At 32.2% G+C, this 72,089-nt stretch overlaps 1 protein-coding gene across 3 annotated transcripts; it reads left to right on the top strand.

Annotated features, from left to right (window-relative positions):
• The first annotated feature begins 14,781 nt into the window (after positions 1 to 14,781).
• Positions 14,782 to 66,671, top strand: LOC143240920 (autophagy-related protein 13-like). Of its 3 annotated transcripts, XM_076484170.1 has the most exons (7): positions 14,782 to 14,907; positions 15,679 to 15,848; positions 21,457 to 21,789; positions 33,919 to 34,145; positions 44,670 to 44,906; positions 53,929 to 54,286; positions 62,611 to 66,671. In XM_076484170.1, the coding sequence occupies exons 2-7, from the start codon at positions 15,693 to 15,695 to the stop codon at positions 62,824 to 62,826; spliced, it is 1,527 nt and encodes a 508-aa protein (XP_076340285.1). In that variant the 5' UTR covers positions 14,782 to 14,907; positions 15,679 to 15,692; the 3' UTR covers positions 62,827 to 66,671. The 3 variants fall into 3 exon arrangements, with proteins under 3 accessions (XP_076340285.1, XP_076340286.1, XP_076340283.1); XM_076484171.1 differs by lacking the exon at positions 15,679 to 15,848 and having other exon boundaries at positions 14,806 to 14,907; XM_076484168.1 differs by having other exon boundaries at positions 14,846 to 15,848.
• The last annotated feature ends 5,418 nt before the right edge of the window (positions 66,672 to 72,089 follow it).

Below are 72,089 nucleotides of genomic sequence, written 5' to 3'. Positions count from 1 at the left end.
ATTCTGAGATCTGTACCTATTGATCTCTTCCCGCACGGGTGCCGAGAACTGCACCTTATTTACACTTTACAGATCATTCATCCACATGGCTTCAGTGGAAATTTCTCGCTTCTGTAATAATACTTTCATTTTCATGAATTTTCTGCCACATTTATTAATTTTTATTTTTAAATTATTCTGTATGTGTTATATTTCAAAACTTTATTTCATGATTTTGCTATTCTTTCTTTTATTTTATTCTTTCTATTATTTCTTTACATTTTTCACACAATCTTTATTTCCTCTCTTACGACAATGCTTTAAACTATCACAGCACGTCGTTCCATGTTCATCCTTACGTATTTGTGTTATAGTTTTAATATTATGACATTGGAATACAGTTTAAATAAACGGTGTTTTGAAGGCACTGCTGTGTTTAAAACGATTACATATTACGTGTAAACCAATGAATAAAATATTAAAACATGTAAACTAGACAACTGACCTTTATATATATATATATACGTATAACATGTATCCCGCTGGTACAGCGGTAAATCTACGGAATTATAACGCTGAAATAAAAAAAATCTCACGTTTATATAACATAACTTTTTCAACGTATTTATTGTTTATCATTATTTATCTGATGCTCAGTTTTAAGTATGAGGATTTTGCATAGTCTGCTGTGATTTAAAAAACTTACATAAATATTTCCTTCACTTAACCATATGTGTCCCCAGTTCTTCATTAATTACTTCCCAAGAATATTACACACACGTAAAACATATTTTTATAAATATGCCCATCTCTTTAGTTTCATTTCCTCAGAATTTAAATTAAAAGGTTTTTTTTTGTTTACTATAAGTTGAATATATTTATTATATACGAACTGATAAATACCATTCTTGACAAACGGTTTCTTGCATATTTAACTGAAGAACACGTTCAGCTTGTCTGAATTACTTGTCTTGATAATCAATCCAGTTTTGGATAAGGTACTTCCGTCTTGGTGATGTTAAATACCGGTGTTGTGTAAGAGTGTCTGGCTAAACAGCTGACAAAGAGATAACATAACATGTTATGTTTATTTATTTGTATGCAGTTGTTTCTCTAAGTCTAGAACACTTAAACTGATTTGGATGTTTTAATTTTAAAAGCTAGCATCACAAACTTTAATCTACTTGATCTACAGCATTAAATTTTTTTCTCTATGTATTTGTCTTACCTTCAACAAACTAAATCTTCATCTTCAAATCTCGCATATATCATGTCTTAACTCTAATTATAATAACAGTAAAAAGAATTACCAGAAGCAGAAAGAAATATAGTCCAAAACAAAGATGAAACCGTTGACACGGGCATTGTAATTAAAATACAAGCTCGTGTTCCCTGAGCCAAAGATAAAAGAAGTGACGTATATATTAAAATATAAGGAAGATTGTATAAATTACTCAAGATTTGTACACCCAGAAAGCCTAAACAACTCATAGCAGTTAGCATCCATCATTCACCAACTTGTTGGCATGTAGTTAACAGACCATAATGGGAATAATCTCGTCACATTAAAATTCCTGACATATTGAACTTATTTGGAACCTATCCCCATTATCGCAGACTCTCGAATTTTCCGGAGACCTTTCCATACTGACCATTGTATTATATATATAAGGATGGCGAGCGTTTTTCTCCATTTAACGTTTAGTTCTTCACAAATATTTGAAAATGCAGTTTAATGAAGAAGTTGGAAGCTGTGCTATAAAAATACTTGGTTTTCACAAATTAAGGAAAGTTAATAATACTTTATATGAACGAATTAGTTGTCCCTAATTTAGCAGTGTAAGACTAGAAGGAAGACAGTTAGTCATCATCACCCACCGCCAACTCTTGAGATGCTCTTGTTCCAACGAATAGTGGGATTGAACATCACATTATAACGTCCCCAGGGCTGAAAGGGCGAGCATGTGTGGTTTGACAGGGATTCGAACCTTTAAGCCTCGGATTACGAGCTGAATGCCTTAACTACCTGGCCATGCCGGGCCACATGAAGATGTAAAACTATCTAAACAACATATTTTCACACATAAAATTGCCTCTCTATTTCCAACGTTTACAAAGTGATCCCACATGAACTCCACTACCATCACCTCCCAGAAAGTAATTGCTAACAAATCGTACCTGTCCTAGATGCTTTTGTATAAAATAATTCCTTCCCATATATCTCACTTTTGTAAAGATGATTAGCTATGAGTATACAAGCTCATCTCCAGATAAGTTGGTGAGTGGATAATAAATTAAAAGAAAATAAAAGTACGAAAAATATCTCGTACGCCAAAGGTGAATGTTTGTTAAAATATTGTAAGTAAATTATTTGTGCTCGAACAACTGGAACAAGAAACACGTGACTGATGAGGGCCTTCAAAGTGAAAACATAAATAAAATATTTGTCATATGATAAAAAAGTATTTGTTTCTCTTGCATACATTTGACGCCTTCTAACTGGGAACCCCTCAGATTGGTAAATTTCTGTTTAAACGTGGTCTTGAAAGTTGAAATTCACGTACAGCAAAAGGTGTGCGAAAAAAATGTAAGGTCTTATATTAACTGTCATTTGTGTAATGTGCTTACAACAAAAACTCTGGTGTCGAGCAATAACATATATATTTGCGGCCATCAAGCTCAACAGAATTGACAACAGAGAAAGTAGAATGTGTTTCTCTTTCTTTCTTAGGCCCGGCATGGCCTAGCGCGTAAGGCGTGCGACTCGTAATCCGAGGGTCGCGGGTTCGCGCCCGCGTCGCGTTAAACATGCTCGCCCTCCCATCCGTGGGAGTGTATAATGTGACGGTCAATCCCACTATTCGTTGGTAAAAGAGTAGCCCAAGAGTTGGCGGTGGGTGGTGATGACTAGCTGCCTTCCCTTTAGTCTTACACTAAATTAGGGACGGCTAGCACAGATAGCCCTCGAGTAGCTTTGTGCGAAATTCCCAAACAAACTTTCTCTCTTTTTGTCATTATTTTAATTATCGCTTCCAGTTTTAGTGTATCAGTCATTTTCTTGGTTAACTGTATTGGCAGTATATTTCAAAGTTATTTGTTTATCATAACTACCTGCTTTCCTCTCGTATTTATTAACTATGGAAAATATTCTCAAACGCAGACCCCAAGAACGCTATGTTATGGTTTAATTCTATGCTTGGAGTATCAAGGAGTTAGGGCGATAACATGGTTATATTTTATTTGACGTATTTGACAAAAGTTGTATACATTATATAAATTTTACAATTACCATTTATTTTAGACAAAGTGCACTGTTATGTTGCTGTAATGTAAACTATTTATATTTTTGTGTTCGTAGCACTTTTCCAAGGCTTATCTATTATTGATATATATATATATATATATGTAACTTTTCTTGAGGTAATGTATGTTGTCTACTCCTTACAATTCCCCATCCTAAATATCTTATCATTACCAAATGATTATACGTTGTACATGCCACTTTCTACTTTATCAAACATAAAAATATTGTCAACCTCATTCACGATAATTGAATTTTCTGTTACTTTCGTTTTATCTAGTTGATAGTGGCGGTACTACGTATCAGATATTATCGACAGCCTATTTTCATTATCATCTTGAGGTATCTGCAACATTTAAGAATGTTTGACACCAAGAAAAGGTGGCAATCATGTGCCTGGTGAAGTGGGTGATCCTCGCCATCTCTATCAATCTGAATGTTACCATCCGTAATAAATAACGTTTAAAATTTTCCCATGCTGTAAATGGGTTGGCTTTTACGCCAAATAAGTGAATCATTTCGATTCTAACGACTGAGTTAGTGAGGGCATCGACCAAGTTCAAACACACGAGAATGTGTTCTGGATAATGGTAACATGTGCGATCGTATAATTAAATAGGCATTTATATTCTGCACCATGAATGATGTATACTCTGTTCCTGCATGTGAACTTGCTAATCTCGAGTAGCTACAACGTCGTCGTGTTTTATAGCCTTACATTACAGCTTGTTCGTCTTTTATTTTGATACTGAGTTTTATACATTTTGAAACTTACCATTTTGTTTCTCCTCTTTATATATATTGTATATTCGTGCGTGACAAAATTTAATTTCATATTGTCTACATTATTATTTTGATTTTTACAAGTTTAGAATATGTTTTTTTATTGATTAAATTTTTCATTCATACCCTAGACGAACATTGTGTAAGTCTACTAAAAACCTTGAAGTTCTAAGATATTGATTTAATATAAAAAAATCTGATTTGCATGTTAATTCTGAATGAAAAATAAACTTTCTCTGCTTTCTATCGAGTAATTGGATGGCTCGATATAACTGATATTTTGCAATAATGAGATATTAGTATGTTTCATATTTAATGCTCCATTTCAACCAATACTTAAAATACGGTCTTTTAATCTTTTTAACTACCTCAGAACGTTGCTCATTTGAGGAACAAAAGTCTATAAGCATATCACCACTGCATATATCACTATTAGTTGTAAAAGTCTTGGAAAACACTTGCATCATATGCTGTAAGTTGAAATTTAGGCAAGTGAAAATAATGTATCAACTCATAGAACATTTAAGTTATTCAATTTGATTGGGTAACATTTTAGTGTTTTACGCTTTGTTGTTTCCTTTGGTAAGATAAGTCTAAATGTACTCCAAAAACAAAATGTCTACAGTGAAAATTAAACATGTTATTTCTTAATATTGTGTATTTATTTCATTTTATAGGGAAAATAGAGAAAATGTTTCAAGATCCAGCTCTTATGATATTCTGACAGAAGATTGAGGAGTTTTTCAAATTAGGATGAAAAAATTTTCTCTGACTGATGAAATAGTAAAATATAAACACAATATAATTACAAATAAAACGACAAAACTTATTTATTTATAATTATATGTAATATGCTCCAGTTAGCATTACCTAAATTAATAAAACGTAAATGCAATATAATTTGTCTTCAGTTATTGCGGAAGAACAATAATGAATTCATAAACCACTAAGGATTTTTTATCATAATTAGTGTGTTAAGAAACATACTTATGTATATGATCTATTTATTACAAAGGAGCAGAATACATTAATTGTATTTTATTTTTAATTCCTTACGATTAATACATTGATACTTACAAACAATTTAAGGTCTAATAAGTTTTCAAATGTTTACCAAATTTTGTTTTAATTTTTAAGGACAATAATGTTGGTAAAAAGCAAGACTGTGTTTCAATATTTAATCATTCTTACTGAGACGAGATACATTCGGTTATATGTTCTAAATTTCCAGAAAAATAAGTCACACTTTTCGAAGATTAATTTTATTAGAAAAAGGTAACATAGTTAGAACTTTATTATATTATATCAGGAGGCGGTCAACTCAGTTAAAGTTTTTTCTCTCCAATTTCTTTATTCATGGATCGCTGAAGCTTTCGAACTAGGTTCATGTGCCGTATCTAGTCAACTAGAGTATTTCTCTGCACTCGTAAACTGGACGTGATTTAGTAAATTAGTTGTTGAGAAATCTGAATTCTGTTGTAGGTGAGTTCTACAAATGACGGTTTATCCTAATATTTGGTTCAAAAAGCAGAGTAAGATGCCTATGGTGGTGGGAGCTACTGACTGTCTCTCCTTTTTCAATTCAGTAGTTCAGAGTTGGAGACGACAATGCACGAAACCTACGGGTCGTGTGCATATTTTGGTAGAATATTTCAACTCAAGTTCTCCAATATCCATTATACTTTTGTTTAGTTTACTTCTGATAAATAGAAGAAAATGTTTTTCCAGAAGTGCTATACAACATATAAAAAATCCATGGAAAATACAATAAAGAGCAATTTTGAATCAACACAAAACTTAATTGTGCGAAATTATCCGGTGTTTTTTTTTTTTATCAAATACATTAATTATACTATAAGAATCAATTAATCTAAGTATATTTAGGTTATTAATCCCTAAAAATGTTCAGTCCACAAATGTATTAAAGCTATACCACAAATGCTGGAAGCCCGTATAAAAGTGTAAAACAAATAATGAATAGTATTATTTGTGAAAATAAAGAACGTCCTTATTTCTATCGTTTTGTATATTTTTAAATAATTATTATTTTTTTAAACATTAAAATTAACCGCAGGCATCACATTGGCCTCGCTTGGTTTCTGTACACACTTTTTTTAGACAGTTTATGTACCATATTGTTTGCTAATAAATTGTTTTGTTACACCTATTAGGTCTATAAAATAACACACGATCAACATAGAAAAACGCAAAAAAAAACACAACAGACATTTTTCTTCTTATTAATCACACTATGTGAAATCCTTCACTTTCTAGGTACTTTTTCAAAGAAAATTAGTCAGTTCTTTAGATTGAGTAATTTGGTTGAAAAAAATACATAATTACACAATATCATGCATTATATGGATCCCACCAGTAATTAATGGTGTAAAAGAAATTAGTAACTTGCTAGTTCACTAGCTGACTCTTAAAAATTAATTCAGTATCAAATGCAAGAAGTACTTATCTTAGAAATTCTTTTTATTCGAATCTCCTTCATTATATATGACAAAAATATATTAATAATTATCTATAAATGTTTTACTTGCTAACCTAAATAAATAATTAACGCGTGTATATACATATGTCTGGCTCTAGTAAAACCTTTATACCCTTAAGACTATTAGAACCTATAGTCAAATGTGTTTTTTATTAACTCTCCCATACGCCAGCTAATTCTGCAACACTGAATTTTGCACGTTTCTCAGGAAGATTAAGCACCACTTTAAGATTTGTACGAAACTTTACATACGAGCCAATCATGATACAGTCTACCAGATTAGAAATGTCCAGCACACCGAAAAATTTTAAAACATTTATAATTTATTTATCTTCCTATTACCCAGACTCAATATTTATAAACTACTGTTGTACACAGTGTTAGAAAAATACCAGTAATTGCCTGGGAGCCAAGCCTAAAAATTTTTGAAGTAGCAACACCCTCAACAATGTCGGTCTGGCATACTGTTCTGAAAGACAAACATCTTAGGAGTAGGTTAAAGGCAGGGTCACCTTGCGTCTGGGTAAATAAAATGTAAAGAACGTCTTGCAAGGGACGTCAGAAATGATACAAATTGCAATATATTTTTAAGTTAACCATGTTGCGAGATTCTATTTTTTAATTTGAAGAAACTAATGATTCAAGTTAATATTTGTACATTACTGTTACAAATATTTAGATTGTATATATCACCTTTTATAACTATATGTCACATTGTTACTCAATGGTGAGTAATTAATTATATTTAAAACTCGTGAAGTGTATTTGAGCCATCCTCCACCATGTGGCTCAGAGGAAAGTCTGAGGGCTAATATTATTAAAAATCGAGTTTATGTAACAGTGATGGATAAGGTACAGAAAAACTGTTGTGTTGTTTTGTGCTCTGCAACAAACAAAATTTGTACCAGAAAATGTATTTAGGAACAATTGTTTATGGACTTATGTTTGAAATGCTTAGAACAAGAGAAACAATATCAACAGCTAATTTTCAATAAATAGCATAATCGTTCACTTTCACTAAGATATCGAATGAGGTGAACACATGAAGTAGCTGATACCCTAAGATATCGAATGAAGTGAACATATGAAGTAGCTGATACCCTAAGATATCGAATGAAGTGAACATATGAAGCAGCTGATACACTAAGACTCCTATATTCAGCTCAAGTTGCAACAACGAAAGATGACATTGTGCGTTGGTCTCCTAATATTGGTGTGGTAGTTCTCATTGTTCATACCGCAGTATATCTGCGCTAGTCATTCCTAATTTAGTAGTGTAAGACTAGATGAAAGGCAACTAGTCATCACCACCTACCGCCAACTCTTGGGATATTCTTTGACCAACAAATAGTGAGATTGACTGTCGCATTATAACGCCTCCACGGCTGGAAGGGCGAGCATATTTGGAGCGACGGAGATTCGAACCCGCGACCCTCAGATTACGAGTCAAACGCCTTAACCATGCTAGGTTTATTCCCATACATAATGCCACTAAGGAGTTTAGTAAACAAATCTACAAATCTATTCGAGTGTCAAGCTTTATAAAAATATTGACACTCTAAAAGAAATTCAGATTAACTTCATTCACTTAAAATTAATTTTGAAAAGGTCACTAAGTTTAGTAAATGTTTAGAGACAATTAGGCTCCATGAAATGCAGACTTTTCAGTAGGTGAGTATCTGCATTTGTACTTATTACATATTTTACTACTAATCTCCACGAAGCCACAATGACGAAACGTGGGCCGAAATAAAAAGTTATTTTATTATTATCTGAAAGTAAAGATAATTTTCTTCTCAATTTATTCCATGATCTTTGAATCTGTCCAGTATGCATTAGAAATGCTGAAAAACAAGAAAATATTGCACTTAATATTGAAATATACAGTTAACTGCAAAGGTAATAAAGACATCGAAATTAAAGAATATTTTTTAAAATGCCAAGTTTTTATATTTTAAGAGGGTGAAGTATCGACATATTCATTTTCTTCAGCTCGTACAGCTAATATCCATATTTGTATTTTAAGAGGATGATGTTTCCAGCTAGCGAGCGCTCTTTGGTAGATCGCACAGCTTACAAAATCATCATCTTAAAATAAAAATATAAACACTTGGCGATTTTAACCTACTTCTTAATTGCACTTAATATTAGTGAAGATGAAGTTAACTGTTTTCAGTGTCATGGGTTTTTATTTTATCATAGTAAATAACTTAATAATTTATTTATGTTACATGTTTGTCCAAAATAAAAATGCATGCATTGAAAAAAGTTAGGTAATTTAAAACTTTTTGCTATGAGTTGTTTGTTTGTTTGTTTTTTGAATTTCGGGCCAAGCTACACGAGGGCTATCTGCATTAGCCGTTCCTAATTTAGCAGTGTAAAACTAGAGAGAAGGCAGCTAGTCATCACCACCCACCGTCAACTCCTGCGCTACTCTTTTACCAACAAATAGGGGGATTGACCGTCACATTATAATACTCCCAAAGCTGAAAGGACGAGCACTTTTGTTTGTGTAACGGGTATTCGAATGCCTTAACCACCTGGCCATGCCAGGCCGCTTTGAGTGGTTCAAACAACTCTGATGTTTTACTGATTTCTATAGACAAAGAAATTATATATATATATATACCCGAGTTTTAGGTATCAAAGCTAGATTTGTTTGAATATTTTAAGTTGTGGCTTTATATAGAGAAAATATATAGTACTCAATAATTTTTCAGAATACAGTTCTTGTTTCTGGATAAAGTTAATAATTTCTGATGTTCATTAAAAATTATTTCTTAGCTTTTGTAATGCATTATAAAATATTTGATAAAGGAAATTATCTGTTTGTATTCAGCACAAAGCTACACAATAAACTATCAACTATGGATCCGACGCAGGGATCAAACTCAGATTTTAGTATTATAAGTCGGGAAGTTTATTAGCGAGACGCATGAAAGAAAAGACTTTTTGTAGTTGTATACAAGCCTAACAAATTTCGCTTACTTTCACAAAACATGCTTGCCCTTTCAACCGTGGTGGCGTTATAATGTGACGGTCAATTGTTTGTTTGTTTGTTTTGGAATTTCGCACAAAGCTACTCGAGGGCTATCTGTGCTAGCCGTCCCTAATTTAGCAGTGTAAGACTAGAGGGAAGGCAGCTAGTCATCACCAAACACCTCCAACTCTTGGGCTACTCTTTTACCAACGAATAGTGGGATTGACCGTCACATTATAACGCCCCCACGACTGGGAGGGCGAACATGTTTGGCGCGACGTGGATGCGAACCCGCGACCCTCGGATTACGAGTCGCACGCCTTAACGCGCTTGGCCATGCCGAGCCGTGACGGTCAATCCCACTATTCGGTGATAAAAGAGTAGCCCAAGTGTTGACGGTGGTTGGTGATGACTAGTTGCCTTTCCTCTAGTCTTACACTGCTAAATTAAAGACGGCTAACGCAGATAACCTTTGAGTAGCTTTGCGCGAAATTAAAAAAATAAGGCAGTGGTCGATGAATGTCGAAAGTAAATAAATTTTATATTTGTAATGGTGTTATAAAAGTGGCGGCATCTATTAAAAGAAGTTTTCATTACTGTAAAGGCAGCTTCCTGGTAAATTAGTTATTGATTTTCTGATAGTGGTAACAAAACAGGGTATGTTGGCGATAACTATTGTAGCAGAAAATCACCAGATTTTTGTAATTAAAAATTTAGGCAGTTAATCAAAATGGTCAGATACATAATTATCTCTCCTCATTTTTTAACATGAGAAAGTAAAATTATATATCAATGAGAAATTACAAAGACAACGTAAAGTTTGTTTCTTTGAATTTCTGAGAAAGCTACAAAACACCTATCTGCGCTAGCCGTCCCTAATTTAGCAGTACAAGACTAGAGAGAAGGCAGCTAGTCATTATCACCCACCGTCAACTCTTGGCGCTTCTCTTTTACCAACGAATAGTGGGACTGATCGAAACATTGTAGCTGAGAGGGCAAGCATGTTTTGGTGGGATGTCGATTCTAATACGTGACCGTTAGATTGCAAGTCGAACAAAGAAATTAGAATAGCGATCAAAGAGTAAGTTATGTTACAATAAATAAAAAATAAACGTTAAAGAAACAAAGTAGAGATAATTTTGTATTAAGAAAGAACACTACAAATGAAAAGAAAGAATCGATCAAAAAATAAAATTATTTGCTTAACTGTGGACAGGCGCAAAAGAGGAAATGTTACAGAGGATCTCAATATTACCATGTGTGCAAAGTTTACACTGTTTAATCAGTAGAAAAAGTGATACGATCTGTGTTTAGCACAGTCCTATGGAGCAACGATATATTCATTAGGGATTTATAACGTGCTAATTTTTAGTCTAACGGTTCGTTAATTATAGGGGTTCTTACAAAGTGTTACTGAAATGAATTTTAAACATCTGACTATTCAAGTAAGTTGAAGTACTGCTTCGAGGTTAAAATATTAAGAGATGGCGAAATATTTTGGGTGGGGCAAATATATTATTATTATAATAGAGTTATACTTGCACCCTTCCTCACCATTAAATGTCAATTGCACTTCTACTTAAATAAATACCTATTAAGGATAAGAAGCTTAGACTAGATTAGACTCTTTAGCAACTTAATGTTATCGGAGTAGTCATGAGATAGGAGCTTTTTATTGTTGTTTGTTTTAGAAGAGTCAATTTACTGTAGTAGTTTATGTAATAAGCTCATATCTTCGTTTTATACTGCAGTAGTTTATGTAATAAGCTCATATCTTCATTTTAAAGGTACTGTAGTAGTTCATGTAATAAGCTCATATCTTCATTTTAAAGGTACATTTTTTCTTTATTGTTTAGTTATTCGTATTTTCGTTGGGCTATTGAAATATTTGGTATCATGTAATGGGGGTGGTTTAATGATTAGAACCTTATAAAAGTTTAGGCAACGATTTTAGCAGTATAAAACGAGAAAAGACGAAAGAGATGATGATTAACTATCGGGTTAACGAATTTATTAGTCACATTACCTCTAACTATCAGCCAGTTAATCATTTAGTTCCGTTTTATGAACATTAAATTTGCTTTTCGTTGAAATACTAGAGATACGAGAAAATTATTATGTAAGTAACTATTTCGTATTATTTGTGAAGCTGAACCTGTTACTTGGTGAACGTAAGATTAGTAAGTGAAATTTGTAAGGTTAGTTATCAAAGAAATAAAACCTTGTCATTATCATTAAATGGTCTGGATCTTGCATTCTTCTTTTGACTGAAAAATCTAAAAATGATACAGATACTTATTTTGTACATTGGCTATTTAACATTTCATTCTTGTCCCCCAGTGGCACAGTGATAAGTCTGTGGACTTACTACGCTAGAAACCTGGTGGCCCGACATGGCCAAGTGGTTAAAATTACGATCTGAGGGTCGCAGGTTCGAATCTCCGTCACACCAAACATACCCGCTCTTTTAGCCTTTGGGCGTTATAAAGTGACGGTCAATCTTACTATTCGTTGCTAAAAGAGAAACCCACGAGTTTGCGGTGGATGGTGATGACTAGTTGCCCTTCCTATAGTCTTACACTGCAAAATTAGAGACGGCTAGCACAGATGGCCTTCGTGTAAGTTTGCGCGAAATTCAAAACAAACCAAATAAGAAACCTGGTTTCGATAGGAATGGTTAGACGGGCAATATACCCGACGTATATAGCTTTATGTTTAACTTCAAGAACAAACAAACAGTTTAATACTTAAAGTTATATTTAATCGTATCTACATTGTTTAAAAGCGTCTTCATCTTATATACTGATATTACTAATATTACGTAGTAATCAGCGTCAAAACGCTTTACCTTTATTTGAAAATTAAATAATTTTGATTTGTTCGAGATTTTTAATTAAACGCGATTAGTAGCAAAAAAGCTGTCAGTGATTTTTTTTCCTTTCATATGAGGTGTTGTTTATTCTTCTAGGTTAAAATTATTTGATTAGTTAAATAGAAAATTTTTTATCAATAAATATTGATCAATAGAAACTTTTATCTTATTTCGGTACTTCAGATTACTTGAAGAGTTGGTGACTTACTAACAAAATTAATTAGGGAAAAATTTAAATTTCTCTAAAAAGAACAAACAACTTTACATTTTTCTTGGAATTTTTTATCTAAGATCTTAAGAGGGATGTTCACTCTTGGGTTTTTTTTCTTTGTAAGATCACGGTTTTCTTTTAATGATGAAGTTTTTGTATATACAACTGAAAGAACCATTGATTTAGGTCCTTTTGAGATTATCCTCTCACACCCATCCTCGAGAAAAGTAAACATTTAATCCCACCCTTTATTTTTCAGGAAATCAACCATTAAACTTTTCTTATGATATGCTAGTATATCACGTTTGTTATGCTCCTGTTTAATATAGATTTTTTGTTCAAAATTTTCTTTTATGCAGATACAAGTTGCACATCCGTCAAAGAAGTTGCTAAGTTACTTACTTCTAGTAACATATTGTTCTGGGCCATTCGTCTAAGATGGCATGAGTGCTTTTCCTGGTGAAAGATTTCTATGCAGTTTTACTTATTATTTTCCATTGGTAGCGTCAGGCCATCTTAAGATATGACCACCATTAATTTCCAATAGGAATAACCGATCATCACGTGGGATAGCACATGTGCCTTAAAAAGAACAGCGTTACAGTTTTTGATATGTAATGTTCTACTTGAATATTTTGGAACAGTTTCTTGAACTACTTATTCTTAACACACCTCTATAGATATACAGGAAACTCCATTCACTAAAGTGCCCCGCTAGTGTAACGATAAGTTTTCGGATTTACAACCCTGCAATCAGTGATCGATTCTCCTTGGTGGACTCAACAGATAACTCAATGTGGCTTTGTTATAAGAAAACGCAAACACACTCTCCAGTAGAAGTGCTGTCTTTTATTAATACTTTCTTTTAATTGTTTTTGCAACTTGAATAAAGTTTTTTTTTTGAAATTGTGTTCAGTCTTTTTCATTTTTCAAGCTCAGTTTAAGCCAAATAATTTAGATTCGCTTTGTAGTACATTTTCTGTTAGACCTTCTGTTATTTTGCAGAATCCACCTGTTTATTTTTAAGAGAAACCAGTGCACCTGAGAAAACAACAAAATACTGAACTTCTACTACTCCCATTAGTAATTCATTCCATAAGTTAATCACTGTGTTAAAAATAACATTATATTAAATGGTACCTAGTTTGGCTTTTCTAAACTTTAAACTTGTGTTATTATATTCAGAATACAGCAAAGCAATCACGGCTTTTGGGAGGAACCGATGTTAATTGTGCTTAGAGGGATTGTTTCAAATTTGTTGTCAAGTTGGATTGGAAACCAAGATCTCTTCACATTTTAACCAACGGGCTGTGTATATTAACTTCTTCAGTATATTTTCAAAATTTTAGTTGTGGGGGGTCAAATGGGGGCAGAACCTACTCTTGGAAGCAAATGCTTCCATGCCTCACCTAGCGTCGCCACTGGTACAAAGACGCCAGAAGCTCTTACCATATCAATCCCCGGATAATATTGTAAGCCACTCCTCTTACCCTTTTTCTCTTATGAGACATTAAGTTAAATAATCTTTACCTATTCTTGTTAGATAGCACTTTGATCCACAGAATCAAACCAGTATCTTTTGTTGCATAGGCGTCGTGTGAGTATTTTTTTTTTTAACTAGGCTATTGTTTCACATTTATTGTTGAATAATGCTTTGTAAGGGACGTTCTCCGTGGAGATACTAGTTGTTTTTTTCATAACAGTTGATCAAGGGAGGTTGATCTTTGGGCGGCGATGAATAAACTATCTTTTTAAGCTTCGTACTTAAAAAGAAAAAAACAAACAACAACAGAAAAGCAACGGTAAAATCCGGTCGGTACAAGACGGCGGAGAGAAGTCAATCCAGGCTTGACTGCAGGTTAACGAAAAGAAGCAAGTCAACGACATATTAAACGTTTCATGTTCAGGACTACTTAATGGCTGGGATCTGTAAATTCAAATGCCTCAGAGTTAAACTTCGTACTTATGCCACCTCTGCTCTTTTGAACCATTTTCAGATAATCCATTATTCTGAATTTACGGTAACTAAATGATCCAAGTAATCATGCAATACCCAAATACCTTTGCTGAAGTTCGAAACACTCAAGTTATTAACATTATTAGTATACTCTTTATTTATATGAAGTATTTTTAATATCGTGACGGTTTCTATTTCTAGAATTCTTCCGGATTTTACCAGTCGTTTATGTTTCACCGGGAGGTTGCGACCCTACGATGAGCTACGTAAGCATGATGGGAAATGCAATGTGGAAAATGGCTATTCGTTGGTGTCGTTCATTGATTAGTGAGTATGGTGGAGAGAGTTTTGCTCTTCCATTTCGTTTAAAATGTGTTAAGGCAAACTGGCTTTTATGTACAGTATCAGTTTGAATGACAGCAGCCTTTGTAAGTTTAGATCATTTTTACAAAGAGTTTAAACGGAAGTTTATTGCACAAATTCTGCGAAATAGAGTATTTGTTTATTCATAAATCTTATGATTGCTACTGTTAGCTTAGGCCCTACACTTTCAAATTTCAAGTGCTTGTGTGCTCAATGTTAAGGAGTAGAGCCAGCATGTAGCCAGACAAAGTGACAATATTCCTTTTCTGTGTTAAGCAACTGGTAAATAAGCTAACAGACTATCACCGAAATACTGTACTAGTAGTAGTAGTACATCAGAACTTGGACCTGGAGTATGATGCAGAATATAGTTTGAATGAAATAGAAGAAAACCAAACAAAATGCCGTATTTATGGATCCTTCAGTTTGATAACGTTTAGATTATTCCAGTTTCAAAGTCGATCTAAGTCAAACTAGCTTTTGTATCTAACTGATTTTAAATACAGATTGACTGTAACAGTTAGGCCAGAAGTCCTAGGTGTTTCTCTAAGACAAACATTAAGTGTGCCAGAAAAGATTTATTGATATGATAAGTGAAGTCAGAATTAATTTTTGAAAATTGTATCAAATTTCAGAGTAAGCTACTTTTTTGACTGTAAAGTGTAAGTACATAAATAAGTGGAGAGTTCAAGTGAATCCTTAACTTAAAATTTTACTTTTATATTCAAATTACAGTTTAATTTACAATAATGTCTGCAAAAGCTAAACTTTCATCTCATGATCGTCGTGACCTGGAAAAGTTCATGAAATTTCTAGCAATTAAAGCAGTTCAAGTAATAGTGCAGTCAAGATTAGGAGAACGAAGCAAGACCAAATCAAAACCTTATTCCTGTGGAGCAGAATGGGTGAGGATTAGTGAATATTCTAGGTATAGAAATAGAATAGATAAAATGTGAAGGCTGTAAATGTAAATCAGAAACTAATTAATGAACTTGAGTTTGAGGAAGAATATCTTAACATAAGAAGGTCACAAAGAGGTAAGTGACAGCAGTTTATTCAGTGCATTATGGTTACTTCAGATATTTAGAAGTTGTGGAGTACTATGAAACTATGGATGGATAAGCTGTTATGTGATAATGAGGAGAGATTGAAGCTCATAAGTTCTCTATGTATGTGATATTTTGGGTCTTTTCTCAGTTGATTTTGAGTCTGCCTTTTTTTATGGTAGAAAGGTCTGAGGATAAATACATAGTTCTTCCTCCATCCCCTGATATTGTAGCATATGCAGGGAAGTTTATTGCTAGATATTGAGACTCTTAAGAATAGACCATTTTCTGGAAATGTGTGGTTCTAGGACAGAATGTGTAGTCAACCTGCATAGACCACACTTTTCTAAGATTTGTATGACCCTAACTTTGGTAGGTAGGTATTATTCTTCCAGATTTTGTTGGAAGCTTATAACAATTACCATATCAATTTGATGGTGAGTTGGGATAATTGTTAGGCTTCTACATTGGTTAATTTGTCAGCTTCTGCACATTTTCTAGTCTCTTTACTGATATGTGTTTGGATTTATTGGCAGAAATGTGTTGGAAGTTGCTCATTTACTAGTTGTCATTCTGTATGAGTTATGCAAAGCCCTTTCTCTTACCCTTAAATTTTGAAGGTGTTCCAGAGCTTTTGTAATCATGGATTAATGTCACAGTCTATATTCATCTGCATCATTGTTGGCTTTTTGGTGTTCTTTGGCTCCCTGTGCTACAGAGGGTCACAGTCTTGACCCTCCCCCACAAAATTTCAAACAAACAAAATCAGACCCAAGAAATCTATTCTTATCCCACAACAGAATATATTATCCATCTGGATGTCTTTCTTAACACACCTTGTTCAATCTTAGCTCACTCCCATCATGCTCTATGCCATGCAATAGGCAGTTTGAATTTTACTTGTTTACTTTTCTGACTGCACAAATGGATCTTTCTCTTTTGAGTATGTGTGCCTCACCCCTTTGGATGACTGCATGACATCTCTTCAGTGGATGCTACATAATTAGTGGATCATGAACAACAATCCACTGGATTACCCACTATTTTTTATTTAGGAGCAACATCTTTGATCTCAAGTGGTTGTTAGGTTGAAACAATACTACAATAGGTGTTCCTCTGCTGCTACCTTGTCACAAGATCTCTCTCTTCACAGATGCCTTACTCCAGGGATTGGGTGCATATTTCAATAATTGGTTACTTCAAGGCCTATGGATGACAGTGCTTTATTATACATCAATACTGTAGAATGTTTTGCTGTTCAGGGGGAACTGTCTCAAGGTCTGAAATTATTGTGGTTAAAATTGTTATGCTTCTCTCCAGTAATTCCACAGTGGTGTCTTACATTTCCCATCAAGGGGCACTTGGTTCAGATTTCTTTGTTTTTAAACATTCAATCTTCTTTATTGGGTCCTCTCCTATCGTATCAGCCTATTAACTTGCCATATTTTGTGGATGATGAATTTGGTAACAGGCTAATTGTCTCAACCAGCTGGATTCTCTCAATTGAATGGATGCTACATTCTTCTGGATTTGCTCTTGGTTTGTTATGTCAGTGACTAGTGCATTTGCCACTCATTAGAACACTCAACTACTGGTATTTTGGTCTTTGGTAGCTCTCCCTCAAGCATAGAGGATGGATACTTTCAGTCAGGACTGAATGGACTTGCACTTCTATACCTTTCTACAAATTCTGTTGCAATCCAGGATCCCAGCTATGGTTTGTTCAAACTCTTGCTGTATTACGTTTGTAGCACTGGATTGGTCAGCTCAATCCTGGTTTATGCTTTCTCCTTACCTTCAAAAATGTTTCTTTTCCACTTCTTCCTTGGCCATCTCTTTTGAGATAGACATGATCCAATATCTATCCTAAAGCTAAAGTTTCATGCATGGAAGTTATGCAGTCCTATGCATGGCATCTGGGTTTAACTTCCAAGGTTGCCACGTATCTGTTTCAGTCTCCGAATAGTTTCACAACAGACGTTTATCAATGAAAATAATGGCATACATATCAATACTGGTGTGTCACGTTGCTTGTCTTTACATTTTTTCAGGTTCTAAACATCAGTCTTGTTTTTATTTATTGAGATCCTTTGGTTTCTCAAGATTTATCTCCAGTTCCCTTATCAAGGTGGATATAAAAATTGATCCATGTTGCTTATTTTGGACCTTTTTTGGAGTTGATTTGTCATGTTTTTCTTTAGCAGCCCAGTCAAATTGCCTGCTGGAGGATGTTGTATGGGCTATTATGTAAACCTCCCCACCGATAATTTATCTACTATTTTTTGAATGATCTAGCAGTATCTTTTTTTGAAGGTTTCCAACTACCCTCTGCAGCAATCTTAACCACATCTGCTAAATTATAAAGAGAGAAAAGTATTTTCATTGCTGTGTTTCTTTCTTTTTTACCTTCCAGGGTCTGTTACTTCTTTTTCATATGATCACACTCTGTGGTGAGCCTTGTCCAGGCAGGTGTGCTTTTATCAAACCAATTCTCCACTAGTAATGACTGACACAATATATTTTATCCAGGTTACATCAGTCTCTGTAGAAATGAGGTGTTCCATAAGACCGTTTAAGAACTAACTAGATGATGTCACTAATATTTGCTGGACCATTGAATTGAATAAATAGGGTTGGGTTGCTTTTAGAAATTTAGGAAACTTGGTTTACCTATTACACTGTTTCTCAGGACTCCCCAGTACATATTACCCTCTAGATTCTACTAGTGGAGCTAGGGATTCCTTATCACACCTGGTTTCAACTGTGATGGTGGGCAGATGCTTTTCCTCTAGACTGTTAGAGTAAATTCTTTTTTTTATTACAGATAATGGTAGGAGAGGCATCAGCATTTGCAAGAGCCTACTTGTAGTACCAATTTATGTTTGGTGCTTGGCTATCCAGTTGAGTTGAGCAAGACTTTTCTTTTTGATCAATATTGGTTTAGTACAATGTTGGTGTTGTTTACTTTCTCGTTCTGGTTCCTGTGGCTTGGAACACATCTGTCTACGATTGTGTGTGTGTGTGTATATTTTGCATTACAACTAACTTAGCCACTAACGTGGGATTTAGAAACTGTGGCCTTATTATTCCAACCCAGAGCAGTTCAACGTTAGCTATCTGGTTGGGGCTTGGTCAGTAGTGATGACAGATCATGTAACATTTCACCCACAGTGCATGAATTAGGTTCTTTATGTAGTTTGGTTTTCCCACTAGGGTGCTAATCTTCTATTGGCATACCCATGATCTATGGAGATGCCTTCTGTATGCATACTACTCTCACTGGCCCCATCAATTTATTTGTGTGTTTTTAGCTGCAGTGCAAGAGAGGTAAGTATGGTTTGGAAATTAACATTTACTTACACTGAAACTGTAATTCCATAATCCTTACCTCTGCTTACACTCTCCCATCCTTCTTCTCTACTGAGAATTGATGTTAGTAACTGCATATTGAGTTAGTCTTGAAAAAGTGATAACATTATCTAAATGTGGTGCTTATGTGCAGTATCAGGATAGAAGGCACATTGATGTAGTTGGAGAGTGTCACGAGACAAATATAACCAAGGGCGACTAAGTGGGATATAAATGACTGGAGCATGTGAGAATAAAATCAGATTAATACTTAAATGTTCAAAGAAAAGAAATCTTAGCAGTTAGTTGAGCAATAGCTATAGGATGAGCTCGGTGAGTATTATAGGAAATATGAAAATGCTAATATTTAGCTGAATACATATCATTAGTTGGAACTACATTATAATAATTAGTAATAGGTATTTTTTTTTTCTCAGTAACCATTATAATAATTAATTGAAGACAAACTGTAATATATCATTTAGAAATTGGTGGATTCGAAGTGAATTTCCTCTTTAGAAAAAAATCCAGTTGCATACCTCCTTGAACAACATTTTTGTAAAAATACTATGCTAACAAGGGACATTGATTTCTTCCATAAAATTTAAGTGTGTGCATTGCAATAGGTACTGAAAAGGTTGGCAGGGAATAAATTTTAAAGGATAGCTGAGGAAAAGAAATACAAGTGTGCAAGTAAAACCCTATTCAGTTGATCTTTTATTAGTACAGTTTTTCTTCATTATTTGTTGTGATATGTAGTTGTAGGTGGAGAAAGCATGTATATACAAGATAAAGACAAAAGTTAAAATCATGATGATACTATATTTTCATATCAGACCAAAGTTGTTGTGTTATATCCTACATTCTCAGCTTTACTCGTATTAAATACTTTGCATCATACACATACAAATAATATAAACACCTAACACTAACATACATAAGCTTCTATACCAAATAGCACTTTGAAAAGACTGTTTTTAGCCAGTGAGTAGAACTGTATAATATTAGTTTTTAAAGTTTGATTAGCATTGTAATACAATGTATACTTCAGCTTCTCTGAAACTTTTGTTATGCTTTTGTTTTGAAATATGGATATAAAAAAAAAATTGCTTGTTTTATGATACGAATAAAAGTGAGACTTTTATCTCTACTTATACATGTAAAAATGGCTGGTATGGGTTGAGAAAATTTTTTATGTAGAGGAGCGAATAATGTTTTGACCTTGTTCGCTCCTCTACATAAGTTTTTCAATCCATACCAGCCATTTTTACATGTATATATATTCTTTTCTCTACAGTTGGGTTTTCTCATCATCAGGGTTATCTCTACTTGTTTATAGAATATTGGAACTTTTTATTGTGTATTTAGCTCTAGTAAATAAAATAAAAATTACTATTCAATTATTGTAAAAGGAATTGGAAATTTAAAATTAAGCTTTGTACAGGGTGGTCCGTAAGTCTCTACCCATCCACATATCTCATGTATCCAGTGTGCTGTCCCTCATTCTCACTCCACTCTGTAAGACACAATATGCTCTTCAAGTGTAAATGGGCTTACATCGGCCATATTTGTCTAAAAAAAAAGAAACAAATTTATAATACATGCATAATTGAATATAACAACGTATAGATGGGTAGGGACTTATGGGCCACCCTATAGTTTCTTTTAAGGCTTGAGGCTTTAGGCAATGCACTATGTTGGTACTTCTACAGGAATAATTTATTGATTTGTTGGAAAGAGTGAAGAGAGAGAAACTTAGATACACTAGAATAATATATTTTTTAAGCTATGAGGATAAGCTTATTTCCTTTTTTTTTAATTGTACAGAGCATAGAAGATTTATTGATTGCATGTAGTATATATATGTGTTGGGTTCTGTGTATTTAAGGTGGTGTTTTATGTGGTCATAAATAACTCAGATGTTTTTTCAAGAAGTTTGATTAGAATTATGTAGTAATAAGGGAAAGTATTGGATCTTGAAATGCGCATCATGCTTGTTTGATTCTGGTTACATCATCATAGTGCATGTTTCAACAAATTGGATTGTTTTAAAGGATGTCTACTGATAAAAACAGATGATTAAAAAATGCATTAAACTTGAAATTGTTTTTTGTTTCAGTTTAATGTAGCTATTAAGGACTTACCTGATGTTCAAACAGAAGCAAAAAAAGTTTTGGCTAATGGACTTCCCATGTTTGGTGCAAATATGTGCACAGAAATATCCTTAAAAACTGTTGATGGGGATACACTAGTACTGGAAACTTGGAGCCTAGGAATGACTGAAAAAACTGATCCAATGGTAAAAGTCATCCCTACTGTGTATAACCGAATGAGTCTCCTTCTGAAGTCACTTATAGCTGTATCACGTGTAACACCAGCATACAAACTGTCATCCTGTCAGGGATCCGATTCATACGTCATATGTTATAAAGTATACATGGGAGATAGTCAGGTAAGAATTCATATTCTTAACTCGTGTACATTTAATTAAGATTTTTTTTTTCCCAAAGTGAATATTACTGTTTACTTTTAATGCTTTTATTTCACTGTACATTATATTAAACTAAAATTTCTGCATTCGTGTGTGAAAATTGAAGTAATTTTTTTAGGATTTTCACTGTGTTCCACAAATGATGTCATAATTGATTGCATTGTATTATATCGTATAACACACACACACACATGTGCACACATGCACGCACATAATTAAAAATGTGTGAGAAAATTTACAAAGTGAAATATACATATGTTGTAGTAAAATTAAATTTTTTTTGTATTTTTACTGGTTAATAAATGTACTATACAGAGTTCAGTATTTTTATATTAACTTTTGTTTGTGACATCTTAAAGTTGACGGAGGGAGTAAAAAAATAATCACACATAATTAAAAATGTGTGAGAAAATTTACAAAGTGAAATATACATATGTTGTAGTAAAATTAAATTTTTTTTGTATTTTTACTGGTTAATAAATGTACTATACAGAGTTCAGTATTTTTATATTAACTTTTGTTTGTGACATCTTAAAGTTGACGGAGGGAGTAAAAAACAACAGAAGTTTGTTTTCTATGGGAAAAAGACATTTTTTTGCTATAATCCATGAATTGTTTTGCTATATTTGTGATAATGTACCTGAAATATTATGTTTGTTCTGTCTTCGTTGCAGCTAAACTACTAAGACTGTCTGTCACTGTTATTAATTTTGAAGTGCTGTTTAAAGGGAAGACAACTGATTATCAGCACTCATTACCAACTTTTTATTTTAATTTCCGAGTAGAAGTACCAGCCTATAACTTTTTTTTTATTAATTGATTAATGTATCTGTTGATTAACTCATTGTGCATGGGCTTGGTCCATTGCATCAAAGTTGTACTGGAAAAGTAAGGTTGACTATAATGCAGAAACTACTGAGCATGTATTACATAATGTGGCAAAGTTTTAGTAAAAAAATACAAAACACTATTTGTACTCAAGATATGGCTGAGAATTCATAACATCAATCTGACTGAGAAGTCTGAATGCAAGATGTTGCTCTTGTGAAGAATAAAAATACTTTGTCCATCATGTAATATGCAACTTAACATTTGCATAACCTCTATGACGTCTGAAAAATATATATCTTCCTTAAGCATTTGTTCTGTACTCTTATCAATATTAAATATCATAATACTGGCATACATCAATATCTGGTAGTTATTCTGGAATACAACCTTCACTGTATAAAGTTTAATAAAATACTTGGAATTTTATACTTGTGCCATATTCCCATAGTAAAACAAAACATTTGAAGAATTTATAGTATTGATAATTTTGTGCTTTTCTCAATAAACTAACCTGATTGTAATTGTGAATATCTAATTGCTGAAGGTGATATATATAGTCTATGGTTATACAGCATAATTCCAAAGGATTTCAATTGGGTACCTTGCTACAGATTGCTGAATGTTTTGAGGGTCTATTTTGTTAAAGGCTAAGATAGCAACAGTTTTGCCTGTAAGGTTTACTTTCACCAATTCCTCAAATTTTTTTCCATGTGTTTGTGTTTATAACTTAGCTCACTACTTTTCTATATAATACTAGCCAGTGCCAAACAAACGGATTAAAACATTACTTCTTGAGTAGCTTTACTTAAACAAAACAAAAGCTGTAAAAAGTTTACATAATTGAATTATCAACATGATAGTTTGTTTTGAGTTTAAATCTTAAAATTTTGAAGTTTGACAGTAGGATAAGTAATGCAGTTATTACTTAACTTCATGTGAGTATTGCTACACTTTATGTATTCATCTTGAGTGAAAGGCTTGTTATCTGAAAGTATTTATGTATAACAACATATACACTGTTAATAATCAAGGGTATTTATGCAATGATAGGCAGCAATGTTTTATTAGGTGTATTGATTTATTGCTACTTTTGTAAGTTATTTTATAAATGTGGGAAATAAGTATTGTTGTCATGTGTTTAAGTCAGGGGTTCCAAATCTTTTGGCACTCGCGACTTGAAAATGTAATTGATGAACTAAAATTAATGTTATCCCAAGCTACTTCTAACAAGGCTACGCGACTCCCCTGCCAAGGCTTCGCGACCCACCGGTTGTGAACCCCTGGTTTAAGTGAATATTGGTAATTTATCTTAAGTCATTATGGAAGTGTGGGTAACAAGCAGAAGTGAAATTTGCTGACACTTTATTGTGGGACTTGTTTGATCTGCTTTTCATCCAACTCAAATGCCTTTCATCTTGCTGTCAAACACATCACAACTCTTAAATTTTAAATATCTAAATATTTTTTAAATAAAACCATAAATGACTTAATGATGTGAATTATGAAATTGATTAGGTTGTCTCATGTGGTTATGGTTTCTATTATTGGTCAATAAGAATATCTAAATGACATATTTTATTGGCTTTGTTATTCACATACGTCTTTGTTATTCAGTGGAATGGAAAGCAAAAAAAAAAAATAAATAAAATAAAGTTTACAACTAAAACTTGTTTGGTTTAGTCTGCATTTGATTTATATTTGTTTCTGTAAAGCCACCAGAACAATTAATATCATGAAAAATCAAGTAGTTTTCTGTAGTGTCAAATGAAAATTATAATTGAGTTAACTTTTTTTTAGTATATTGTACAATAAATTGCAGGTATAAACAAAATACATTATTGTATGTATTTATGAGTACTGGCACTTTTTTTTGTTGAGAAATGTATTCTTGGGAACAAGTCATTGTTTATTTTATTTTTAACTTGTTTTGAAAATGAAGAGTTCTTATATTCTGCTATTTTACTTTAAATTTGACAATACTATAATTATCATCATGTATGGAATGTTGTACTACAACATATTTATTCTGGAGTATCAGAGTTTCTTTTAATAAAATTAAAGCTTAAGAAAAACACCCATGATACATACTTTTCATATCATGAGGAAGGAAGTATAGATGTGTAGTTACTCTATGAATTACTTTAATTTTACTGACAGATTTATGTATATAGGTATTTAGTCCAAAACATAGTTGCAAAATTAACTATTGGTGATTGCACAGATTTAACTGTGGATGATTATTTAATCAAACTGATTATCAGTTTCATACTGCTATTCAAATAATATTTGAATATTACATTACATTGTATATTGCAAAGGAAATTATGTAGCTGATTTAATAAGATATATATTTTGCAGTTTGTTTTTAACTTTATTTGTAGTATGTTTCTACAACTACTTATATATGCACCACTTTTCATAACATTTTTATTGTTCTAAATTAGTAATTAGAAGCAAAGTAATGAAAGTTTTAACAAAATTGAACTTAATAGTGAGTTTTTAAATTGTTTAATTTATATATTTAACATACAGATAACATTACAAGTAACATAAAGTAGCTTTGTGAAGCTGTAAAATTGTGTTTATGCTGTGTGATTAAGTCATAAAGTTGTAATTTGCATAATACATTCAAATGCATATTGATCAGTTAGTATGTTTAATTCTTGTGGTAATCAATCTATTTGAGTACTAAACATATTAATAAATTTGTTGGAAATTAAGTTTATCTTCAAAAGAAATAAAAACTTAAGTGTTTGGTAAGTGTTTCACCATAAAAGGAAATTTCAACTGATATTTTTTATATAAACCTACAAATTCTTATCAGTATGTAGATTTTTTTTAGTAACAATCTCAAAAATATAAAATGTTCCTGCAAATCCTGAAACTAGTTTATATCATTTGGTTTCCAGTGAAAAAATAACAGTGAGATTATTATAATGAAATAGATTTCTAGTTCAGCATCACTGTCTGGAGAAAGTTGTGTAAAGGTGTTTGAAATTTATAAAAATAACTTTTATGATTGAAAAAGACAAAAAAATATTTAAACAGAGACTAGTGAACGTAAAAAGAATTATCTTTTGTTGTAACTCATCCAAATAGACATGTTGATATTTCCTTTGTTAGTACATGATTAAAACAAATAGTAAATAAAAAAAATTGAAAAATGTATTAAAAAATGATAGTTGTATTATTAAGAAGGCAATCTAAAATCTTGTATGCATTATGGAAAAATCTAAAAGATTTTTCTAAAGAAAATCTGTTCAGTGTGACTGAAAGGATTGTTGCTTAATGCAATTTAGGTTCTATGAAATCAACCAAAACAATAAAAAACAATAACAACAAAATTTTGTTTTTTATTAATAATTCATTAAATAGCAATTCTAAAATGTACTGTATCTCTTAAAATCTGTAAATTGTGGTAAATATTGAAGTACATAATTTAAGATTAAGAATAAATTGACATAAATATCATGTCAGATATCCTGAAAAATACCTGCTATATGCCAGTAAACATTTTAATGATTTAGATTTTTAAATTTTCCCAAGATACGAAGAACCATATTTTTGTTTTTGTCTTTTTGGGAATGTAATGTAAAACATAAAAGATTGTATTTCATAAAGTATTTTATAATTTTTTATTATAATAACAACAAAGTCAAGCTAAAATATGGTTTTAATTTAAAAAGGAAAATATAGTGACTAAATTTATTTTTTTTAATTAAATTAATTGAGATATGTTTAATTGAAAAGTGGTATTCATGTCTTTAGTTTTAGATTCTCAATAAAACTTTCTTCCTGAAGGGTGAGTGACCTCTGAAGCAATAATTCTAGTAAAAGTTAATAAAGGAAGGAAAATTGTGATATTCCAAAGTTTTCTTGTGTATAATCAAAGACTGCCCTTTATGTATTGAGATTTTCAGAGAATGTTTGTACATGTATATTTAGCCTACTTATGCCTGTAAATTTGTGCCACTAAAGCCTTTACTCTGCAGCTTTTATCTAGGTCTACACTTCCAAGTTTATGTTTATAATGTATATTTTTAACAGCAATGTATCTAGATGCTTATATACACATGTATTTGCACACAAAGGTCAGGTTATAGAAACTTGAATATTTGTCACTAATGTAATGGGTTTTAGATCTTTTTTTTTTTCTCTCTTATTTGGGTTATGGTATCATACTGATACTAAAGTAGTAACAAATAGATATGATTAATTTCTGAGCACTGACTCATTTGTAAGTAATCCAAGTTTTGTGTGTCAGAAGAACAAGTTTGAAAGTATAAAAAAAGATTAACAGGTATGTAAGTGAACGTCTCTGTTACTTCTTGGACTGAATTAGTTTAAGATAGATTACTGTAAAGAATTATTTAAAATTGAAAACAAGTAAGTTGATATTAAAACATTATTTTTGAGAGTTATTTACAGTTTCACAGTTTTCTCTTTGCCCTGCAAGTTTATTAATGTACTCATGAATAAATTATTTTTAAGTTATTACCTGTGTTTATTCACTTGTTTATACCAGTATTCTGCATAAAGTATAAAAAAACACCAAATAATTAACTTTTAAAAATATGCACTGTTTTAAAAATGGAAAAAAGGGCACAGTTTTATAAGCAAATTATAAATTAAATAACACAATTTTTGAGGGATCTGTGTTAAAAGGATATTTGTTTTGAAGATCAGTTCACGTACATTAACAAATATAGCTTGTAGTTCTTAAATTCATTCTGTAATACGATTCTTCTCACTTCAAAATAAATTTGTATGACTTGTAAAATGAAGTTTTTGCTTCATATATTTGTTATTCCAAGGGTTTATCTCAAACATATGTTCTTGTTTTTATTTCGTCACCATGAATCATATGATCACAAGTATGTTTTTGTAAATGTCATACAGTAGTAATATTGTGCAAGTTTATATTACCTTGATCTGAATATTTAACAATTTATTTGATTGTACTACATATTTGGCTTACAAAATCTGTTCACTGTATCACAAAAACACTAAACTATGAACTACACTTTTATACACAGAATAAAAAATATAATGTAACCTTTGTTTTGATGTTAAAAATGTGATAAGAAAACAAATTTATTTTATGTGTAGGTATGATATATCTAGATTGGTTAAACTATATGCGTGTTTAACGTAAAGAAGGTATATGCAATTTTAGGTTAAATATGTGCATTATAATGGCTTTTGCACAGCAGTAGTGATTTGTCCATTCACGTGTAAGGTTTAGATTTTACTTGAATTAACTTGAAGCTGAAATAATGTATTTAATAAATACATGTTACTTTTAGAAGTTTTTGATTTATCTTCTGGTAGCAAGGAATGCATTTTGAAATTGCTATACAGACATACCATGCCTGTTCTGGATGTAGTGCAGTTCTCCCACTTGATTACCACTATCTTAGTGCACTCTTGATCTATGCAGATGCTTTCTGTATGGATAATTCTTTCACTGGCCTCTCCATCTTCTCAGTATAGGATTCTAGCTATATTATTAGTGGATGGTAAATATGTTTTGGAAGTTAATCTTTTCCTAAATTGAACATGTATTTATGATAATACCTCTGCCAATACTCTCCTGTCTTTCTTCCCCACTGAGAGTCAGTGTTAGTGACTGGGAAGGTGTCCATTGGATAAAAATGTTAATATCATGTAAATCAGGTGCTTATATACCAGGGGTGTCCAAACTCCAGATGTTTGAAAGTAATAATATTTATTAATGTATGTAGTTTTTAAACTGTTAATGAGTATTAGTTTCAATAATTACAAAGTACACATATATACCAGGTAATGAACTATGGAAACATCCAAGAAAAATATGCAAATTTGCATTTCATTAACATTAAATGAGATTGCCAAAAATAAAATAAAAGGGGTAAAAACAGATATTTTTAATTAATTTGTTTTAGCAAATATCTGGTCAAAACATGGAGGAAAATATGTAAAACAATATATGTAAAAACAACTCGTTTGGGTTGAGAAAATATTTTACAATGAGGAGCGAACAATGTTTTGACCTTCTTCGGTCATCATCAGGTTCACAAAGAAAGAAAGAACATACAAGTGGGTTTTCTCGACATCACTGATTATGTAAAACACTAAAATTAGAGGTGTTTCAATCAGATACTACCTAACAAAATTTTAGTCTTATCATAATATCTTTCTGACAAAACAGACATTTATACAATTATCAGGCTATTTACTGCTAGTAGAGGTTTTGTGAGTTTCCATCTTGGTTGTGAGTTGTTGAAATTCCAGCTGATATCTTGTCAAGTCTGTACAAATTAGTTTTGTCAGGTGTTGATTTGTAAGGATTGTATGAAACTTCGACTTCACAAATTTCATTACTGCTTACAGTGATTCACAGCATTATGTTGTGCTGAAAATTGAGATGAGTTGCACACTGGTTTTCTTCAGTTCAAGATATTTTATTTCTGGAACTTGCTTCCAGAACTCAGTTGTAGAATGGAACTTGTGAATCATTTTTAGACCCAGGTCTTCCTGTAGTTCTATTAGTTCCATTTCCACAGCAGATGATTCTACAATCAGAGGTTCGAGAATTGGACAACCATAATTGATCACATCAACCATGAATGGATTTACAAGAAAGGCAAAGCAGGGCTTCATCTGCTGCAATCTTCAAACCCATGTAAGAAGTTATCAAGCATTTCTTGTAATTTGTCTTTGTATTCTTCCAGTTTGTTATTTTATTTCAATATCAGAGAATGTATTTACTCTACATTTGAGATTGGGAAAGTAACTGTAGTTTCTTGACAATGTCTCTTTGAAAAAGTCTTATTTTATTCTGAAAGCTGAAAAAATTGTCTGAGTAAGATCAGAAACAATCTTATCCATCCCCTGGAGTACCAAGTTGAGAGTTTGTAGAAGATTCATTATATCAGTAAGGGACATTAGATCTTGCATCCATCCATCATTTCCCAGTTGAGGATAGAATCTTTTCTTTTCTTCAAGAAAAGTAATAATAGGCTCCAACAAATCCACAAACCTATTTAAGACATTGCTGGTTGACAGCCACTTCACAATGCAGTAGAAAGAGATACCATTAGGTTGGTGGGCCTTCCTATTTAAGTGTATGAAATTAATAATTTTAATACAAATTTCACATACTTTCACACTTGAAGTATCTGGCTGCCAGGTGGTCACGATGAATAATGTAATGAACAGTGAGAAACTCTGGAAAGCTGGTATACTTTTTATAAGTGCAATTCTGCATTTTTCCCCACCATTGCAGGTGCTCCATCTGTTGCAACACTGAGAAGTTTATCCATCAAAATATCAGCGTTTGTTAAGGTTTTTCAAGAGCATATTTGATGTCAACACCACAAGTTGTTTCTTTTGGTGCCACTAAGTCAAACATCTCTTCTTTCACAGTTACATCAGAGGAAACACAATGAACAAATATTGCCAGTTGTGGGTTGTCTTGTATGTCTGTAGATTCATCAAGGGCTGAGGTTAATACAAGGAATTCTTTAAATCATTTTGCATTTTGCCTGCAACATAAGCACTGATCTGGAAGATGTGTCTTCTCTCTGTAGTGTGGCATGAAGCTGGTTTTTGTGCTATTAGTTGCTGAAGTTTTGTATTATTTGGATCTAATACTGCAACAACATCAGCTATATTCTTAACAAATTCATCATCAGAATATGGGCATTTAGCATGAGCAATATTCCATGATATAACAAAACTAGCTTCAGTCATTGTATCAACTTCCTTATTGAACATTGTCAACAGTGTCTGCTGGCTATTTAGTGATGATTTTAACACAGTTAACTTGTTTTTCTGTGATTTTGATTCAGATGGATAATCAGACAAAAAGTTTTTGTGATTTGTTTCATAATGGCGTTTCAAGTTACTGGTTTTGTAATGATTGAGTATCACATTGCAAATGAGACACAAAGGTTTATCACCTTTAATGGTGAATGCAAAATTTTCCTCTCACTTTGGCTTAAAATTTCTGTTTTCATCTTCTTATTTTGCTTCTTACAATTTGATGATGCCATCTTCATCACAAAATTTTCACAGACACTTCTAAAACATTAAAGTGAAAAGAAACAATAAGCTCCAGCACATGCAACACAACCAAACTCTTCAGTGCCCAGTATCATACTAACACTCTGCTAATTTCACTGCCCACAACACAGCCACATATGCCACAATCACGTGATTGCAGGCCATGCCTACTAAAGCTAACACTGTCAGCACCAGCTTGTACAATTACTGATTCTCCAACACAATTCATCTGTAACTCTTGCTTATCTGAAATTTCTTTAATCTTTAATTTTGGAAATTTAACATTTTCGTTACCTGAAAATGTATTTCCAATAGACACTTACTTCTCTTCACACCTTTTCATTTTTCTTCCACTACCGATGGATGTTAGTTTAGCCTTGTTTAAGAATGAAGTTGATTTTGAGTGGAAGTGCTTATGGGTTTGCAGTGCATGGAGGATGTAGCATCTCTGTTGGTGGAAAATGTGTTGCATAATGATGACATCATGCAGTAGTACAGGTAATATAAAATATGTCTTAAGTGGAATATCAAAGCTAGTGGCTTGCACAAAATGTCAAAGGCAGATGTGCAAATAATGGGTACTGTGTAAAAAGAGGTATGTATCAAACATACATTTTGAGATAAGGAAAGTGTTAACTTCTGATTATGGTTTTTGATTATTTCAACTATCTAAAAACTGATGTATTTTCATAACTTTTGTTTGTTGTTAAACATAAAGCTGCACAGTTGGTTGTCCTCTGCTCTCATTGTTATTGAAGCATAATTTTTAACATTGTAATTGTTTTATTCTTTTCTATCATCTTAAGTTTGTTTAGCTTTGTGATAGTATGGTCTATTAATGGATTGTCTTGTAGGGTTTTATGCTTGATTACTGTAGCTACTATATGCACTTTAAAATATTCTGATTTTTCAAATCCTTGTTTATTATATGTTAATAGTTCAAACAATGTACATAAATAAATAGACTAATTGACCCTTCATAATATCTAATTACAGTCATGCTATTTTATAAATAAAAATTATTAACAATAAAAGAAATGGCAATCATTTGGTCTTCTTGACATTACCTATTAAAATTTAGCTGACGTTTAGATTTTTGTTCAAATTTATAACAAAAAGTTTTGCCATATTTAGACTGTTAAAATAACTATTGTTGAATAATGCATTTTTTGAATGTAATCAATTAATGAGCCTGACAATTAATCACTTAACGAATTCCACTAATTGCCCAGCCTAATCCATGAAGATAAATTATTGATATATTTGAGTATATTATTTTTTGTTTTGCATACTAATAAAATATGTTCATATATAAATCCAAGGATTAAAAAAGAAAGTATGTTTGTGTACGTGTTTTTAATGACGTGTTAGATATACACAAGCAAAAAGAAACAAAAGTACTTGTTCACCTCCTGATATTACATGTACTTTACTCTGCCTTCATTTTTTTCATGAAAATTTTGGGTTTGAGTAGTTTTAATGTAAAGGTGTAACATGAAACTAGTTTCTACAAAAGAATTCAAGCTTGGATTACTGTCCATTTATATGTATTTATCAATATGCGAATTGCTCTAAGGCTTTGTGGTTGGTTAATCTCAAATCTGAAGTTTTTATTGAAAATATTTATTACTTGTAGTTTGGTGTGTAATATGTTTATTTGTAAAGAGGTGTTGGTGCTGACTTTTGTCTTTTTTCTCTCTGTAAAAGCTCAAACTGCTGTAAAATAATTTTTGAAACAATTTGAGTTTCTTTAAGTTTTCATCCTCTTTCATATATGTTATTTTACGCTACGTGCTATTAAATGTTGCATATTCTTGAAGAAATAAATTCTACCTTTATTTGGATTGATTTGCTGGTCAAACATAGAATCTTGTTTGAGTGAAAGTAGGACTTTCCTGAGGCAACACATGAGCATATAACTTAGTGGCTAAAATGTACAATGAAGTATGATTATAGTCAAACACTTCTTATGACCTTAAAGACTTGTTTTTGACAGAGAAGTACAGTATATTGATTTATAGTGTCATTTATTGAAAGGTGATTAATTTATAATACTAGTTACATAATTAAATTTGAAATAGTTTTTTTGCTCTTAAAGCTTTTTTTGACCTATAGAGTATTATGTGATGTGATAAAAATAGTAGTGATAAGCATGGAAAGAGATTATATATGTATGCTGTATGTAGGTGAACGTTTTTTTTGTTTTCTTTAACCAACTGTGATATCATTTAATATCAGTAGTGGTTCAAGTGTGATATGATTGGAAAAGATGAAGTAGTTGCACATTTAAAGTACTATATGATTTTATGCTGTATTCACTTTATGTAAGTATCATTATGTATCCAGAAACTGCATGTTGTGACAAACAATGATGTTAACGTCATGATTATTTTAAATTCCCTGGATACACCTTAAAACCTGCTAGGGATTCTTATATACTTTTTTCTTTTACATATAAAGGTTTCTTTAGTTTTAAATTTAGAAGATATTTTAGTATTCAATTAAGTCTTTTTATATCATTTTATTATTTAACTATTGTAGTTTATGCATTATAGAAAATAGTAATAATAATATGAATTTCAATTAGTAAAACCAGTTATGGTGTAAGTAATATTGATACAAAATACTGTAAATGGGAGGCATATTTACATGTATGTTTGAATAAGTCCATGCTAATGTTTATGTATAATATTTGGATATTTTAATGCTAAAGTCTTTTGTATTGGTAAATACCAGGTGTAAGAGAGCATGGTGATGTTGAGTTATTTTAGTTTCTCATGTCTTTATACTTATATTATATAACTTAATCAGTTTATTACTAGTTGTGGTACAGATGAACAGAAAGCTAAATAATAACCTATTGGGAATTATTTATTTTTCATCTCAATTTTGATTTTTGGTTAATTCCTCATTGATTATATAGGAAAACACAAATGACAATTAGCTCATCAGCAGTTGAATTTGTAGGTAGAAAAATGTTCTTTGCTAAAAGATTTGAAGATGTAAGTTTGTAAAGATTCATTAATTTTTTCATCCACACTTGTTAACAAGTGTAGCCTTTTTCAAATATTTGCTTACTTGATATAGTTAAAGGTAGTTTTCAATTTTGTTTATGATTATTTCATAACTATTAGTAATTGCTATAGTATTCATGAAAGAAGGATGATTTGTACCATTTGTACTAATTAATTTTGTCAATGTACATTAATTCAGAACAGTCAACTTGGTGAAAGATACCATGAAGCTAGGATAGGTCAAGTGGGTACACCAGGAGGCATGATCACCCTTAACGTAGCCTACCGCACTAAATTAGCCATTACGCCTCAACAGTCTGCTCGACAATCTCCAATTATGTTGAAGAGTGATCATTTTAAACCAGATCATAGTCCAAAACACAAGCATAGAGCCCAAGCAATGAATGGAACAGTGGTAGACTTACAGTAAGTAAATTTTTCATTGGGTATATATGTATATATATGTTCCTGAGTGAAAGTAACCCGGACGTTCGGATGTGAGTGCCCAAGTGGGCCATTTTTGGTAAGCAGAACTGGCGCTGTGGGATGAACAGATACAAACAGAATTATTTTCAAAACCACGAACAGTAACAAACAACCTCTCAACACTCACATCACTAAACAACCACTACTCAAAACTCCAACAGACTCACAGATCACAAACATAACCACTCAGCCACAATCAACACAAACATACGCAGACGTCACACATATGAAAACAACACAAACATTTAACCCCACGGAATTCACTACAAATTTTTTAACAATGCTAATCGAATTCCCTACCTTTGAATCAAGACACGAATCACTCAAGGCTCTTTGTAGCCTTGCAAGACATTACTTTCACCTTCCCCATCTCAAACCACACCATCTTTCACTTAAAATTCATGCAAGGGAAGTAGAACATCACAATGATACAGCACATTAAAATTTTACACATCAACTGCCAAGGAAACCTCAAAGATAAAAGAATAGAAATCTACAACATAAACAAACATATAAATGCCAACATTATCATCGTCTCAGAAACACTTTGCACAGAGAAACAAAACACCACAATCCCCGGATTCTTCACACACAGCATACCTTACTCAGAAAACAATAGAGGCATAATAGCTTACTTTAATACAGAAATTTTGCATTTAATCTCAATAGAAGATTCCTTTAGATCAAACATAAATGAAACCATTTTTTGTAATATACACTTTAACAACCAGCTATCAATTCCAATTCTAGCCGTATATTGTTCACCCACTAAAGATATTGACATTAACTTCCTACAGAAATGTGTTAACCATAAACCCAAACCAATCATTATTGGGGATCTCAATTCTCCACACACAGAACTAAGGGGAAATAGAAACACACGCAGAGGGTTGCGTATAAAAAATTTTCTTTCTAGTAACAAAATGCACATAATAAACGACCAAACACCTACACACTTTTCAGCCCCCAACGGCTCATATGATGTACTTGATTTCATCATAGCACCCAAGAACACAGTAAACAGAATCTCTAACTTCAGAGTACATGATGATATCACGAGTGACCACTTCCCCATTTCCTGTATGATTCACTAGCGCCACCCTGCCGTGGAGTATGTGACTTTCTCAGCATACACTTATACCAAAACAGATTGGCTCACTTTCAACGCTACACTAGACTCATATCTATCCCACCCAATTGAACATGCTAACAACAAAACAGAACTAGACAATTATGTAAATCAAGTTACAGAAGCCATACATAAAGCCATTAAAAACACAATCCCTAAAACAAGGAGAAAGCAATCACATAATCAATGGACTTTAACACCTGAAATTCATGCACTGATAATCAAACGCAGGCAATTAAGACGAACACACTATATTACACATGATCCATCTATCAAAACACAGATCAACAGAACAAATGCAAAAATTAAACAAGAAATTGAAATAGCAAAAGAAACTAATTGGCAAAACTTTTGTAAAAACTTAGAAAAAATCAAAAACAATCCAAAAGAATTTTGGAAAAAATTCAAGAGTATTTCTTCAGACAAAAACACAAATCACATGCTACAACATATCACACACAACAATATAATCGCATGGACGGACGTAGAGAAAGTCAATCTATTCGCTGACTACTACAAATCCTCCTTCAGCAACCTAAATTCAGTCGACTTTGACACACAACACCAACATCATGTCAACAACTTCATAAACACATACCAAGCTTCATTCACACCACAATTCCCTGGCGAGACACTGGAAACATACTCAAGATCAATCAACAGGAAAATTACCATTACAGAACTAAAAATTAATATTAAAAACTTAAAAACACTTCCCCCAGACATGACCAAATACCAAACATTATTCTGAAAAAAAGCTCTACTCTCCTATTACACCTCACAAACATCATGAACATTTCATTAACAACAGGATATTACCCCGACACTTGGAAAAAGCCATCATAACCATGATTCCAAAGAAACAAACCAACAGGACCAATCCAGATAATTTCCATCCTATCAGTCTGTTAAGCTGCCTTGGTAAACTGATGGAGAGGGTTATCTCCAATCGTCTTCTTCACTTTTGTGAAATAAATAATATCCTTCCAGAAACCCAAAATGCCTCCAGGAAAAAACAGGCAAACAACAGATCACCTCACACGACTCACCGAATCAGTCTACAAAGCTTTTAACAACAACCAAGTAACCATTGGTGTATTCCTAGATGTCAAAAAAGCATTTGACAGCGTATGGCACAATGCCATCAAATACAAACTAACTCACCTAAAAATAAACCCTACTATAGTTAAATGGATATCAAACTAACTAACAGATAGAACAGCACAAGTAAAAGTCAATAAAACTATATCTAAATCATTCAGTATAACTGCAGGAGTACCCCAAGGATCAGTCCTTTCTCCACTACTCTATATTATTTTCGTCAGTGACATACCTTTCCCCAATTTAACATACACGCATAATTCACAATACGCAGACGACATCGCCATCTGGAGCACCTACAGAAACCCAGTAATGGCCATGTCTCGCGTGCAAGAATCACTGAACAAAGTCTCAACCTGGAGTAACAAGTGGAGAGTAGTTTTAAATCCAACCAAAACACAAGCAATCACCTTCTACAGGAAATTAAAAAAACAAAGAAAAAATCTAGAAAAAATAAAATTATCACTTGGGAATACGCCCATTAACATGAGCAAAAACATCGCATTCCTTGGCATCGCTTTCAACACGAAACTAACATGGAAAAAACATGTTAACAACATACACTCATCAATTAGAAAATGTATTTCACACTTTATTACTTTAACCAGCAAACGCTCGAAATGCTCACCAAATACCATTATACAAATATACAAGGCTTACATCTGTCCACTAATAGAGTATGGATGTCTAGTCGCATATAATATGTCAAATAACACACTCCAGAAAATTCAAGTTCAACAAAATAAAATACTAAGATCTGCATTCAGTCTACCATCATACACTCCAGTAAATTATATACATCAAATTAGCAACTTACCAACACTAAGAAATAGACTAACAGAAATATCACACAAACACTATTTAAAAGCAGAACACAGAAACAAACTAATGGCATCACTCTATAAATTAACGAGTGCACCAACCAAATTTATTTCACCATACAACATATTTCAAGAATTGCAAATCACACAACAAAGTACTTAAAGGGCAAAATTCATTTTTTTTTTTTTCAGGTTTTGGGCACAGGACAAGTAAAACTTTCGGTGCCTGTCCTGTGAAAGTGGGTTTTTCTCGGGGCACTCCCCTTTCCCCCCACAGCAAAAACTCAGGTATTGAATCTTTAGATCCCAGCCAAGGCAACTTTATTACCATGCCATGAATCGGGCCATTTAGGTTTAGGTTTATGTTCACATTTACTGTGACATCTACCTTTCGGGATGGGATTTGGCCGTTTTCTTTGGTGCTACCTGTGCCTCGTTCACGAATAATACTAAACTTTACTCCTTCACCCAAAAAAAGAGTTTAAAAATTATTTAAAAAAAAGCTAAATTCAATAACCTTCCACGAAAGGGGACGAAGAGGAACCACAACGTTCCTGAACACCCCAGTTGGAAAGAGAATTCTTCTGATTTCTCTCTCTAAACTAAATCCCTGCCACGTTTGTTTGCGTTTGAGTGAAAGTAGGACTTTCCTGAAGCAACACATGAGCATATATCTTAGTGATTAAAATGTACAAAGAAGTATGATTATAGTCAAACAATTCTTGTGACCTTAAATACTTGTTTTTGACAGAGAAGTGCAGTATATTGATATGTATAGTATAATTTATTGAAATGTCATTAATTTATAATACTAGTTACAAGAATTAACTTACAGTTAATTGGGATGATTTGGGATGAAAGTGGTTGGTTTAAGTCAACTGTAAAGTCTTTATGCTGTATTCACTTTATGTAAGTATCATTATGCTTATCAATCATTGTCAGTGATTGATTCAAGCTAGTAAATAGCTCAAGGCTGGTAGTAAGAAGTAAGGACAATACTACAAAATTGAAGTAAACTTAGGGCATTCAAGTTTTTGTTAACGCTTTTCACACAGACCAAAGGTCATGGCAATGTTTGTTTCAAAATTTTATTGAATTACTGTTTTATGAAATAGCATCCTATAATTTGTACAGGTATGCATTACTAAAAGCACAAAGGGGGTTGTGCACCAAGTCTTAGCATTTTGGACATAATCACCACAGAGCATTTATAAATAAATGTAACAAACATTTGCAGTATGAAATTATGAACAGGATGTAATTATATAATTTATTATTATTAGAGAAGGCATATGCACTACTGTGTAAATTTTAACATTTTCACTAGTAGTATGTGTAAGAAACATTTGATGTTTTGAAAGACATTTTTATAGGAAGTTAGAAAATTGCTAATATATGCATATTAATGTATAAGTATTGTATGCATTTTTATGACAATTTGTTATATAATTCTAAAATATTTGCTTTGTAATTAATCACAATTCAAGAAGAAATAAATAGATTGTGTTTCATTTGAAGCATACATGTTTGAATGAAATTATGAATAGGATGTAACATCTAAAAACAAATGAGAAATATTTTGGTAAAAACAAAAGTGAACCTTTAATAAAGATAATGTATTTTCTCAAAAGAGGTTTGAAGATATTTGGAGGGGGTCACTTGTTTTAATCACTTCAACCATTGTGAAGTAGTATGTTGTCTTATAATTCAGTCGGTAAATACTAAAATGGCATCATATGAGGGAAGCTTAACATTGCAGTTTGTGCTATTTTGATGTCAGTAAAGGGTGTGCATGCCATGAATCATGAAAAGGTTTATGCACTCTGTAGGCTACAACACAGCATTAGGTATTAACTTTGAAAGCAAGAAGTAAAAATATTTATTTTGGTTTTATTTACTTGTGTAATAAAACATTTTTTGGGACCTTATGAAAGTACATCTTGTCAAGTAGAACTGTAATAGCTCAAAGCTGGTAGTAAGAAGTAGATAGTAGGATGGGAACAATACTTATGTTAGTTGGGCTTAGTATTTAAGTCCAAACATCATACTGGGGCTGGAATGCTAACTTCAAAAACAATTTTTCCATCTCCCTCATAAACATAATGTATTCTCTTCATCTTGTTCCTTTTTTATTTATTGAATTTTTTTCTTATGAGCAATCATCTTTCCACACCTGTCTGCAGAAAGTGAAAGATGGTAATGATGTAGGATTTTTGTGTGCTAGAGTGCTTTTATCTACTTAGTTGTATTTTATTTCTTAATCTTCTGAGGCTGGCAAAGTTGAGATTAAACTGGATGGAAGGTGTACTCCCAGTGGGGTTTGGGTCTCACTTTTGTTGGTACTTCAAAAACCAAGATGCAGGACACAATCACCCACCTTATGATTTCTGTTCCAGATTCTGATATTTTATTCTTCCCTCTTGTGACTTTAAATTACATTTAAATGCATCTTATGGTAGGTATAATGTGAAGATGATTTGTATATTGGAATACATGATTTGCACAGCTGGTGGGATTAATTTCATTAATTAGTTGGAAACTATAGTTGTACATAAATAGCATAAAAAATTGAAAAAAAGTGTTGTAAAGAAATATTGATATTTTTAAACATTTCTTAAATTATTTATGCACCAAACTGCTTGTTAATGCATTGCTTTTAATTATAGGACTCCTAATAATTTATAATATGCAAACAATAAAATTGGTCAAATATGTCATTAGGATTGTACTTAATTCCAATAATTCTATGGATACAGGTGTACATGTCAGGATGTTTTACAGTTGTATTTAAAAAATTAGTCAAAATTTGGCATTTTAATTTATTTATAATTAAAAGATTAATATTAAATCAGTTTTAATTTATTAATATTGAAAGGAAGTATTTAAATTCTCAGTCTTCAATTTTTATGTCCTGTGACAATTCTTTACTTTGAATTGTTTTTCAATTTAAGATTTTCTTTCCACAACTATAAGATTTTCTAAAGTTCCAGGTGAATACACATATATGGGTTAGCTATCCTTGAGCTAAAATTTTAATTTATAAACTCTTACCATCTTGGTTTAAGATATTAAACAATTGATTGAGAGCCACATATGACGACTCTCAAAGAACATCCTACTTGCAAAAATTGTCAAATTCTCGCCGACATGATATTATATTATTTGTAGCCAATAGAAAGCAAAGATTTTAAATTACTGGAAGTGTATTTGCCTAAAGCTTTGGAAATAATCAGTTTGATCAATTTGGTGTCATTTTCTTTGTTTGCCGCTGTTGGAGCTCTGTTCGATCATGATCAGTGATGATGATAAAATTCACTTGTAGAGAAAATTATATATGTAAAAATGGCTGGTATAGATAGAGAAAGCACTATCCAACATCTAAGCACACCCCCTACATTCTTACACTCAATTACACAATCACCTTCAAACATGTGGTCAGCTATCAGTCAATAACCCTTTCTTTCTTTGTGAACCTGACGATGAACGAAGAAGGTCGAAATGTTGTTCGATCTTCTACATAGTGCTTTCTCTACTTGCACCATCTGTTTTTACATATATAGTTTTCTGTTTGATCATGTGTGGGTGCTATTTAAGCCATTTTAGCTTTGTTAGGGAGCCAGATAAATATTTGTGTAATATATATATGTTTGATCACGTATGGGAAGTATTTAAACCATTTCTAGCTTTGTTAGGTAGCTAGATTAATATTTATGTAATAATCTTTTTCCTGCTGTATTTTACATTTTATTATAAAAATAAAATTTTGCTCATCACTTAAAACACATAAGCTTGTCTGTTCTTAAAAAATGTCTTAAGGCATATGCTATAGGGGACTGCATGTAGGTGAATGCAGTACAGAGATCAGTATGACAAATATTCATGAAATCTAACCCTTAGAAGATGAAACATTCTTTATTACTTATCTATTTAATTGATTGCCACTTACCATAGAGAATAATTTAGTGATGGATTCTGGGACAAAAAAATGTCTAAAATGTTTTACCTTTGACAAAAGTAATAAGTGTGCTTTTAGCCACAATGCAACCAAAAATTTAAAATGTAGCTTAAAATCTGTTTGTGAAAGATACATCAGTCACAAAAAAAGATAAATACAAGATCATCTTAGGAGAGCTAGATGTAGTGCCTCACTAAAGTGGGCTGAATACAACACTGCCATTATTTGGCTGAAAGAGATGAACACAATTGCTACAATAAGTACTTCTGGCTGGCTGGCCGCTGGCTTTTTACTGTAGTGAGTGTGATGAGGATAGCTGTATCCCATCTCTGGGCTTGCTCTTTAGCTTGTAAGGTTCTGTTTATATTAAATTCCAGTTAGCTTACCTTAATTGACTGAAAACTGAAGTAAACATAGGGCATTCAAGTTTTTGTTAACCCTTTTTACACAAGCCAAAGGTAATGGCAATGCTTGTTTCAACATTTTATTGAATTACTATTTTATGAATTTAGGTTTTGTATCAAACTGTATAATTCATATTTTCATATTATATGTTATTTACTTTTTTAGCTTAAAACTGAATATTAAAACAGACCTTAACATTGATTTTTGTGTGTTGTGTGTATTGAATGTAGCACTGGTTCAAATTAAATATTTGTGATGTCAAAATACAAAGTCTGTAGTTTTGTACAAATTAAGGAACTTAACTGATATATTGACCAGCTAAAATATAAAATAAGAACAAATCTATTTTTACTATTTATTTATATATTGCTCATACTGATTCAGATATTGTGACCTGTCTCACCTCTTTCCATTTTTGGAATCAGTCTCTTATATGCACTTCTATATATGAAATGTGAATAACAAATCAAAAGCTCATAATGTCTCACTAGTGGCTTTCTCAGTCATTTTCAAATATAACATCTTTCTTTTAAGACAAACCTTCATGCTCGTAAGTTGAGTGTTTAGCCTGTTCAAAATGTTGTATTTTTATGGACCCAAATACAGCCTAGTTTTTAAATATGATAAATTATAATGGATGTCTATGGTATCATTATAGTAATTTATGGTTTTTTGGTTATTCAAATGCATATATAAAACTTTAAAAAAAAATGCATTTCATGTCCTCTGTGGTCGAAATTTTTCAAGACTTGGCAAGCTGTGACAAACAACATCCAACTGCAAAGGTCATAGCTGGAGGAGATAATTGCTTTCTTTTTTTATTTACTGTTATATGCTTTAAGAAAAATAAGTTTTCAAGAACTTGTTTGTAAACAGTAATAATATAACTGAAACGTGACAGTACTTTACACAATACTAATCTCCTAAAACACAGCAAAGACAGTTTACTTTGGAAAGACTGGATACCAGAATACAAGTGCGTGTGTAACTTCTGTGTTGTTAACCAGACGTGGTTGAAATTTCAATATAATAAATCTATATAAATGTATAATGTTATGAGATTTAAACTATTTAGTTTAAGCAGTTGCTTTTTGTGTTATAATTTGGAGTCATTCTAGGATGATAAAGGGATAATTTATATTTCCTAATTTTTTGTGGTGGTTACTAGACCAATGAAATTGACTGAACTCTTATAGATATGTTATTTTCACTAACAGAAAAAAAAATTGATAATTATCTGTACATATAAGGATTTTGCATGCGAAAGTTGAAAAATTTCTGATGTGTAAAGATGTCCCAGTATTGCTGTTTACAGAGTTGGAAAAACAAAACTGGTGGGCTGCAGTTTGTAAAGGACTAGGCTTTGAATGAAGTGAAGAAAAGCTGTAGATCCTATATCTGAACAGAGACACCTTTTCTGTAAAGGCACTTGTATTGTTGTATGCAAAGGTCTTTCAGATAGGAGGTTTAGTCACTCAGTACTATAGGGTCATATTTTTCTTCTAACAGTTAGAGCTAGGTAATTAACTCATTCTGTATTATGAATTATTTCATATTTTGTATGATTGCCATATATATTAATTTTGAAGATAAAAAAACTCAATTACAGAATACATACATATTAATTGGGATGTTGGTATTGCTCTTGAATGATTGATACTGAAAATTGTTAGTTCACTTTTTCTGTAGTTTCTGATGACATTCACTTAAGTTGCATTTTAAGATGCTGGAAACAGTGTTTTAGAAATATGTATAACAGTTTATTTGTTCAGAAGTATTTTATATACTTGTAGTTTTATACAATTTATAGTGAATTTTCAGTTTTATTTATTATACATTTTATGAAATACACACAGAGAAAGTTTTTGGAAATTTCCATACAAAAGTATTTACTGATGTTTCATAAAATATGGCAATAAATAGAGTATCATTGTTGTTCAACTGATTTTTTTCAAATTGTTTTAATTAGAAATATTAAATTTTAAAACAGATGTAATGATGCCTCTTTTGAATTGTGTAATATGTGTTTGTTTATATTACTGTGGTGATAACCAGAGTCAAATAATTTAATGATGGTATTGTATGTTTAGTCAAGTGTGTACATGTACAAAAACAGTGTTTAATTTTGAAAATTCTGGTTTGGTGATAAATTTTTGAAAACAGCATGCATTATTTAAGGGTTCTTTGTCTTGTGTAGTTTGATCTAAATGGTTTAAAAGATGTTAGAGAAAAAAGAAATGTATACTGTGAGACTGACATATTTTATCATTATTTTTCCTAATAAAGTATTATTCAGTTCATTAAAATATTGAAAATGAGATAAATTATGAAAATGTAATGACATTAAACTAACTAAAGTCAAATATTGGTAATTTTTATTCTATTTCTGTACCAATTAAGCTATAATGAAGCAAATATAATTGTTTCCAACATATTTTTGATTATTAGTATTTATAATGGTTCTTGGAAATGTGTGAAATAGCTATGAATTTATAAGATACTAATTTTAGCACAATGCTCAAATTAATTTTGAAATGATATACTATAATTATTAATATTTATTGTATAGACATAAAATAGTAATTAATTTACATAACTGCAGAACATCAACTGAAAGAATAATTTTAGTTATACAGTATTAAACAAAATTACACTTTCACTGAATGAAAGTAAATTAAACATAATAGTTTTTAAAATGTTTGTAATTTGATTTTGCTTTACCCATAGAAATTACTCTGATATATGAAAATAAGAAATTGATGCATTTTAGGATATTTTTGATATATAGTTTTCAACAATTTCAAATTATCTAGACCTTTTGATATTTCATTTGACATAGAAATAATTTACAAGAATTTCAGAATGATTTTAGCTAACAATGGACTTTCTTTTATTTAAATTTAAAACCTTTCAGAAGATGTTATAGCTACACAGGTGTGATTGGAAATATCCTTAAGAATACATGTACATAAAAATAACAACATATTGATTGTGTATTGAAGATATTTCCTGAAGAAAGGGTCAAATTAATTAAGTTTTTTTTTTTCTTTCAGTGAACTTGAACAACTTCCTACATTCAAAAATTGTGTTGTTAATCAACCACAAAAAAGTGACAATCCAAAGGCCATTCCTAATGAGCACTGCAACCTAGAACACTCAGAATCTGCAAAATATCAAAATAATGAAGCTAACAGCATTACTGTAAATGGCAAAGATGTCCCTAAGAGCTCAGAAGAGAGGAAGAATGACCATGATAAACATACTCAAAAGACTGAGTTGTTTACTAATGGGTAAGATATATTTTGATATTACATAATATTTCTAACCTTTTGGCATGTATTTTACTGTAATTATTTTGCCTGCTGTTCTTTACCATCTAATTCAAATTTAAAACAAAGTGTGATAAACCATATAAATGTATTGCAAAATTTTTGGAGTACACCCACTGACTGCAAATCAACTACCTGTGCTAATATGCACAAGCTATGTATCTTTTTAAATGTGTGTTACTTGTACATTTAAATGACAAAAAAATGTTAGCACATGTGTGTGTGCATAAGAATAATGTACAGAAAGAGTTACAAAGTGGGTAGAAGGTCAAACTTGAATGAGGGATAAACATTTTTGAGCAAAATACAGGATACCACATGCTCTCAGCACTAATTAATTGCAGTTTTTTTAATTGAAAAGGTACGTGTCCTAACCATGTAAATTATATAGTAGGCACCAAGGTTGTGTGTCATATAGTTTGTATATTATGTTTCCTGAGACATTAGCTACATCAAATATTCACTTTAAGATTTTTTTCATTTCTGATCATTTTAATATATTAGAAATTTGTGGAACCATTTTTATTATATTTTATATTAATTTCTAGTTTAAGACATTTTTTGCAAGGTTTACAATGCACAAGATCTTGAAAACCAAACAATTTTTGCCAGCAATGCATTGCAGTCAGTATTTGTTTCTTTAACACAAATGCAATTGTACTTTCTTAAATAACACATGAGATGATAAAATAACATTGTAAATTGCCAACTATACAGTCAGTTTGCATACAATGTTTTGGAAAATTTGCCACTGGGCATCTGCTAGTACCACATAAATGAATGTGAAACTTGTAATTATTAACTCTCATTAATTTATGTGTAAATACTTAATATTAGAAAGCAATAGATGCTTCCATGTTTTATCTACCTCTCTTAAAACCTGCAGAAAACTTATTTCTGTCGTGATGATGAAAAGGCACATGTAGTAATATTTTAAACAAGTAATTATGAACTTTGGAAAATGGTTTTTTGAAGCCGATACATATAGAACAGACGAATAAGAAATGTCAGTCAAATTATTTTAAATGAGAACTTAGATGAGTTTGATTAGATAGGCTATTTTTTTTTTCAAATTAGTTGTTTGTTTGGTCAATAGTTTCATTTTAGATTTGTTTTGATGTTGGTTTTTTTTAAAAGTGTGTGGTTTACTTTACTTCAGCTGTTTGGAACTGCATTTCATTGAAACTCTGAGGTGCTTACAGATGAAATAATTTTGTCATTTTAATAATCAATGCATTTCTACATCATGTATTTATACTGTTCATTAAGGAGTTTGAAAGTACAAAAATAAAAGTTAAAATAAACCTATTTAAATATTTTTTTTAAATTCAATTACTAGTTTTCTAAACTGTTAACAAAAAGATATCGTCTGGAATGTATAATATATGTATAAAGTGTTTTGGTATTAGGTTAGTTATTTATATGCTGAGAACTTCAATTTACAAAATGCTTTAGCTGTACTTTAATGATATACATACACATGTTTCTGAATATTTTAAACAAATTAGATTAGAGCTAGTAAAATGAATTACCTTTGAAGCTCTCATTTCTCTTTTTCATTTTATTGAAGTTTTATGAACAATAAAGAACAATAACATCTAATTACCCATTTTGTTTGGGGCCAGTTTTACTATCTTTTTTTATAGGTTTCACTTCTTTCTACTGTTCATTTTATCTTTTGTTTTCTGTTTGGACCTTACCTAATTTGTTGAAACCAAGATCCTTTATGTTTGAATAAATTAAATCATAACTTTTTCAATAACTGACTCATTTTTAGATTATTCAATAGATGAAGTTTGATTTAATTGTTGGTTTATTGTTTTATGTATGTACATATATAGTATTTGAATGACACAAGCGTATACTGTATTCTACAAATTCAAATATTTTAAAATCAAAACCTGTAATTAAACATGTTATTAGATTTGCTGTTGTTTCATTTTACTCTTTTAAAACAATAATTTAATATTTTACATTATTCTGAAAGATTTTATCAGCAAAGGTGAAATTCAGCTCAAATTATTTCAAATAAAAAATTACATAAAAAAACACAATTTTCTGCTAGCCATTTAGTTAACTTCCACTCTGCTGATTTCAGTGTAGAAGTCACTCATGGTTACAAGCAGTTAAGAAATGCTTTGCATATTGAGATCAAGATAATCATTGTGTATTGTGAAAGAAGCAAATCAGGTCACAAATACAGCAAGAAGAGTAACATTGTTTGATGTTTGTAGCCTCTTGGATCTGTTCATGCCATGCATTTATCTCCCTTCTCAGATTTTGAAGCTAGTGTTGAGGTGAATGAAATGGAGCAACTTTTTCAACTAATACTTCTCTACCCAGTGAATATCTCTTAACTTTTTGTGTCTAACATATGCTTTCTACTTTCATTCCCTCTCTCCTCCATGTTAGTATCACATCCAGCATTCACTTTAGGTTTCAATTTCCTTTTGCTTTTTCATACTGTGTTCTGGCATTACCAGATAACACCAGTTACTGTTTAGAAATAATTTATTCTCTCTTAACACGTAACTTGTAGAACTTTGTTTAGTCATCATTTATTACTCCTTACGTCCTCTCATGATATCTAATTTAGAGCTACCATTTAACTGTTTGTTATTCCTTAACTTATACTACTTAGTATGTAATGTTTAATCATAGTTTTGTCTTATGTAATACCACTTAGGTTATTATGTCTGGTCACTGTTTGTTTCTCCTTCACATGTACACACAGACATTGATAGTTGATCATACTTCCTCATTCCTTATTATATGAACTCAAATGTAAATGTTTATTTACAATTCATTGCTTTTTCATATGACTTGCACAGTCACTGATATTTCATTCTGGCTTATTACTCCTTAATGTGTCCAGACATTAAGTAATGTTTACATCTTGTTCATCACTTCCTTGCATGTACTCTTGATGTGTAATGCTTAGTCATAATTGTCAGTGATGTTGAGAAAACCCACTTGTAGAGAAATATATATGTAAAAACGGCTCGTTTGGGTGAAGAAATTTTTTACATTGAGGAGTGAACAACATTTCAACCTTCTTCGGTCATCGTCAGGTTCACAAAAAAAGAGAGGTAATTGACCGGAAGCTGACTGCATGTTTGAAAGGGGTTGTGTAAATGAGTGTCGGAATGTACAGGGCAGTGTTACATGTATGAATATATAATTTTATATAATTTATTTTGTTATTATTATTTACTATATTATTTTTTAATATAGATATAAAGGTGTTACTTTGTATTGGTTTATTTTGGGCTTAAGTTGTTGCACAAGAAAGGCTTCTTTAATTTTGTGTTTGTTTATGTTTGTTTGTTTATTTAGTATTTAAGTGTTTTCTATGGTTATGTTGTGTTTATTTGACTTGCAGTGTTCAAAACATGTGATATGTAAACAAGAAGGAAGCAATCAAATATCATTTCTTAATCTCAAACTTACAAGAACCGATACACAATTTAAAACAGAAATCCACCAAAAAAACCACCCATACTGGACTATACATTCCTTGGGACTCAACACATGAAACAAAACAAAAATTCAACATACTAAGAAACCAAATAAACACAGCCATAAAACTATGCTCACCAGATAAAATTAACAGTGAAATGAATCAGACAAAATAAAACAATACTTCATCAACATCAATAAGTTTCCTTCACAAACTGTAGGAAACATTATACGCACACTCCTAGACAGAAAGCAAAATCAACTAACAAAAGTAAATATATCTCAGGAATCACAAAATAATATACTGCTGCATACCATATATTTCCGACATCAGCAGAAAAATAACCAACGTTTGGCAAAAACTAGTAACAAAATATGACATTCCACTTAATACCAAATGTATTCAAAAACCAGGCATGAAACTGAGGTCTAGACTATGTAAAAACTACACTGACAAACACCACACCGACATTATTTATAAAATACAATGTGATAACTGCCACGACTTCTATATTGGAGAAACAAGTGGAAAAATGAAAACCAGATTTAAAGAACATAAAAGGTCACCTTCACACATTTTTGAACACTGCAAGTCAAATAAACACAACATAACTATAGAAAACACTCAAATACAAAATAAAGAAACAAACATAAACAAACACAAAATTAAAGAAGCCTTACTTATAGAACAAATTAAGCCCAAAAGAAACCAATACAGAGAAACATCTTTATATCTATATTAAAAAATAATATAATAAATAATAATAATAAAATAAATAAAATTATATATTTAAACATCTAACATTGCCCTCTACATTCTGACACTCAGTTACACAACCCCTCACAAACATGTGGTTAGCTTTCGGTCAGTTACCTGTCTCTTTCTTTATGAACCTGACGATGACCGAAGAAGGTCAAAACGTTGTTCACTCCTCTACGTAAAAAATTTTCTCAACCCAAACAAGCTGTTTTTACATATATATTTCTCTACAAGTGGGTTTTCTTGACATCACTGATTATTATATCATCATGGCGATTGTACGAGAAGTGTAAGTCTTTGTGTTTTTTGTACTTACCCGTTACCATTACGTCTGAACTATCATACCTTGCAACACTATTAACAGTACATGCTCATACGATCATTAAGAAACTAAGAAATTTAAACCAAAGAATTACCAATAGAAGAAATGACATCTACTTCATTCAACAATGTAGAAAAGAACAACTAACCCTAATTTTGTAAAGATAAAACTATCAAAACATTTTAATACATACACAAACATTATCCAAAATTTACAGAAAAAACTACTTAAAGCCATTTTGAACATGAAATACAAAGAACTACATGACTTACAAAAACAAGAAATGAACCTAGAACATCAACTGGCATGCTGCATCAAACCAGAGATTTACAGACTTGTACAACAAAACATAAACCAAATCAACACTAGGAATGACAGAGAAAAAAAGATCTGCCACAACAAAAAAACTAGAAAAACTAAGATGCAAACAACAGAAAAGACATTAACATGACAAACCGTTGACTATCCTCATAATTAACAGATCTGACTGACAATTAAACACAGACAAGATACATCTACTTAACAAAAGACTCAACTTTGCAATAGCACCTAGGTACATTCCAACCTTAGAAATAAAAACATGTTTAGAAGATCTAGCCAGGAGACTTGTGGTACTTTCCACAGAAAACAAAAACAAGAAAACAACCGAAAACAACAAACAGAAAGAAGACCACTTAGAGAATTTTATTGACATCCAACAGCCAAAGTTCCCAGGTAAAATTAAAAAATGTATATTTTCCAGAAACACCTAAAACATCTTCAACAATTTTTTCAAAGAATTTTCTCACAAAACCATCAACATAATTTCACAAAACAGAAAGTTAAAAAATAATCTTACAGAAAGAGACATTTATGCCATTAAAAACCTAAAACAAGACAAAAACATTAAAATTCTAAAAGCAGATAAAGGAAATGCTATAGTCATAATGAATACAAATGAATACATCCAAAAAATGAAGAACATCCACTCAGACACTAACAAATTTAACCCAATACACACAAATCTAACAAAGACACACGAAATGCAACTAAACAAAATAATACTAAAAATGAAAAAAGCCAACACAATTTCATAAACACTATTCCTACCTACGCAAAACCGACTCACGCACACCACAAATATACGGCATCCCCAAACCTCATAAACCAGATTGTCCATTATGACCAATAATGTCCACATATGAATCGTTTAATTACAATCTTGGTAAATACATAGCATGGGCATTCTCCAAATATGTAATATCAGCCAGCTCATTCATCAAAGACTCTTTTTTAATTTCAAGTCTAATCTTAATCAACTTAATCATAAAGCCTTAATGGCCAGTTTCGATGTTATATCCCTCTTTACAGAAGTTCCAACCGCTGAAGCCTGTAAGATAGCCTTAGAACTCTGTATCCGAGACCCTAACCCATCTATAGACATTCCCAGCAACCAATTAGCAACGCTCATAGAATTCACTACGATGAAGACAAACTTCATGTTCAACAACCACAACTATATACAAACAAATGGCCTAAGCATGGACAACCCAGTATCACCAGTTCTAGCCAATATTTTTATGACAAGTTGAAACACAAGCAATTAACACAGCATTGCATCCACTACTATACTGGTACAGATATGTAGATGACACGATTGTGGTATTCACATCTACAGAACACACACTTAATTTTTTCAATCACATTAATGCTATACATCCCAACATCAACTTCACATGTGAACAAGAAGGAAGCAATCAAATATCATTTCTTAACCTCAAAATTACAAGAACCAATATACAATTTAAAACAGAAATCCACCAAAAAATCACCCATACTGGACTATACATTCCTTGGGACTCAGCACATGAAACAAAACATAAGCTCAACATACTAAGAAACCAAATAAACACAGCCATAAAACTATGTTCACCAGATAAAATTAACAATGAAATGAATTAGACAAAATAAAACAATACTTCATCAACATCAATAAGTTTCCTTCACAAACTGTAGGAAACATTATACGCACACTCCTAGACAGAAAGCAAAATCAACTAACAAAAGTAAATATATCTCATGAATCAAAAAATCACAAAACAATATACTGCTGCATACCATATATTCCCGACATCAGCAGAAAAATAGCCAACATTTGGCAAAAACTGGTAACAAAATATGGCATTCCAATTAATACCAAATTTATTGAAAAACCAGACATAAAACTGAGATCTATACTATATAAAAACTACACTGACAAACATCACACCAATATTATTTATCAAATACAATGTGATAACTGCCATGACTTCTATATTGGAGAAACAAGTATGAAAATGGAAACAAGATTTAAAGAACATAAAAAGTCACCTTCACACGTTTTCAAACACTGCAAATCAAATGAACACAACATAACCATAGAAAACACTCAAATACTGAATAAAGAAACAAACATAAACAAATGCAAAATTAAAGAAGCCTTACTTATACAACAACTTAAGCCCAAAAGAAACCAATACAAAGGAACATCTTTATATCTATATTAAAAAATAATATAATAAATAATAATAATAAAATAAATAACATAAAATTATATATTCAAACATCTAACACTGCCCTCTACATTCAGACACTGAGTTACACAACCCCTCACAAACATGTGGTCAGCTTCTGGTCAGTTACCTCTTTCTTTCTTTGTGAACCTGACGATGACCAAAGAAGGTCGAAACATTGTTCACTCCTCTATGTAAAAAATTTTCTCCACCCAAACGAGCCATTGTTCATATATATTAGTCATAATTAAATATTCCATGTCATTTGTACATAGCTATTAATGTTTGATTCTAGTTTCTGATTCTTTAATATGTATATCTCGATGTTAGTGTTTAGTAATTGTTCTTTAATTCTCGACATGTATACATGGAAGATAATTCTTAATCTTAATTCATCATTCCTTGCCATTTATACACCTTTGTTAGGGTTTGATCTACTTCTTACTATTTAACATGCCTACACTGATGAGATTCTTTTGAAATTGTTTTTTAATTCTTGACATGTAACTCATGGAATCCCTGCCATGGAGTGTCACATTCCATGGGCTTCATTTAGATTCTTGCTGAAGGAAGCTCATCTAGTTAAATTTTTACTGTCCTTCTCTCTTTTCCTTCCTTAAGCCCTTGCTCAGTGTAGGGTTTTAGCCTTTTGGGTACAGAGGTGAGTGATCATATTGGAAGTTAACATTTTCCTTTATTGAATATGTATTTGAGATATAAATACCTTCACACATGTCCCTTTCATCTTCCACATTTTCCAGGTGCACATTTATTGTTGCCTTTACACATAAATATAAAGGGTGCATTTGTGCAAGGAGGTGTGTTATTTAACATTCCTATTGGTGGAGTGTTTTGCTGCATGATATGTCATCATACAGTAGAGCATATTCATGTGTTTTCATGTGAATTTTAGATTGTAATTTCATAAGACTGGTTTGTGGAAATCTCTAAGGCAGACCTTCATAAGTTCAAGAGTAAAATAGGGGTATCTCTCTGAAATATATTTTTCATTAAGGAAAATGTTAACTTTTTTTTTGCTACTATTATTTTAAGCTAATAAAATATATGAAATATTCAGTCATAATTTAACTAAATTATGTATTGTAATTTGATGCTAAGGGTTTTGTTATTGGTTATTTTCACTGTGTAGCTTGTTTGCACAAATATAATTCTTTGTGTGGATTCTTATGTTATTTTAAAATTTATTTCATTTAATTATTTGAATGTGATAAATGGAAAGATAAGAAAAAAAAAACCCTTTCATCTTAGATAAATTAAGTGTGATAAGTTTTGGAGTACATTGTGGAACAAATTTTGAAAATGAAAGTGAAGGTTGTACTAGATATATTTAACTGTACCTGTAGATGTGTATTATTTATAGAAATAGACATGTATAGCTCTCCATGTAGAGATACCTCTCAAGACTTGTATTAAACTTTTAATTATACATTACTATTATACAATAATTGTTTTGTGTTTACAGTTATTATACCAGTGCTAAGTGATTTAATATTAATTGGCTGAGTAAAATAAGAATTATTTGAAAGTTGACTGGATTATTATAGGGCAGTAAATCTATCTTTGCTATATGGCTTTGGGTGATCAACTAGTATTTCACAAACTGCTTGTAACTCTTCAGTAGTAGCAATGTTGTTTTCTTTAATGTTCAAAGGTAGACTGTTCTTACTTGTCAATCTTATTTATGCTGATTGTGACATAGTAGAACAGCACTATCCATCAACCATTTGACTGTTGAACAGTTTTACTGATGTAAATAACTCATCTGCTGAAAGATGTATGTCCCAGTTGTACCACACTTTCTGTATGATACCAAGGTAATATTTTGTTTATATTTTAAAACTATGCATATGTTGACAATTATCACAATTAGTTATTTTTGTGTGCATTTAGGTCTATTACGAACTATATAAAATTAGAAGAGATGAAGGTGGGAGCTTTTGCTCCTTCAAAAGGTCCAGAATCTGCTTTCTTAAATTTTCTGTTGCCAGATGCTCCATTCCAGAGTCTACTAAATCATGTCAAAGATGCAAACTCAGCATTTACAAACCAGAAAAATAAAATGTTTACCTCAGATAAGAAGCATGGAGACAACAGTGTTAATAAAGATACAGCATTAGCTGATAAAAGTTCAAAAAACTTCAGGACGGATAAATCTTTAGACATGAATCAGAATACAGTTGATTTGGCTCATCAGAGGTCTGTTTGGATGGAAGATTCTATTTATGATGATTTTGTTCTTGTTGATTTGGTAAGTACCAGGGAAAGTGGCAATAGTGTATGCAAGTAGCAATGTATGTGCCTTGGTTCTTGTACTTCAAAAAAACTCATTGTAGAAATCAGAAGTTTATTTTATTTTTATAATGCCACACTAATAATAATTAAAGGAATAGAATTCTGAATTTTTTGTAACCATCTGTATGAATTTTCAGATTACTGTAGTGTAGCAACTATCTTTATGAAGAGAAGAAAAAACATTAAAAGCTATGCATAATAGTATGTAAGTGGATTTTTTTTTTCGTGTTTGGCATCTGCAGAATTCATAAGTGTCATTCATAATCAACTCTTTTACAATGAGCTTGGTATAATATAGACGAGTTTGTCTACACACTTGTACACATTAATTATTTGCACTAGAAATTTTAATACAGCATGTGCATTTTCACAAAATTTGGTTAAGTTTTGGTAGAAATTGCAAATTTTTTTTGTAGGCAAAAAATCAGATTTCTGAATTAAATATTTTCACTAAAGATTTGTTTGTGAAAGTATTAAGTCAGTTTCATTACTAGTCTGAGTGGAAAGTGATTTCTTGTAATAATTAAAAAAAATATTCTTCATCCCAAAAATGTCAAATATTATTTGTGTAATCTAAAACCTTCTAAATACATTTCAGTCACCTGTTTTTAGGAAGACTATTTTATATACCATAACTATTTGATGTTTGTGAATTGATCAACCTCCTAACCATCATAAGAAATAAATAAATAAATAAAAATTAGGAAATAAATATAAGTTATGCTGTTTTTTATGTTAGAATGACTACATGTTATAACATTAGAATATAAATGTTTAGTCTTAGTAGCTTAAGTCTCAAAATGCTGTATTTTTTTATTATGTTGCCTTTCCAGTCAAGTCTATCTAATATTACATAACTTGCATTGGTATGGTGTATGTGCAGTCATGTTACATATCCAATAATATAAAACCAATCTTTAGTCTTCCTTATCTTGGCTGTGTTTTAGTGGACTAGTATTTTGTAATGTGCAGTCTCATTTCAATTATTATATATTATGTGTGGATGTACATTATTATTATTTAGAAATAAATTATTAAACTTATTTTTCTTAGAATATAGAACAATAAGTAAAGTAAATCATGCAATTATCTCTTCTATCTACAAATTTTGAACTTGGTTGCTACTGAAGATAGGTTGCTAAGATTTTTAAAATTTTGCACGTGGAGGATATCAAACAAATTATTTTTAGGTTTTATGTATATATAGTTGAATAACCAAAGAATCATAAATACCTATATTGATATCATAGAATTCCACTATAATTTATTAAGCTTATTAACTAAGCTGTATTTAGGTTTAAAGAAATATATGAAACTTCAAGCAAAGACCTACCTTCTTGCAATCTTGGTTGAAACGATGTGGTCGTCTTTTCATAGATTAACATTCTAGGGAGCCATTCTAATTAGGCAATTGGATATTCACATGTCTTGTATTGAAGTCAGTGCATATCAGGGACTATTTCCAAAAATGGAAAGAGGTGAAGAGGAGCCACTGTATTTGATTTGGTACTTAAGCCATATCTCAACAAAATAAAAAATATAAGAGGTTCTTATTTTATATTCTAGGTTGTTAGTAATTTGAGTTTCTAATTTGTACCAACTTAATATTTTGACATTACAAATCTCTAATTCTAAACAGTGCTGCATTCAACATACTACATGACTCACTAAAATTGTTATTCAGGTGTGTTCTTTTAATATTCACTTTTAAATTAAGAAATTAACTCATATATAATATTAAAGTTTGAATTATAATCTACAATTTGATTCCAGACTTGTTGACATAAGTTTTGTAAAATAGTTGTTCAATAAAATTTTTGAACGTGTCAATAAACTCGATAACATGCCCTTTGACCTATGACCTATTGTGAAAGGTTTAAACAGTATACTTATCTATATGCTAAAGAAACATTTTACAGGTTTGTGTTTGAGTACAAACCAGTATAAATACAGTAACTATTAAATACTTTCTTCAACACATTTACTGCCACTGGTAGTAGAATTAGGTTGTCCAGAAATAAATGTTGCTTTAGAGATGCAAAGTTTGAAAAAGTATAAACCAGTATTGTAAAACATGCTTTAATCAAAGTAAGCACCATTTGCTTCAACCCATTTTTTCCAATGCATAATGATCTGTTTATCCCCTGTTGTACAAATCAGGGCTCATATGGTCAGTGAACTCCCTGAAAGCTTCTTCTGCAGCTGTCTTGTTTTGAAAGTGTTTATTGTTCCAAAAGTTGTTAAAATTTTGGAAAAAATGAAAATCCGTAGGGGAAAGGTCTGGGGACTGAGGTGAACGAATGAGAACATTGATTCCAATTTGTTCAGTTTTCAGAGCATCATCCTTGACAGGTCTCATAATGCCGATCTTGTTGATCTTCAATCAGCTCATGTGGAACCCACTTTTCCAACTTTTTTGTCTTTCAAATTGCACTCAGGTGGTAGGCAATGCTTGATTTGCTTGTGCCTAGCTTTTCTGCAAGCTCATGTACTGTTGTGCAAGAGTCTGTCTCAACTGCTTCCCTTAATGTGTTTTCATCTAAAGATGACTTACTTCCTCGTCCTTCAGTAGACTTCAAAACTTTCATCTCCATGTTGAAACCTTAGAAACCATTGCTGAACTGAAATCTACATTCAGTAACAGATCCATAGCCGAATGCCTGGTTGATGTTCTGTGAAGTGTTGGTAGCTTCTCATCCAAGTTTGAAGCTGTAGAAGAAATTCAGATAAGAGTCCTTCTTGTCCATGCTGCCTTGAGGGTTGCAAAACTTACTCTGAGTAGAGGTGAAACAGCAGACAGTTAAGACACCTTGTAAGCAGTAAATGTTGTATTAACCCAACCAACCAATGATAAGTTCCTCAATATTCAACTTTGAAATTTTATTCTGAGAATTCCAACATTTATTTCTGGACAACCTAATAATAATTCCCACCTTTAGTACCAATCAGTTTTGTTTTTTTTGAAATTTAACCTAGGTGTTTAATATTTATGTAATTATACTATATTTAATTAGTTCATTGGAGCCACTTGTAGCAACATGTGACCCACTGGTTGTGCTCATGGCAGTGAACATATCAAGCCACCTTTTAATTTTATACAATAAAGGTTTACTTTGGCATTTTAGCACTTTTGCTTTCTTGTTGTGTTATGCTAACTTGAAACTTCAGTACATTGTAATTAAGCTGAAATAGTAGTCTATATAATGAACTCAAAAGTCACAGTATAGCGTGCTGCTAATATAAAGCAATTGTGAATTTTAGTATGGATTTAATAATATATAAATACATGAACACAACATAAGTGAAAATTAAATCTCTATACATCATGGTTACTGTTCCACAGATTTTAAAATTGATGTTTAACATAATTGAGCTTTGGGTAACATTTGTAACAAGCAATTAATTAAACATGCTTTAAAAATTATTATTGCTATTTCACTCGAATATCAAAGATAATATATATTTGCAAAGTATGTGACACCTCAATAAATAAATAAAATTATGTGTGTGTATATGTATAATCTCTTAGGGTAGTCATTTTTCTCAGCTTACTTGGGGCTTTTCCATGTGCAAGTGCACACACACACACACTAAAATATTTAACTTCCCTTATTATTTTCCTGTTATATAAGACCAAATTTGTGAAGTGTTTAGGGACAAACATTAAAATTACAGTTCTATTGGTCTATTAATGCTTTCATAAACCACTTACCATACTTAAAAGATGAAGTTGTTATGTAAACAAATCATAAACAATATTTTCCTTAACCCCTGAAATACATATCTAATAGAACACTTTCTGCAGTATTCAAGCATTTAAAGTTGTAAAATAAACAAAGTAAATAGAAATCTCCACTGTCTCTTCTCCACTTGTAACTCTTTGGTGTGGATTCCTGTATGTGGTAGGAGGACCTTCCAGGGAAGGTTCTGTTCTTTCAGTTTACTTCCTCTGGGATCTAAACATCCACTCACTAATTTGCTGTGCATGGTGACCCATGAAGGAGAGGAGAGGATTCTGATGATTTAGGGGTCAAACCCTAACACACCACTTTGGCCTTGAATTCCTGTAGATAGGCAGTCTTGGGGTGGCCCCCTAGGGACATTCGGCTGGTCCACTTGTGCTAGGATCAATCAAGTACCATTGTTGTATGTTCTCAACGAGTGTGTTTGACATTGTATCTGATGATGGTGTTTGGGTATAGTGCTTACAAAACCCTGGGGTTACTGCAGTGAACTTGTTTGGTATTGTAGTGCATTTCCTCATAGGGTTCCATGGTGGGTGGGGTCAGTGAGCACCAAAATATTCTTTTTAGTATTATGGATCCACCAAATAAAAACTTAAATGGTGAAAAAACAGTCCATAGGCAAATGCCTACACGTAAATAACAATGGCCACCTTGATATAATGGAACTGTCGAGGTTTACATTCAAATCTGAATGATATCAAAACACTCATTGCTTCCTACCATCCTATATGTCTTTCCTTACAGAAAATATTTCTGAAACATGCTGATACAGTCACCTTTTGACAGTTTTCTTTGTACAGAAATGACAGGCTGTGTGATGGGTGAGTGCTTGTAGGGGTGGCACTGTTGGTTCATCAGGATGTGCTCACCTTGCCTTTGCCACTCAACACATCCTTATAGGCCATAGCCATCTGTGTTTCCTTTGGTTGTACCATCTCTGTTTGTTCTCTCTACCTGTTGTGTGGAGAGACCTATGATCAATCAGACCTTGATGCTCTCATTGAACAGTTTCCATCTCCCTTTTTCATTCTAGGGGACTTTAAATGACATCATCTCCTCAGGGGAGTGCTGATACTAATGGGATGGGTTGCTCCATAGAGCTTATGCACTCTGATCACTACCTTTCTCTTTCCAATAGTGGTTGTTGTACTTGTTTTTATGCACCTAGTCAGTCCTTTACTGCTATTGATCTCTCAAGTTGCTCTCCTTCACTATTCACCCACCTTTCATGGAGGGTTGACAATATTCCATGAGGCAGTGATCCTTTTCCTGTAATTTTGAGATACTGGCTGTGGTCGATGCCACCTGACCCGTGTTCCCTGGTGGAAGCTGGATCAATCAAACTAGCCTTCTTTCACTGCTCTTGCAGAAGTTGATCCTGCCATCATCATTAAGTTGTCAATAGACAACTGTGTGGCAGCAGTAACTGATTGTATTATGCAGCCAGCTGCTCAATGTATTCCTAAAACTTCAACATGTTTTTCACGATATCCTTGTTTGTGGTGGAATCCTGCCTGCCACATGGCATGGAAGACTCAAAAGTGGGCCTGAGATACTTTTCGTAGATATCCTACACTCTTGCATTGCATCGCTTTCCAGCAGGTCCATGCACATGCTCGGTGGGTAAGATGTCAAAACCAGAAGGACTCTTGGATTAATTTCACAACCAGAATATCTTCTACCACCAGTTCCAAAGTCATATGGGACAAGATTCGAAAGGTCAGTGGGCAATATAATTCTGTCCCCCCTCTCGACCTTGCTCTCTGGCCAGGAAGTAGCTGGTACCTGGAACATCACCAATACTCTAGGTGAAAGCTTTTGACAGGTATCTAGCACTTCTGCTTCTTTCTCCACCTTTTTAGTCATCAACACTCGGGTAGAGCGATCACATCTTTCCTTTTGAGCTGATTGTCTCTATGACTATAATCATCCCTTTACACTGGTGGAACTCAAACTGGCTCTTCATCAGTCTGGCAGTACATTGGTTGAATGTGATGATGTACACTATGAAATGCTATGCCACCTGTCTTCTGTTTGTTTGCTATTCTACTGATTGTTTTTAACCAGATCTGGCAAGAAAATGTTTTCCCGATGCCTGGTGCCGGGCTATTTTCCTACCTTTTTCTAAACCTGGAAAGGATCCCACGATTCCTTCAAACTCCCGTCCAATTGCTTTGAACTGTCTCTGTAAGACCATAGAGAGAATGGTTAATGCTCATCTTGTTTGGTTCCTCAAATCAAACAACCTCCTCTCGCCCACCCAATGTGGTTTCCAATGACAACACTTTACCATGGACCACCTGATTTGACTTGAAACATCAATCATAGAAGCCTTTCTCAAATAAGAACATCTTGTATCAATATTCTTTGACACTGAGAAGGCTTATGATACAACATGGAGGTATGGCATTTTGCCAGACCTCCACTGATATCGGTTTTGTGGCTATTTGCCCATTTGTAGTAGAAATTTTTTAATGGACATGTGATTCCAAGTTCATGTGGGTTCGACACTTTCATGTTCTTTTCTACAGGAACTTGGAGTTCCTCAGAGCTGTGTTTTGAGTGTCACACTTCAATGTAAAGATTAATGCCATCACTAAACAACTCCCTCTTACTATTGCAAACGGGCTGTATGTTCACTACTTTCACATCTCATGTCAGTCATCGAACATGAGGTATATTGAGCAGCAGCTACACATTGCCTCTCAGTCTTCCTAGTGAGTTATGATAAATACAGTTATGCTACAGAAAATCCTTTACAACTTGTGTTACTGTAGTTTTTTTCTTACTGCTGTAGACTAGATGTAAAAATTTGATTTAATGCTATATATGTTTTTAATTCAAAAATTAAACTTTCTCTTGTTTTACCTTTATTTCCTTCGATGAATTTTACTAATTTTACTTTAATATTAACTTTTTACCAGATGTTTGGTGTAGATAGCCTAGTTGCTTTGCACCATAAAACACCAAACCAACCAACCACCACTTCTAGATTTGCTGTCTAATATTAGTTAGGGTGATCTGAAATTAAAAAAAAAAATCACTTGGTAATTTCTTTCTTAATTTACTGCAATCCATCATTAAACAGTGCTGTAAACAAAAATCTTGATTTTAGAAATTTATTTAAAGTTTGCACATCACAATGATGATGCAACAATATGAATTACTGGAATCAAAACATTTAACCTTTATTCATGTTGAATAAATTTTTCATATTCTTTTTCATATCAGTTAATTGATTTTGTAACAAGACTTAGTAAGGATTTAAAAATGAACTTACGTTCAAACAGTTATTCTGCTACCTTAAAGTATTCCGTGATTATTTTTTATGGGTTGTACGTTTCATTTTTGCTTGATTGCCTTATGTATATTTTGATGGCCTTGTCTTTCATGTTTTAGATAAACTTTGTGAACGGAACTAACTTAATTTTTAGTTTGTCCAAATAAGAAATACAGTTTATTAATATTTTGTAACATAGTAACAAATACTTTAATTCACACTGTTAGATGCTTGTTTGTATGTTGTTAAGTGAAAAGTTACAAAATAGGGTATTTATGCTAGGCCTATCATGAGGGCCCAGCACGGCCTGGTGGTTAAGGCATTCAGCTGTGGGGGCATATGATATGATAGTTAATCATGGCCCAAAGAATGTTGAGGCTTAAAATATGACCTAAGGCATTTGAAATAACTTTTTAAAAAATTATATCTTAGTAGTCAAATATTAAATTTGGTGTGGTTAAATAAGAATGCATGTTGAGTGAAATACTGCAACTCCACACATTTTTCTAATTTCACCACATTCTAATAGTATCTGTATAATTCCATAACCAGGTAGTTTAGATGACGAAATCAATAATGAATATTATTTAGTACCATTGAATACTTGTACAAACTTTTACACTTTATTACTTATGCTATGAATAGGTATGTTAAGTTATGGCAGAGAAGGTACAAAAAGTACATGACATTTTATTGACTTTATTATAAAATATTCAAATATAGGTAACAAATATTTTAATGGTAAAATTTACTATTAGCATTTATAGCTGTACTTGTTATTATGTTATGAACATAGCTTTGAACAATAAGATGAAATGTCAGTTGTTACTGTTACATAAACCATAGTTAATAGTGCAGTTTTAAGAGTTGTGTAACATTCTAATGAATCATAACTTATAAATTTTATGTGTTGTATGCATTGAAGAAAAAGAACATGGTTTGTTTCTGTAAGTGTATCATATTAAAGAAATATGCTTATTTAAATGTTAATTTATTTTGTGTTTATTCTCATTTGTTATGATGCTTCTTTCATTGACATGTAGGCACATGTGATCAGCAAGAATTTGGAAACTTTTTTTTAATTTGATTTATTGTGGCTATGTGTAAATTAATAGAATATTTCTTAAATTTATCTTTTTTCTCAAAGAACCGTAAATATCCGTATTCCACCTGTTTTGTCTTAGCAGTTTAAATATGAGATAACTGAGAAAGTTTATGTGGATATTAAAGAAAGCTTAATGGAAATAATTTCAGAAACCTCCGTTTGCTGCAAATGAAGGAAGTAGAGACCTTGGAGCATTTTTTCGGGAGTGTCGTACAGCTCCACCACTTGCATCATTTTCACAACAACCAACACTGGAAGAGCAGATGAGTGAAATCAGTCATCAGCTTGCTACCTTGGAGACAAGTTTGCATGATTTTGATAATTTTGTTGATTCTGTATGCCAAACAGACTCTCCTACTTCATAATTTTTTGGTTCTAATAGCATTTAGAAGTCTAAACTTTGTATGGTTTGTATGTACACTGTTATGAGGGACTTTGAAAACTATCCATTTGAGAAAAGGCTGTGCCTCAAACTCTCTCCATAAGAATGACTGATGTCCAAAGTTAAGAGAATTGAATAAACTTAACTACGAAGAAAGATGTATATTCAAGGTATAAAACATCATGCTTTTTAGTGCAACAAAATGCTAACTATGTATATGCTTATCAAGAAATAGGAATGATTTAAGAGTTACTTGACAACTATGTGTTTGTTTTCAGTTATAAGAAAATTCTTTCTCTATAAAAATGTATTAATTAGAATGAGAAGTAAGATTCATGAATTATCAAGATGAGTCTTCTTACAATGTATTGTTTTCTTCTAAATGTGAAACCTACTTAGGAGTTAGTAAAATCATCTAAAAATCCTTCAATACTGTTTTATTGCTCATGTATATATACTTTATGACTTCAAAATTCTTGAAAGTTTGTGGTTCAAATAAACCTCTAAGTGTGTGAAGTACATTAGTATGGATCTCCATTTTATTTGATTGTACTACATTTTAAACTACTATTGTTACATTGGTTTGGGAATGCTTATTCTGATTTATGTCTTAGGTGCTTTTTACTCAATATTCTTTGTGATAAACTGAAGGATAAAGCATATTGTTACTTTTATGATGGAAACAAAATGGAATGCTGTATGTAGTGATGATGTGTATAATTTCTTAGTTTGTGAACTTTATGATGCAAATAATGATTCAGTTTTATAAGATAGTACAGGTATTCATAAGCATTGGCAGGATCTTAGATGCTCTATACTTAAACACATCAAACAAACCTGGGATCACATTTTGAACTGCATAAACAATGATACCTTATTAAAAAAAAAATTGCTTGTTGTTGATCCCCAAAATGTAAAGTCACCATTGATTATTCAAATGAAACGTCTTGCTCTATACGGCTAATCCAGAAATTATTTTTTATCGTGTTGTTTTTTTTAAGTAATCTGTGGGCCAAGCAAGAACCAATGGTTGTTAGCATACTAGAATGTGGATCTTGCGATAACAAGAAACCCACTTGAAGTAAAAATGTATCTCAGGACAGCTGGTATGGATATTAATATTTTTACCAAAGTTAAACAGAGAACAAGTTTTGACCTTCTTAGGTCATCTTCAGGTTAACAAAGATTACCAGCTGTCCTGAGATACAGAATGTGGATCTGATGTTTCATGGTTTTGCACTTTATTACCACAAAATTATGTTCCACATTTTGAGACCATGGGCATGTTGTAAGGTAATAATCAGTTCCTTTTATTTGATTACAGTAACTGAAGAGTTGGCAGTGGGTGATCTTGAGTATTTACCTTTCTGATGCTCAAAGTTAAGACAATTGAATAAAGTTAACTACAAAGAAAGATGTATATTCAAGGTATAAAACATCAAACTTTGTACTACAATAAAAAATATTACATGTATGCTAAGCAAGAAATAGAGGAATGATTTAGGAGTTACCTAAAAACTGTCTTGACTGTTTACCTTCCTTATAGTTTTATCACTAGAAAATTAAAAATGGCAGGTGCAGATAGCCCTTGAATAGCTTTGTATGAAATTCAATTATGTTGATAAAGGCAGGAAATATTTCAGTCACAAGATGTTGAAGTCATGTGTCATTAAGAGGATTTGAAAGAAGGTATACTTGTTATTTAAGGTTTTGCTCAGATTTTATGGTTTAACTGACATTGTATTTTTTGCAAATCACTTGTTTCAGAGATTTTTTCTTCCTCTTTGCAGTGGCTGCTGCTGTCAGCAATGCTTCTGGGATATTTTATAAGGTAGTGTTTGTATGTTTAGCCATCTTTATTTATGCCACTCTCATTTAACTATATTCTGTTGTGCAAAAGTAAAGCATGTTTTATAACTAAGCCTGGAGAAGAGCTGTTACAGGGTCTCTGGAAGGAATGAAACATGAAAGATTGTTAATAATATACTTTGTGACTTTTAATGACAGATCCATATAATTACTTATTCACTTAGTATTAATATTTCCTCTTAAAATTTGCATTGCATCTTCTCTGAATCAATCACATGCAGGAGTATTAACATAGCAAGGTTACATATTATGAATATGAAATGTATGCTATTATTCAGAATCAGCTAAGGCATTCTTTAGGCTGCAAGTCTAAATCATCTTTCTTTGCAGTGTCCTTTGACAGCAGGACACTGGGTTTATTGTGCAGCTTTCTTATCTAACATTATTTTCAATATGTCTGTATATAGACAGTTAACAGCTAATAGTATGGGGCTGCTTAGCTTTTATTGTAAGGGGAAATTGAAAAAATGTTTTTCTTAGGATATTGAACAAAATTTCCTTGTAATCTTACAACCACAAAAGATATTAAGTGACTTTATGATTTGGGTATCAACATCTGAGAAGTATTAAAATTGTGAAGAATATATTGGCATCAGAATTTGAAGTTTTATATCATATGAGAGAATGTTACCATAAATATAAATTAGTCACCTACAACCATCCATATAAAATGTTATTGTAGAATATCTTTAGTAAACTGACCTATCATTATTCCTCACTTTTTATTCCAGTATCAGTGTTATGTTAAATATTCACTTTGAGTGTCAGTGCTAGCTATAACCAGTTTTACAGGATTTTCTAAAGTTATTTAGATAGTTCACTTCATATTTCTCCAATTGTTTATATTATTGTCAATTCTGAAGTTTCAAGAAGCCTTAAGAAGGCCTTTACTTTTAAGATGAATATTTGGTGTTAAATTGGTTTTGTTGACAAAGCAAGTTAAGTAAATTCACCATTATATGTGTGCTATTCGAGTTTCTCTTGGAATTTAAAAAATAAATAACTCAAAGTTGACTGTTGTTACTAGTTGTATGTGGAGAAGTTATTGCTATGTTTATTTTTTATTATTTGTTTAAAAATAGAGATTTTTTATCAGTTTATTGAACCACATTACCTAAATCTCAATAGTGTACATTAGTATGTGCTACACTTTTATTTTTAATAATAATAATATTTAATTTCCAAATTAAGATGTAATCTTTAAATAGTGAAAAGTTCTCATTGTGATGCTGTAGGAAAACATTTTTATTCTCTTATCCAGGAAATTTTGATGCAAATTTCTTTTATTTTACTTTCAAATCTACGTTTAAAGAAGTGTTTGGTTGTTAGTGCTGTTAACGTTTCTGTATCTTAATATGATCCTCTAAATTTGTAACTTTTGTGGTTTAAATAAGCATTTTAATCAGTAGAATAAAAAGATATAAATACAACATACATAATTTTGAACTGTAAAAAGAAATTATTAAATAACTATGGCTAAAGTAGATGGTGTGATTGTTTTGCTATTTATCTGCTAAAATTGAAATTTGGATGATATTAGAGTAGAATGTTTAGTATTTATATTTAGACCAGTATTGTGAATTGTTTTGAAAAATGTAGCTTTACCACACATTACAAAGATTATTAACGTTGTAACTCTGCTCTTTTTACAGCTATTTAATCACCACATATCTCCCATAGTTATTAGTGTGCTTTGATATTTACATATAAATTACCTAAATGGAGGGTTACTAATTTGATTGGGTTTTTTCATTCACTATATGAATATTTTGTAATTCTTAATTTTCTATTTTAAACATACCAGTATACCATTAATGCGATACATTATGGACTTTGTACTTTTATTTTAAATTTGGTTATGTAACAAACATTCTCATGTTTTAGTATTTTGTTTATACCTGTGTATCACCTACATATAAACAGCTGGACAATTGAATAAAGACATTGTATTTTTTTCCCTTAATTTCCTGTTGTCTTTGTCAACCTAGATTAATATTACCTTTATCACAGATTGTGTTTTGTTATATTTAGTGCCATTTACTTCTTTCTGTAATACTTTTATGAAGTACACTAGATTTTTTGCTTTAAACTCCAAGTTTACGAACATTTTTTCTGCCCTCAATTCCTACATGTTTATAACCATAAATATTCGAAAGAAAATATGAACGAAAAAAACTAACTCGCCATGAAACGGCCTTTCTTAAATCCTGTTAAAAATGTGGCCTGTTCAAACGGCGTTTGGGCAAATATATTGCCACACGTGAATCGTGCTTCACGTTGTATCCTGGTACGAATTATTCATATTTTGAGAGCTTTATAAACCATATTCAATCCCAGTTTGAAAGAGAGTTATAAAATAGGCACTTATTTTGCTGAATCGCAGAGAAGACCAACGCCGTAAGAGATAAATCTGTCGGTGATAGTATGATATATGAAAATTTAACTTCCTCGAAACGAAGCATTGTTTTCTTTGGTACCAGAAAAAATTATATGATTTAAATGGATATTAAAATGTTTGTATATTAATTAATTATTGTGTATTTTAGCGAAGAAATTCGTTTTAAACCATAAACCGTTTTAGTTAGAAAAAAAACAAAAACGGACGCACTAAATACTCTTCTGTGTTAAGCAGTCAGTTTTTATAATTTATTAGTTAACTTCAATAGAGAGAAAAAATAGTTGGATAATTAAGGAACACCACTTTCGGTTTTTTTTATTAAAATGAGGTCAGTGGTTCACGAAAAGTATGACTTTTAAATTATATTAAATTGGACTTTTATTTTCAATGCTATGGCTTCTTCATCAGAGTAGGATTGCAAGTCATTGTAGTTCGATACAAATAATATACAAAATTCTCTATGTAATGTAGAGTGTAGTGCTTCATACGTCTAAACCATATTAAAGTAGTATCGTAAAATAAAAATCGCAGGTACATGAAGACAGCTCTCCGTTGGAAGTTATTCAGGAAATTTTTCAGCTAATATTTCTTCGTAGATTTCCTGCCAGAGTTTCAAGATACCTAGAGCGGGCGTTTAAATATATATATATATGTATCAGAATAAGTGGAAAAGATTATTACCGTAAGCTCTTTGATCTTTCAAAGTGTTTTGTCATATATTACACGAACTGTTACCAATACCTCAGAGGTGTTTTACTTCTTCCTCAATAACTACTCAATTTTGAAACAAAACACTAATATGACTGAGAGAAGTTCCTGTATTATGCTATCAGTTTATTTATGGTGCATTTGGACTTACGTTGGGTTACGTATATTAAAGTGTTTAACATTTCCCTGAGGTAAATATTACAAGAACAATATCCATAAGATATTTAATTACTTCTCTTAATTTCCCTCAGTGACAAAGCGGCATGTTTGCGGACTTACAACGCTATAAACCAGGTTCCAATACTCGTGGTGGGCATCGCACAGTTCGTCCATTATGAAGTTTTGTGCTTAATTATAAAACAAACAAACTTTACTTATTAGTTAATTTTTTTGTCTTAGAAATAAACACTGACTACACACGAAACCATCAAAGAAACATTTTACTTTCATGTTGAGGCTTACCCCGCTGGTACAACGGTAAGTCTACGGATTTACAACGCTAAAATCAGGGGCTCGACTCTTCTCGGTGGACTCAGCAGATAGTCCAATGTGGCTTTGCTGTAAGTAAACACACACTCATGTTGACGTTTTGCTATAAGAAAACACGTAAACTCATATTGAGGCCAGGTTTTTAGAAGGCTCGACTCGCAATCTGAGGGTCACGGGTTCGAATCTCCTGTCACACCAAACATGTTTGCCCTTTCAGCCTTTGGAACGTTATAAAGGTACGGTCAACCCCACCATTCATTGGTAAAAGTGTAAACCAAGTATTGGCGGTAAGAGGTGATGTCTGTGATGACTAGCTGCCTTCCCTCTATTTCTTATACCGCTAAAATAGGGACAGCGAATACAGATAACCCTCGTGTAGCTTCACACGAAATTCTAAAAACAACCACAAGCAAACGTTCATGTTGATTTAAATCACACATTTAGTTCAGGTCTGCATCACCTACTTAAGTGTCATGTTAATGATGTAGGAATGATTTAATTAAACACTTCTATAAAATCACATGAATTTATCCAAAAACTAGTAATTGCACTTAAATCATTTTGCTGTATCATGACCTTTATATCATTAAAGGTTTTTCTGTTTTACATCTAGGGCAATGAGGTTGATGATTAGTTTCTAGTATTCAATCTATGTTTGTTTGTTTTTCGAATTTTGCACAAAGCTACTGGAGGGCTATCTGTGATAGCCGTCCCTAATTTAGCAGTGTAAGACTAGAGGGAAGGCAGCTAGTCATCACCATACACCGCCAACTCTTAGGCTACTCTTTTTACCAACAAATAATGGGATTGGCCGTAACATTATAACGCCTCCACGGTTGAAAGGGCGAGCACGTTTAGGTGCGACCGGGATTCGAACCCGCGACCCTCAGATTACGAGACGAACGCCTTAACCCACCTGGCCATGCCGGGCCCAATTCAATCTATGATGTTCGAAGTTAAGCAAACGAAACTCGTTTATAACAAAATGAAAGCAGAAGTAGAATGTATGGCTTATTATTGAAATTTTCAGGCTGGTTTATTGTTAACGTGAATACTTAAAAAAAGATGTCAAAACACTTTTAACTTGATTAAATTGTGTGATACTATTTTTATAATAATGAATTTGACAGCGCATTTCATTGTACAGAAAACACCCAGTGACATCAATAATAATTAAATTAACCTGTGATCCGGTGCTCGTATTTGTAATTTATACTTAATCTAACCTCATCACGATGCAGTGGAAGTCATAACCTCAAAGCCTTTTTCCTTGTTCAACAAACGACCAGAGTGATCTACTCTTCGACTTTATACAAATAATCGACATGATAAAAACAAAATAATTGTAAATCTCGAAGTGTTTTACTATTATGAATTTTTTTTTTTTGCAAAATTCCCGCTCATTTCCCACTTTGAAATTTCGCATAAAGTAGAAAGATGTTGGATAATACATTTTATATAAACTTTAAATTACTTATTTTAATTCTTATTAGCGTTAAGTAGTTCCCCACTAGCACAACAATATATCTAGCGTGTGTGTTTTTCTTACAGCAAAGCGACATAGGGCTATCTGCTCAGCCCACCGAGGGGAATCGAACCCCTGATTTTAGCGTTGTAAATCCGGAGACATACCGCTGTACTAGCGGGGGGCGTATCTAGGGGACTCACACCGCTAGAAACTTGATTTCGATACTCGTGGGGAGCAGCTCACAGAGATAGACCATTGTTTAGCTTTGTGCTTAATTCCAAAACAAACAAATTAGTATTAAGCATGGGAGTTACCACTCTTTTTAATGTCGACAGTTTCTCGAGTTAGGCAGTTTGGAAGTGTTTCCAATAAATATAGGAAATTTTCAACCCTAACTGACATTATCGATAGGATCACAGAAGAAATACTTGCATGGAGAGGCATCAAGTATAACGCTTTTATGGTACTGATTATTTTTCCTCTCTAACAGATTGGGTTCATTGGATAGAGTTTTACAGTACTATAAGTAATGTTATTATTATTATTTTCGGGAAGGTTTTATAGCTCATTGGTCATACACACTTGATTTTACGGCCTGGCATGGCCAGATGGGTTAAGGCACTCGACTCGTAATCTGAGGGTTGCGAGTTTGAATCTCCGTCACACCAAACATGCTCGCTCTTTCAGCCGTGGGGGCGTTATGGCGGCTAGTGCGGATAGCCCTCGTATAGCTTTGCGCGAAATTCAAAAACAAAAAAACAAAACACTTGATTTTAAAGTTTCGGTGCATTGTTATTAAGTCTATAATTTCTCTCTTATGTGCTTTTTATTTTGTTAGTGCAGTAGAGTTTATAATTTTTTATCTTGATTGTATTATCCGTTGCATTTGCAACTCTTAGTGCATGATTATCTTTTTAAAAGAATTTCTAAAATCCTTCAAATTATCAACTTTTATAGAAATAATTTTCTAACCTCTTTCACCCAAGAGCCCTTCCACACGAAAATACTTTGCATGGAAGCTGAGCGTATTACATAGTACTTTTAAGAAAAAATTAAAATTAACGAAGTTTCACAAGTTTTCAGGCACATCTTGGTTTGGATAAAATTGCACAAGGAGGTATGATTGTTAATGACACGACTGTTCTTATGGAAACATTGCTGCAGAGTGGTTGTTAAGAAGAAAGAGAAGCAGACCAAGAAAGATGTTTGTTGTAAATACATTATTTAAAGCTAGTTAATCGTTGTATTCAAAATGTGCATTGTTTGGTTTGGTTTGTTTTGAATTTCGCGCCAAGCTACACGAGGGCTATTTGCACTAGCCGTTCCTACTTTAGCAGTGTAAGACTATAGGAAAGGCAGCTAGTCATCATCATCCACCACCAACTCTTGGGATACTCTTTTACCAACGACTAGTGGGATTGACTGTCACATTATAACGCCTCCACGGCTGAAAGGGTGAACATGTTTGGTGTGAAGGGAATTCGAACTCGCGACCCTCAGATTATGAGTTGAGTGCTTTAACCACCTGGCCATGCCTGGCCAAATGTGTATGTCCTGGCTGTTAGGGCGCTTGACACCTAATTAATCTGAGTGTTGCGTGTTCGAATCCCCATCATCAAACATGCTTACCTCTTCAACAGTGTTGGCGTTGTAATGAGTCAATTCTACTGTTCGTTGGTAAGATCGTACCCCAAGAGTTAGCAGTGGGTAGAATTGTTTAGCTGCCTCCCCTCTCGCCTATCATTGTTAAATTATGGACGGCAAGCCTTTGTTTAGCTTTGTGCGAAATTTAAAACCAATCAAAATGCTTAAATAAACTTTCTGAATTGTTTTATTTCGCAGTAGTGATTTACTTCTTTTTATTTAGAATGTCATGTCTTTATCTTGAATAGGAAGTTTAGATTGCTGAATTATTTTGAATTTCTGTGAAAACAATGAGGTCACCCATGGATATTATAAGCACTTTTATTTGTTGGACTGGCAAAAAATTCAGAACATGTACAAACAGATGAGCAATACGTCAAAAATTATTTTCTAGACTTAACGTCTAGTGTTAGACTCAAGAACACAGATGGACCTCATTCACACACTACATTAGAAGAAACCATTTTTTATATAGTTCTATCTGGGCTGTTAGTCTTGAATGGTAGTTTTGGAAGGTTTTGATATTTTTATTTCAGCGTCTACTCACTATTTTATGTGGATTTTAACCCTGGAATAACATTTAATAGCATATCATGAAAACGAAGCCATAGTTGAATTTGCATTACACATGAGAAACCTTTTTAAAGATACAAAGTGCTGTTTAGGGTGG

This window comes from Tachypleus tridentatus, chromosome 13 (genome assembly GCF_004210375.1).
Source record: "Tachypleus tridentatus isolate NWPU-2018 chromosome 13, ASM421037v1, whole genome shotgun sequence".
Taxonomy (NCBI): domain Eukaryota; kingdom Metazoa; phylum Arthropoda; class Merostomata; order Xiphosura; family Limulidae; genus Tachypleus; species Tachypleus tridentatus.
The sequence above is the reverse complement of the archived record's forward strand: the minus strand, read 5'-3'. Positions and strand labels throughout refer to the sequence as shown.

What these genes read in the sequence shown, in the direction of transcription:
- LOC143240920 (XM_076484170.1), top strand. Translation starts at nt 15,693, where the DNA reads ATGTCTGCAAAAGCTAAACTTTCATCTCATGATCGTCGTGACCTGGAA. An exon ending in ATTCCTGTGGAGCAGAATGG is followed by an intron (nt 15,849 to 21,456) that starts GTGAGGATTAGT and finishes TTTTTGTTTCAG; the next exon opens with TTTAATGTAGCTATTAAGGA. An exon ending in ACTGAGTTGTTTACTAATGG is followed by an intron (nt 44,907 to 53,928) that starts GTAAGATATATT and finishes GTGTGCATTTAG; the next exon opens with GTCTATTACGAACTATATAA.